Source organism: Balearica regulorum, chromosome 1, assembly GCF_011004875.1.
Source record: "Balearica regulorum gibbericeps isolate bBalReg1 chromosome 1, bBalReg1.pri, whole genome shotgun sequence".
Lineage (NCBI taxonomy): Eukaryota > Metazoa > Chordata > Aves > Gruiformes > Gruidae > Balearica > Balearica regulorum.
This window is the reverse complement of record NC_046184.1, coordinates 89,079,206-89,143,800: the sequence shown is the minus strand read 5'-3', so window position 1 is coordinate 89,143,800 and position 64,595 is coordinate 89,079,206. Positions and strand designations below refer to the sequence as shown.

The window sequence follows — 64,595 nt, the reverse complement described above, 5'->3', positions numbered from 1 at the left end:
GCTGGGCTTCCTCCAAATTCAAAAGCGGAGGATGAGGTCACTCGTGGCTATTTAAGTCATTTACCACCCATAACCGAGGAGGGCTCAGTCAGGACAACTACTGGTCTTCTCAGGCAGGTAGTTGGCTTTCTGGCTTAACCCTTCCAGCAAACTCAGTTTGTTTAACCCTCGAGACTTATTTCTTGTGTGTAAAGTCACAGCACTTGTCTTCTGCTCAGGCAGTGTAGTGGTGTGATTGCCAGTGGCACTGGGGGTTTACTGATCTCTGCCCCTAGTTGGGCCAAGATGGCCCAACCTGTCCCTGTGAAGTCAGGGCTTGGTTGAAGGGTAACAGTTCCTCATATGGATTTTGGGATAACGGGGAAAAAAGCACCCACTGCCCCAAAAAATCCTGGTGTTTCTGCAGTGCCTAGGCTGGTGAAACAGCTTCACCTTAGTGTGTCCCATCTGTCCTCTGCAAAAGGAAAGCCAGTCTCAGCCTTGTCTGGTTGCCTTTCTCCTCGGGAAGGAAATGTTGTCCCTTCCCATGTTCACAGCCATGGCTCATGGCATGGGGTACCACCACGGCTGGTTCCTGGCAGTGGCATGAGGGACGCTGCTGTCTCACTGGGCTGGGGATGGGCTCAAGCAGTAGGGGCAGGGGAGAGCCTTGTCCTTAAGAGATCCTCAGTACCACATGGTGTGGGGGTGGGTTGAGAAGAAGAGAAAGAGGAGCTAGATAGAAATGGAGAGAGAGAAAAAATTAGGGGAGCCAGTGAAGGTGAAAAATCTATGTTTTCTTCTTGTTTTCCATAGCATTAGGGACAATACCAGAAGCCATTTGAGTGCTTTGCTGATCTCCTTCATCGCAGGGGCTTGACAAGAGAAGGTGTGAGGAGGGAGCAGAAGGGGAGAGCGAGGCATCGGAAGGATCTTTGCTTCCATCCCAAAAGCTACTAGTAATCTGACTCCAGAAATGGGTCTTCAAGCTGCAAGGAAGGTCAGTAGCTTCGCCCGACTCCACCCACACACACCCCCCCCGCTTTAAATAGTTTAGCACTTTTTAAACCTGGCAGAGGGCTTTCTGGGAGCTGGACCAAGAGAGCTTTCTCTGCCCTGGACCCTGCCCCATAGTCCACGTCATCATTAGACATCTTCTGATTCCAAACAGGTGTGAAAGCTACCCTACGGCTGGCCCCAGGGGGTACTGACCATTGAAGGGCAGCTCTGCCCAGATGTCGGTGGTACAAGGCAGCAGGGAAAAGGCAGGGGATGCTGCAGCACAGTGGGTTGACACACAGAGTCTTGGGTCTCGGGTAGGACACAGTCCTGCTGACACAGCCTCGTTACCAAGCTTAATTATCCCTCCTGCTATATTCTGCTGCTTCCAGTTTCTAACGGGTGGTGTTGCACTGCATGGCATAGATGTACCTGGGGCATAAAAGTAGCCAGGAGGCAGCTTGCTTTGCCCTGGAGGGTCTTGATGCTTGTCACCTATTCACCTGTTCCCCCTCTTCATGCCCCGAGTCCATCGGTGTGCAACTGGCTGTGTGTGGGGCTTCCCCAAAGCCAAAGCTTTGCTGGGGCAGAGAGGAATCCAGATGCAATCCTGGCCTGTTTTCACAGGACTGCAAGTCAGTGGCAGCTGGGAAATGATATGTTCGTCTCTGATTAATTATTTCCCTGGGAATAAAAGGCAATGGGTTTTGTTTGGTCTCGGTAATGAATCAATCATTTCTTAGGTACGATGTGCAGACAGACACGGAGAAGCAGCCGGTGTCCTCGGCTGTGTGTGCGTGTTGGTGTCTGGCTGAGAAGCTTCATTCTGGGATGGGAAGCAGCCAACATCTCTGGTTTCACTACGCGGCCATTCCTCTCCCAAGGGCAGCACAGGAGGCTCTCACCACTCCTCAGAAACATCATGAAAACTGCTGACCCTGAAAATATGGAGTAATCTGTGATTTCTAGAGTGCTTCCCTTGTCTTCTCCTTCTAGAGATGTTTCCCAAATGGTTGACATTAGCTCAGAGCACTTTTGGGTTCATAGAGCCTCTCCATCAATGTCCTTGAGTCCACTGCAAAGGCAGAAGCTTTCTCCTTTGTGCTTTTCTATGATAGCTGCAGTGTTTGGCTCTTGATGGGTTTCCCTCTCCCTTGATCGTTGCCCATGAGCAGTACGGGGTGGCCTGGGGTACAGCACACCAAACAAGCCCCTCTTCTGTGGCCCCTGGCCCCATGCCTGGGGACTGAGAGAAGGTGGTGTATGACTTCGTGTTCTTGTCACACATCGCTTGGGGGGGAGGGTCCTCACTCTCTTTGGGGACAGATAAGATTAGGTTTTTGGGTACTTTGAAGTGACTGATCAGCTTGAAGTACTCACAGTTGGATGAGGGTAAAATACCATTCCTTGTCTTTATGTGTATTAAGACCCATTTAATATGAATGTCTAATTAACACTTTGGGGAAAAAGAACTATTTGCTAAGAGAGGGACAGTCTTAACAGACCTGCCTGCAGAAACACTCAGAGCTGCCCACATGCACAATTTTTTTTTTTTTTTTTTTTTTTTTAAATAAAGAAGTTGTGGGGTTTTTTCTTGCTCTTCATCCAAACATACTGACCTTTTGCTTTTGAGTGTGTAGTGGGCAGGGTTAGGCTGGCTTTGCTCCTCAGGCTTGCCAGTACCTTTCAAATGCCAGTTGTGCTACTTCTAACAGAGGAGCGCAGGAGCCTGCGCCTGGAGTCCTGTGTGTGATACCTCCCCATACCAATATCTTACCTGTCCCTGCAAGGAAGACACTCAAGTTCAAGCTGCCATCTCCTTCACACGGGGTATTGCCTCGTTCAGTGGTTCAGTCACCATGAACTCAGGGCAGATGAGGTGTTACAGGTGAATGGGAGAGGCTTTGCTGCCTACTCATCTTCATTGCTGCAATCCTTCCTCTGCTGCAATGTTTTCTTAACTTTTTATGTGTTTGTCGCAACAGCTGACAAAAAGTTCCCGTTTGTGGGCAAAGAGAACGATGAAAACTGTAATGGGGGGGTGAGGGAAGAGAGAAAGGGTGGCCCCATCAAGGACTGCACTGGCACCCTGAAGGAGTGGCAGCCGAAGGATTAGCCATTTCTCTCATAACTCAAGGGAAACTTTCCATAAACTATTGACACCAGCCCACCAGTATGAGCTCAGCCTCACTGGCCTCTGTATAAGCCTAAGCACCGCTACATTAATTATTTTTTGACCCCAGAGCTCTGTTGCTTGATGCATTGAAATGTGTACGTGCCTGTGAAACACCTGTGCACGCGAACACGTCCGTAGTGCTGTTTGCAGGGTCTGCCTGCTCTGCCTGTGTAAGCTCTGCCCTTTGGAGCATGTCAGAATAGATGGGCATCCACAGCAGGACGGGAGGTACATGGAAAGTACCCAGGCAATCAGGATGTCTGGAAACACTGTCAAGTACTTTTGTCAGGTGAGTATTTGTCCCTTAATCACAGACTAGGAAGCTATTAAATGGCTAGTTTTGCCTGTTCTTACTCCTTACTGATGTGCATCAATGAGACCTTGAGTTCCACTTGCTCCCTCTCTCTTTTGAGCTGGGGTCCTCCAGCAAACCTCTCGAGCAAACAGCTGAAAGTAAAGAGCAGAAGGAGGGTGCTGGGCACCCCTCCAACCAGGAGAGAGGAGTGTGTGAAGGAGTGGACCTCCAGGCTGAGAGCACTCTGCATTTTGAACCTTCTGAAAGTCTCCACCAGGTCCTCTAGGATGGGACTGAGTTGTTCATAACCCCAGTGCGACCAGGTGGATGGTCTTCCCAAAAACACTTAGTTCAAGTCTTCTAGGCAGTGCTTATGCATCATAAACAAGCAAGAAAGGGCAAAGAGTTGACCTGGGGGCTTTGCTGTCCTGTCTATTCTTCTAATAAACCGTGTCTGAAAAGCATGTGTTGAGCATTTGATGTTCAATGAGGAGCTAACGTGGCCTATGGTCATGTATCATGTAAGCACAGTATTCATTCACATACATAGAGATATATAGATATCCAGCTGCGTGTTGTTCATGCTGGCACTATCCACCAAGGGGATATGGCACACATAGGAATATATCAGTACTTCAGCTTTTTTATACCAGTAGTTTCAAATTTCTATTTCAGCTAATGTAGAGAGAGAAAGAGAGAGTCAAAGAGACTGATCAACAGGCAGGAAAAAAATAATCTATAAAATCTTGCTTTGCAGTTCATCTGATAAAGGAAATATATAGTGTGTAAACCTTGTTTCTCATCAGGCCGATTCGCATTCATAAAATGAGCTCTGATTCTTCTGTCCCTCGCACTGTTATGTCCGTTAACATCACTTACCTCTGACGTAAACCACTTTAAGAAAGGTCAGAACAATATTTTTTGTCTGTAGCAAGAGAGGACATGTGTACCCTACCTATGCTAACAAGTCTGAATGACTGGAGAACATATTTATAAATGTATTTATAAAGATAAAACTATCTCCAGACTCTCCATTCATTGCACTATTGTCAAACCTAATAAGCTAAGACAATTGAAATCTGCCGGCATGGGAAAGCAGGGAGACCTAACACTGTCGCAGTGACCTGCACATGGATGGTGCTGCACTCACCAGGACTGAGTTGCTGGCCCTTTGCTTTGTGACTGACCCCCTTGACTGCGAACTGGTGCCCTGAGCTCCTTCTCAGTCTGCAGTCAAAAGAGGCTTCTCACAGGCTACCATGGGACATCCGAGTCTCTAAGCAGGGAGTAACTGTGCAACTGAATACTTAAGAGCCAAACAGCTTGAATCCTTTCACTGCTCATTGCCCAATGCACGTTATCGAGCATCTAATATGGTTGGATGGATGGATGGATGTGTTCCCGCCCAACATCTCGGTCATGGGAAAAGATGGTATGTAGGCTTTGGATTAAAAGTCAGCTAAAGCTGGAAGGTCATGGGGAATAGAAGGGCTTCAGGGTAGGCCCCTATGAATGTTTCCACATTCACAGATGTGCTGTCTATCTCATGTGCACCACCTTCAATCCAGCTGAGGTTCACCTGAAAGGGAAGGCAGGACCAGCCCAGACCTGGCTGCAGATGTTTGGAACTGGCCTGGGGTCTGCACTGGTGTTTCTTTGGGGTTAAGACAAACAGTTTGGCTCAGTGCCATGATCTTCAGCCTCAACAGTTTGGGCTTAGACCTGTATCAGCCTTTCCAGCAGGTCACGGAACTTGCAAGCTTTGATGTCCCGTATCAGACCCCCTGCACTTACCCCATCTTTCGCCTGAGCTTTCAAGAAGAAAGAGGTTCAGACAGGGACCATGGTGTTTAGTTTTGCATTGCTCCACCAGACAAGAATATCCTGTCATTGTATGGAATCACTGAAAACTTAGCACCCCTAAAGCCTTCCTCTCCTCCCAAAGCTTTTTGCTGCTCCTAGCATGTTAATGAGTAGCTACAGACTCCCGCAGCAGAACTTGCAGGATTGAGTGGTCTTGGCAGAGTAGCTGCAAAGAGTGTTGTCTTTAATAAAAGGACTAAACTTTATAGTGGCCTTCCCTATGTCTTGAAGTGAGATTTGGTCTTTGGATGCAAGTGCTGGGCTGATGAGCATGGAAAAATACAAATTGGCTCCCTGTGTCCCTCTGGCAGCGAGCAGGCAGGCACTTCCCTCCTGCCCTGGGGCACTGGGGGCAGATTCTCTGCAGATTCCTATTATCCTTACTAAGGAGGCATGATTTACAGCGGTGCTGGGTGCCTGCAGGTGCTGCCAGCCGCAGGGGCAGGCCCGGTGGCTCAGCACCGCTGAGAATCAGGCCAGGGAGTCCCAGCAAGGGCAGAGGCAGGGGGAGCGGGGCAGGAGGCGGAGGGGAAGAGGAGCAGTGGTGCTTGCTGACGGTCACAGATCTTCCGATGGAAGGACCTGCCGCAGGGGGAGTCCTCTCAGTCCCTACAAGTCAAACGGCACAGAGTCACAGTTAGTCATCATCATCATCATCGTCGTCGTCGTCATCATCGTCGTCGTCGTCATCGTCATCGTCGTCGTCGTCGTCATCATCATCATCATCATCTTCAGTATTTATCTTCCCAGAAAGCACGTCCTCTATCCAGTCCTCCAGCTCCTCGGCGGTGGGGAGGTCATCGTCATCTCTGATCTCCATCCAGATGCTGTCAGCCTGAGGGGACAGGTGATGGGGGATTAGCCATCCTCACAGACACAGGGAAGAAATCAGGTTGCTGCTATTGGGGGGGTAAGGGTTGGATCACAGGTAGGATGCAGGGGTGGTGGTGGCATTATCTCCCTCTCTGCCACAGCCTGTGGGCAGGCTCAGCCACAGTGTCTCTCTTCCCACACACTGGGATTACCATTCCCCCTGAAGCGCTGTCACTTCTGTCTAGAAGCAGTGGGACTGGTCAATGGGTTTCCATGAGTATGTGGTACTGTTTGCCCTGGGTTAGATGTCTGCTCGTTCCTCTCCTGCACTGCTTACACCTATAAGCAAGAGCATCAGCCACCTGATGCATTGTCCTCACCCTGTCTGGCCAGTTCTGTAGACTCCAAGTCTACATAAAGAGAGCGTAAAGAGACCTATACCAGCTCCTCCTGCATCACCCCAGTTCACAGGACATCACAGTGTTTCTCTCCTTCCTTACAGAGACCGTCTGGGACCTCTTCCTTTCAGCCTTTACACCCTGCTGTCAGCATCCCTTCTCCCCAGCCTCTTCTACCATCACCTTTGCCTCAGGACATTGCTCTGGACTCTCCATATGTGATAGCAGTTCCTTCTCTTGGAAGAACCTTTCCTCAGATCATCTCAACCGTGCTCCATCTGAAGAATGGGGAAACACACTGATGCCCTGGACTACAGGTGCCCTCTGCTCTTTCTCTACAGCTGTCTGCATTACTTCCATAAACTGGAGGGGATGGGGGGGATTCAGTGAGAAGATGCTGTCTAAAAGGCAGTGAAAAGATGCTGTCTAAATTGTAGCTGTTACCCAGGGACAGGAAGCATAGCTTAGATGGTCTCTGAGATCTGGACTGAAAGATTTTATCCCTGCTGTGCTATAGGTTCCTTGGGTAAATGCCTGGGTAAGACTCTTTACCTTCACTGTCTCCCCTCCATAAAATAGGATCAGCCTCCTGTTTCGCAGAGGTGCTGTGAGGTTAGCTCATTCAGTGTTTGATGTTGCAGAAGCAAGTGCTTTTCATATTCCAGAAGATAACTACCAGCTTTAGCAAATGCTCCTCACTTCTTTCCCTGATACCTAATTCTCTTTGTTGTATGGCTTGCTAAAAAGCCAGAGCAATTTCTGCTCAAGGAAAGCTGTTTCTCCCTTACAATATTTTCCTCCTAAACCACCAAAACTGTAATTAAAAAAGAGCCACGGAGAGGCATGCAGCTCTTGCTTCATGTAAATGATCCTGTTCCCGGTCTCAGGCCTGCTCATGCAGCAAAAAGTGACACCTTTAAATAAGGGGAACAGGATTGGGCCCACTGCACCTAGAGAAGATGCTGTGCAAATAAAGCTGCAATACTTTGCAGTGCATCACGGCCCTAGTCCTGAGCGACTATGATGTGATGGGCCAGTGGGGGCTGCTGGGAGCAATGGTGTTTGTATTGGCAAGTTTTTAGAGAAGCGATGGGGTCACAGGGGTTATGTCCACCGAAGCCAACAGCAGTGTTTATTTTTACTCTGTTGTGTAAGCCCCACTTTGTACCTGTGTAACTTGGCTGAATGCAGTGATGTAACACTAGAATAATGAAATGAGCTCAGTGTTTGTTTTAGATATCACCCGCCAACCTAGAACTTTCTTAAATCTCTCTCTTGAGGAATAGAAAACAGACTTAAGAGGAATGAAATAAAAACTGCAAATACTATAATCAACAACCTGAAACATTTACTATATCAAAGCTAGATAATGCATGAGTTTTTACAGGTCTCTGAGTGACTGTGGGATAATAAGTTCCTGCCTAATACTGCTTTCTATACGATTCTCTTGCCACTGACAATCCTACTTCATCAATTTCCATTGATAGCTGTTTAATGTAGCTTTGACATGACTTAAACATGGCCAGCTGTAGTAAATATAATGAAGATATAAGATACTGCGGACTAGTAAAAAGGGCAAAAGACTGAAAAACTTGGGCTCTAGTTCTGGCTTGTCTGTTCAATTCTCTCATGATCTTAGGTGACAGATGCTATCTTGGCCCTCTTCCCTTTTGTCTCGCTCTTAACAATTCTGCTAACAAGCCTTAACCCACTGGGTCCCCACTCTCTAGGTGTCTGTCCTACAGTCTGCCAGATGCTGTTCTATTACAGGTAAAGCACCACTCACATCCAGCCAGCACCACATCTGCTCCATAACTCCCAAGCCAGCCTGTGCACTTTCCTCTCATTCCCCTTAATGGGACGGGCAAGATCCAGAGTCTCCACTTTCTTCATAACACCATCGCTTTGCCTCTCCTACCACATCTCCCATCTTATGGTCTTGCAGCATTTGTTATAATAGGAGACACAATCATCTCCCTTGCTGTCCCTTTTTTTCTGGGGAGGTACAGGAGAGAGGATGGGGGGGTCAGGAGCAAGGTCAGTGGCAGGGTCAGGACCTGTGCCCAACCCTGGCCAGTTGTCCCAACTCTAAGTCCTTCTCTGCTCTCTTCTAATGAAACATCATGTTCCCATATGGCTGAAATGTCAAACACAAAGAAGTCAAACACCAAATTATGAACACTTCTGCAGTGGAGAGATTTCTGCTCCCAGAGACACTCACATACCCACACAGGTTCATTTTAAAGAGATCAAAACACCCAGCACTTCACCATCAAAAATAAACTAAGGTAATAAGTGAGCCAGGCTGGAGCATGCCACATTATGTGTTTTCTGATCATGTGGACTGTTACTGTCAGAAAGAGGAAAAATGGTTTCTCTCCATGGTCATGTCAGGGCCATGATGCATATTACATTGCACTCAGCAGCTCTCCCCAAATCTCTGCTAGTGGGGTCAGACAAGTTCCTCTCCCATCTGCCTTAAAAGTTCATATTGTGCAGGCAACCTGACATCAGTCCCATGGCTTGCTGGCTTGAAGGCCAGCAAAAAATCAGCAGCTGCTAGAAAGCTGGCCTGATAGCTCAGCTGTGGATGCTGTGGGTACCACTACCACTGCAGCCATGCCAAAGCAGCATCTGCCTGTGCAGCTCTCCCTCTGCAGAGATGCCAGCCGTGGGATGGCGTGGAAACCTTTCATTGCCACTGGGCACGGGGTGGACACATCTCCTCTCCCCACCCAAATCCCCTCAGCACTACCCGTACAGCAGTGGCTGAGGAGGAGGTGGGCCTGGATGAACCCCAACATACCCTCTTCAACCCAGCAGGATCTCTCCATTACCAGTTTATGTCATGTTTTTATTAAGACTATGTATTTATTTGCTTCTTTTTGCAATCTGTGCAGTTGGTCCCTGTCATCTGTCGAGGACCATTTTTCCCTCCTACACTCAAGCTGGGCCATTCTGCTTCTGCTGCAAAAACACCCTCCTTTTTCTCCTCGCTTCCTCCCCTAAGCACGGCTTGCTTGCCCCCCAACACACACACTTTTCCCCCACAAGCCCACCCAGGTGCAGTCAGAGCAGGGCATGGACAACGGTGCATGCTGTGGGTCTGGGTGGAAATGTGAGGCCTTGAAACCAAAACTGGGCAAAGCCCTGAAGCTCAGACCACAGGGGCTGGTCCTTCCTCGCCAGACATGGTTTGTGTGCAACTCAGCAGCAGAAATGCGCTCAGACTGAAGCCCTGAAGCTCAGTGTTAGAGATATTATGAACCGAGGAGCACACGGGAATGGTGAAGTATTTACACTTTTTCCCTAAGAAAAAGCCTGGTCTACCTGCACTTAGTAGCAGAAATCCCACTGATTCCAGTGCACCTCAGATCCCATCCTTTCTAGCACCCTAATCTTGGGATTGCTGGATTTTCTGGGCACATGCTACTCACGTCTGTGACGTTCACCACCCCGATCTGTGGTCGGAACAGGTCAATCTTGAAGGTCTTCTCCCAGTAAGTGATCAGCTGCAGGAGAGAGAAACAAAGCTCAGACAAGGATGTTTGCTAGACCCCCTTGCATTAACTCAGCCAGCTGGGCTGTGATGCGGGGAGCGTGCATCCATGAGCGCATGGGAGAGAAGAGAGGCTGAACGTGAGCTTGGACCTCCGCACATGGCAAAGGAAAGTGCCAGCTCTGGGGATGTTCTCAAGACACCACCTTCCTGGAAGGCAGACCCCAATGAACAGCTCTCAGGGATCACCCGTGGCCCAGTTTACTGTCTTTCCTTGTCCCAAATTCTCTGGGGCAATTCCTGTGCTCGTGCACTCACATACACACACACATCCATGAATTAAACCAAGAAAGGCACGGAGCCCCTGCCACTCACCAGAGGAAAGTCGTCAGGGTCAATCCAGACAATGCTCAGGTCAGGATTATCAGTGTTGTCCCTGGCAACCTGCTTCAGGATTTCCAGGAACTCAAAACCATCTGAAATGATACAAGAACCGCTGCAATCCTCTGCTGCAAACACGCAGGCACTTTTTGCTTGCAGGGTTTTCAACTTCCCTCACCCCCCCTATTCACACAGGAGTTGTTTATAGTTCTCATTAAAATGCTGTCTCCCAGCTCTTTCTTCGGATAATAAGGCTTTTAATTTCAAGCATCCTCCCCGGGTATTGAAATTAGTTACACATGAATTAAGTCTCATAATCCTTCCATGGAGTGGAACAATGTCACTATTTTCTTGTGGCGAGGGAGGAACTGAGCCCCTGAGAGGCTGAGGCTTTTCGGTACGCTGACGGCACTGAGAAGCATTGATGCCATGGCTTTTCAGGAGCTGATGCCCACGGGTTTCCTGCATGCACATCACACACTCAGCCCTTAGCGCTTTGCCAGAGCCACACAGCAAGACAGCTGCAGAGTTAGGGACCAAATCCTGGCGCATGGGTGGAGGGGATGACTTTTTTTCCCAGCCAGTCATCCATTTATATCCAGAGCCCATGCATTTGAATCCCAGCTAGGGCACCTACTAGCATTAACACCCAGAAGCATCCTGCCTCCCTGTCTCGGCCGGCTGGGGCTCCCCGTCCCAGCTGGGGTGCGGGGCTCTGCAATGCAAAGCATATGAAACTACACCATCTTGAGTGATGGAGAGTCATGCAAGGAGGAAAACAGCCTCCTACCTGGGTCATCTTCTTCGGCAAAGGCCACAATGTGGATTCCCTCCATGTCATCCTCCTGGAAACAACAGAACTATTATTGATGCCCGGGGAGGGAGGAGAGTCTGGGCAGTTGCTGGAGATGAGGAGTGGTGGGAATGAACAGGACGATTGCAAAGGGAGGCTTGACTGGAGCCCCACTGAGACACCAGAAATTGGAGCTGAGGTGAGGCTGAGTCGTGGAAGTATGAGGCACTGATTTGGGTAGTGTTGCTGAAACCCTTCAGCTAAAAATGAGGTGGCCACCATGATGGCAAAGGCAAGGGAGCTTCTGATGGTGTGGGGTAAAATTCTGCCTGCAGGGAAGGCCAAGGGCTCTCTAGCATGGCAATATGGGCTCATCCTCCATACCCAAGGCCACCTGCCCTCATAAATTTGCAGCTGCCAGGGGATGGTTTGCAGGAAAACAAATATCTGCCACCATGCTCAGCCCCCAGACCTGCTCCTTCAGGGCCAGCAAAGGAAGTTTCCTCACAATATGAGAGGCAAGGTGGCTCACTTGGACACCTTTTGGGATGTGAAGGGTCTCTGCTCTAGGTGAGGATCTTCGTGAACAGCAAGGGGAATTGAGTGGGAGGCTCATTTTGGGGCTCTGATGAGTGGAGGAAGGAAATGACAGCATGGTGGACTGCTTTTCTCCATGAGACATGTGCGTAAGGGGTAATGATATTGGCAAAGGCCAATGCATCTGCCGGACCGTTCATCATCTGCCTGCTATGAATGTCATCGCTGAATTATCCCATGGATCGGCTTTGCCTTCCTCACCCGCTGCCGGTCCCAGTTTCCATTTGAATTGGTTTTAATGTGAGAAAAAATTCCCATCTAAATGCTAATTTCTTTTCCCTTCTGAGCCCAGAGGTGACAAAGCCACTATCAAAAACTGAAAGGAAAAAAAGCCCTGAAAGATTAAGTGGAAAACATTATCTTTAAAAACAATAGCGGATGCTGGGCCCTTGCTGGCATCTTCAGGGAATACGTTTTCACTGGGGCATTCTAGGCAGATTTACTTGGGGTTCAGACCACTTACAGCTGGTAAAATCTACACTGTTGCTTTTTCTCCATATTTGCCAGCAGCATTGTCAGACAGCGAAATAAAAAAAAAATGTATCTATGCGATATATAATTATATATATAGCTATATAAAATAGCTCTATTCTGACCTCCAAGGCAGCAAACAAAACTGGAGTAACTCCAGTGAAGGCATTGGGGATGTTCTGAACTTGCAGCAAGATCAGAATCCAGCCTGTTGTCTCCTGTAGGTACGAGTCCCCTGCTCGTAGCAGAGGCAAGCTCTGTATTCCCAGGCTGCTGGTAAAGCGAACATCCCACTGCTGACAATTCACACTTTTCCTGAGGTTATTTTAGAATATGTTCAGTATGAAAGCAAAACCACTGCATGTGAAATTTGGGTCCCACTGAAGCCCCATGAAAAAACTTCGAGGGATTTCAGTGGCTCTAGGAAGCTATCTTCTATACGGAAACTGTATTTCAAAACAAAATGAAAAGCTATCATGCCTAAGTGACTCATAACTCCTGGTTTGGTTTTATTACCTCTCACTTTGTTGTTCTAAAGACTCCCAAGGTTTTTGGTGCTTTGGAGTCCTGCAGCATTTCATGTTACACAGCCAAGCAAGGAGGCAACTGAATGCTGTTATAAATGTGCAGAGCTTTTTGGAGGAATGACTGTATCTTCCTTCGCGTCTGTAAAACACCTGTTCAGCTTTGTTTTTCAGCATTCAGCTGGCACTTAAAGGTCCCTGACTGGCTATTAACATCGTACTCATTCACAGCGAAGGGATAATTTGTTATACACAATTTTTCTTTAATTTTCACCCTTTCCCTCTTCCCCCTCACTTGCAGACCAGGAGAGTCTGCATGTGATCAGTGCCAAACGGCTGGTTAGTTCTTCACAATCGCTGACTTGCAGCTTGCTGACACCATGAGAAGTGCAATCAATGCGCAATTTGCTCCGTAATCTATATATTTAACTGAACTGCCTGCCCTCACTTGCATTTTGAATTGTACAATTGCCCCAGTACAATTTCCATGAGTCATCCATTCAGTACAATTCCCTAGCTCACCCAGTGAGCAGGCCACTGAAGCCACCCACCACCAGCACCGACGCTCGTTAGATAAGATAGAGCATCCTTGGGGAGGATGCTCTCTATGGCTATATCATGGCTGCTACAAAGGCTCAGCACCTGCCTGGCACACGTGGTTAGCTTTGCCTGTTCTCTCTGTCGAGCAAACGTGTCCCAGCTCAGCTGTCCACTGCTGTTGAGCAAAGTATTTCAGCACAGCATTTGAGGCACTGAGCATCACAGCCAAGGCTTTCCCTTCTTCCCAGAGGAGGGAAAGTGGCTTTGCAAGGAAGGAAAGATGTTTTTCCTCCTGGAAACAACAAAACTATTACTGATGCCCAGGGAAGGAGGACAGAGTCTGGGCAGTTGCTGGAGATGAGGAGTGGTGGGATGCCTTCAAATGAACAGGATGATTGCAAAGAGAGGCTTGACTGGAGCCCCACCGAGACACCAGAAATTGGAGCTGAGGTGAGGCTGAGTTGTGGAGGTATTAGGCACTGAAGCAGGTAGTTTAGGTAGCGTTGCTGAAACCCTTCAGCTAAAAATGAGGTGGCCACCATGATGGCAAAGGCAAAGGAGCAGTGGTTGGAGCTCTTGAGCAGCGGTTTCTTGTTGGGAGCTAGCAGGGGATGCAAGGCTTCCCACTACGCATGCTTACCCACGTCTCAAACATGTCCTCTGGCCGCAGTTTCCGCAAGGTGGCCCTGAAAGGAAAACAGAAACACTCTTTGAGGACAAGTCCAGCACCGTCACACATGACGCTGCCAGCATCATGGAAAAGGTGACCGTGGCATGTTTGGTTGGTGGCTGGAGTTGGTGCCATTGGCCACCATGTTTTGAATGCAAGCACAGGGGCACAGTAGGTGAACTTATGCTTTTATTTATGGTGGTAAAACCCTGCCCTTGCCCTCACTGGAGCCACTGCAGCCGCTGTTTGTGCTTGGGAAGATGAGACGCCTCTCTGTGCTGGGATACACTGGTGAATGTCCCACACATGGCAGATTGTTCTGTCCATGCTGAGAGCATGAGGTGACCCATTCACTTCTGTCTTGCTGTCCCTGGGACATTCCTACTGGGCTTTCTTCCCCTTTTCTCCTGGTTTTACCCCAGCATAATTCCACCACAAAAATCCTTCCAAACTCTGCTGAAGCAAAGAAGACAGAATAACCACTGGGAAGAAAATTTAAATCATAATAACTGCTGGCAAGAAAATTTAAACCATAAGACTCGTCAAAGCATATATTTTTTGAGAAGTAGTTCAAACAGGGGAATTAAAAAAAAAAAAAAGAATAGTAAATGTTTTCAGCCACATCCATACCAGGAAGCCTGTCAGAGAGCCTGGCAGGCTGAGAGGTGACTGGGGTGTTAAAGTGGCACCCTAGGAACACAAGGCCATAGCAGACAAGCACAAGTAATCCTTTGCACCTCTGCTCACTCAGGCATCACATGCTCAGGGAGGCTGTCCCAGCAGAACAGGTCTCCCTGGCAGACCAGCCCTAGGAGCTGTTGCAAAGGGAAGTGTTGGTCGCTGAGGTCCTAGAACGAATTGGCAAAGGGAGTAGCAGCACATTGCCAGGACCCGGTGGCATCAATGAGAAGTGTAGCCTTTAAGAGGAAAGTCATGGCCATGGATCTGCTGGAGTTCCCTGAGCAAGACAATGGATGGGTGAAGGTATGTTGGTCAATGTGGTGAGCTGCCTGCAGAGGACCACTGGACAAGGTCCCTTACTAAAGGCTCACAAAGAAACTGAGCTGCAGTTAGATCAGAAGAGGGGTCTTCCTGTGGATTAATGACATTGGAAGATGAAGGGTGGGGATGGATGGTCAGTTGGCTGGGGCAGGCTTAATTTTCTTTGTAGTAGCTACTACGGGGCTATGTTTTTGATTTGTGCTGAAAACAGTGTTGATAATATAGAGATGATTTTGCTCTTACTGAGCAGTGCTTACACAGAGCCAAGGCCTTTTCTGCTTCTCACACCACCCCACCAGTGAGTGGGCTGGGGGTGCACAAGAAGTTGGGGGGGGGACATACAGCCAGGACAGCTGACCCCAACCGACCAAAGGGATATTCCATGCCATATGATGTCATGCTCAGCATATAAAGCTGGGGGAAGAAGGAAGGGGGGGGATGTTTGGAGTGATGGTGTTTGTCTTCCTAAGTACCTGTTACACGTGATGGAGCCCTGCTTTCCTGGGGATGGCTTAACATCTGCCTGCCCATGGGAAGTGATGAATGAGTTCTTTGTCTTGCTTTGCTTTACCTATTAAACTGTCTTATCTCAACCCAAAGGTTTTCTCACTTTTGCTCTTCCAAATCACTCCCCTATCCTGCGGTGGGGTGAGTGAGCAAGTGACTGTGTAGGGCTTAGCTGCCGGCTGGGGTTAAACCATGACACCAATTAAGATTCATAGCATATGCTTTGGCATGATCATATGCATAACACATTCTCACATAATCTGAAAAAGATGGGAAATAGGAATATGGCAGTGCTTGCTTATCATATCCAATTCTTTGATGACCAACACAGGCCTGACTATGAGGAGATACAGAGGGATCTCCTGGGACTCGAGTGTCTGCATGATAGATACACATAGGAAGTAACACACTTGGAGAAAAACAACCCTGATTATACAGGTGCAATAATGGGTTCTAAATTAGTTATAATTAATTATTCCCTCTCTGGAAAGAGGTCCAGCTGTCACAAATTGAGAAAGCATCAGCTCCAAAGACCAAAGGCAAAAAGAAGGTTACAAACAGTTGGGAAATTACTAAGGAGTAAAATGCATCATGCCATTATGGCAATAGGCAGCCACACTATGCACCTTCACAGTGAATGTATGTGTGGTTCTGGTCATCCCATCACAGAAATGATATGGAACAACTGAAAAAGGGACATGGAAACATGGCAGTGGTGAATGAAGGTATGGAATGACCTCTGTTTGGTGGAGATTAAATAGACAAGAACTCTTTATCTTATAGAAGAGGTGACTGAAGAGGGATTTGGCAGAGGGTCTAAAAATTGGGAATGATAAAAAAGAAAAATTGTCGAACAGGGAATGGCTAGTTATTGTTCCTCTTAACACAAAAGCTAGTAGGTGCACAGAGAAGTTATTAGGTAGCAGGTATAAACTGAACAAATAGGAATACTCTTTTGATGCAATGCATAATTCAGTTGCCAAACTCATTACAACCAGATACTTTCAGCATCAAAATAGAAATGACATAAAAAATGAGAAAGGAAACCCAGGGAGAAGGATTTGATCACACCCACCTGTACTGATTGCTGCAGAGTTACTAAAGATTTACTCTGGTTACTTCCATATGCTGGAGGGAGCGGGGTACATGAGGTTTAGATGAGTAAGAGGGAGCAGAATTCAGCCCCTACATCGCCACACAATTACAGAGAAGGGGGGGGGGGGTGGGATGTCCAACCCCAGCATTTTGCATGCGAAACAGGCATAAACCCAGAGGCCTCTTCCTGCAGGCAGAGGAACTACCATCTAATTTGTATTTGTGCAACTGAGAGCAAAATCTGGGCTGAGACTTTGGATTTGTGGCACCTGGCCACCAACCCCAGCTGGACACCCATGTGCTGTACAACCTTGGATGAGTGACCCCACGATGCTGCACGCTGGCTTCCTGACCTGCTCGGGAGAGGATGAACTTTCCCACCACCGCCTGCAGCTGCCCAGGGAAGCATCAGCCGGGAGGCTGCGTACAGGCTCCTCCTGGGCACCTGCTTCAGCTCCTGTCTCCAGGCTGCAGTGGAAGCTCAGCAAATCCCAAATTCTGTGCAAGGCTGGAGGAAGAGGTGCTGAAGCCTGCCTGGGCACAGCAGCGGGGAGCCCTTTTTGGAAGGGCTGCTTAAAGCACACCAAAAAGCCTGGGTCCTGCTGAGCACTGGGAGCTTTCCCCAGTGATGTGACAGGGCTCCTTCTGTGGAATGGAGAGGTGGCAGCAGGGCTTTGCACCTCTGTGGAGGGATAGCCCGTGCCCACTGGCAGGGGTAGAGTGAGAAAGTCTGCTGTGTGACGGGGAGGAGGCGAGTGGTCCTCTACCCCTTCCTGCAGAGGAGACGATCCTGCCAAGATGTCTACAGGGAACCAGCACGTGGCAGCTGCTGAGGTCGCTTCATTTTTCTCTACAGGCCTGATCATCTCCGTGTCTGACTAATTACACTTCCAGCATTTGGCTTTAGGTCCTTTACTGGTGGCAAGGCAGGAAGAAGCACTTCTGCTCCGACAGACTCAGCATTAACTGCTGGGAACATACCACTGTCACCCCGGGGTTTCTCCCCTGCCATAGCAGCACCTTGGCATCCGATTTCTTTTGATTCCTTTTAATTCCCTTCTGAGCCTTGGCAGTTGCAAAATATATGGCCCACCCCCTCTCTCCTACCAAGTGCCACATAGCATCTTGAAATATGTAAGACTTGGGGGGCTTCCACTGCTGTTTTGTGCTGATGGAGAGCTTGCCTTATTAGGCTAGCATTTAGCTGACTGCATTCAATCAGCCTCCTGACGCTGCTGCCTGACAGAAAGAGCTTGGGAAGAAAGATGGGAAGGACTGAGGTCAGGAGGTCAGCAAAGTGACCTGCAAGGACATGGGAGATAGAGGACCCCTTCATATTTCAGAAAAAGCAGAGATCTGTTTCCAAGTCTGGCGACTTGCAGACTCTGGAGATGATCTCTTGTCTCTGAACCCTCTGTGTGTGAACACAAACCTCCAGCTCAGCCCGATTTGGGCTCCCCTAACAGTATCAACGGTTCTGCTTTTCTTGAACTCTTCTCTAGTCCCTTGAATGTCTGCTGGGAAATGCAGTTGCAGGAGCAGCAGAGAGCCTGCATGACTATCCTATGCTGTGTTTTTAAGGGTGTAAAAAAGATCAGCCTTTCCAGTTGCTTCCAGACTGTTAGTGGCCGAGAACCTAAACAACTGTGCAATAAACTTGACTGCAAAAAGCACGGAGCATCCACAGCTCCCACTGACTTGACCAAATTGTAGGTGCTCAGCACCTTTGCAGATGAGAACTAAGACAGCCATAACATCAGTGGCTTCCTCTCTGTGCCTGAAGTCAGCAGGAGCCTCTTATTCCATCACAGTTCTTCTGAACTTGGTCTGAGTTCAGAACCTGCCTACAGACATATCTGACATCAGGAGAGGGATATACCCACTAGCGAAGCTGTTTTGGGGAAGGAGGGGGCCGGACAGAATTTGATTTTAGCTTGAGAGGCCTTGGAGAAGATCATCTTCTGTACAGACCTAAATTAAAAGCATGGCCAAGTAGGGCAAGGTTTCTGCTCTCCACTGCTTACAAGCCTCCCTGCTTTTTGAGGGAGGACTAACCAGGGAGGAGGAGGAGGAGGGAAGCTGTGTTGTCACAGCCCCATGGTGGTGGGCTCTGTTTGCAGCACAGATACTTGCACCTCTGGGAGTAGGAAAAGACCAGCCAAAATCTCAAGCCTGGGTCAGCAAATCACCAAAAGGTTGTTGTCATCCTAATTTTTACTGAGGGATGCCCTAGAGGGGCAAGCCTGCAATGACAGATACCTTTACCCACTTCCCATGGCCAGGAGTGTCCTGTACACTACATACCTTTTGTGCTCCTTCACAAATTCAACCAGCTCCTCTTCTGTGTAAGGCTTATCGGGGATGTGAACAGGCTCATCCATAAACGGTTCATAGAAGTCCACCTCATTCATCTTCAGACCTAATTTCTTGGCAACCTGTTGCAGAGCAGGTGGTCGGAGGTGAGTTAGCCTGACGTGCCTCTTTGCCTACCCAGAGTCTCTCCCGGTGGCAGAGCTGAGGCCAAGGGGCTTCTTCTCTTTCAGAGCATGCACTCTTAGGGGTGGCCAACAAAATTTGGGTGGATCTTCCCTTGGTTAAAAAAACTACTGATGTTATGTACACTACTGGTCTCAAGCACTGGGGCAGAGCAAGGCCAGAGTCAAGGTCCAGCAAATCTGATGGGGCTGGTTTCCAAACCCAGATCAGGACCTGCCTCTGCACTGCAGAAATAGCCTTCTATCTTGTGACAGGGCCAAATCCAAATGCAGACACCAGTACTGCAAATTACAGGAACACTGAAAACAAGAAGCTGGAGCCAGATATTAAATCTGGGAACATCCTGAGCTTCTGGAAAACAGGTGGTGGAGTCTGTGATCTCCTACAGAGGTCCTTACCCCTTTGTCAAAGGTGGCAAAGAACTTGATGTACGGCTGGAAGTGTTCGGCGGCTTCTTCAAATGCCTTGTAATCTGGAAGGAGAAAAGGGGAATGAAGAAAAGATTTCACAGGCAGCTGGCCATGCTCTGATCAGCACAGAAGGCATGAGGGAAGAACAAATGTAAATTATTGCAAAATACATCAGATGATGGCATTATGTTTCTTCTAACCGTCCAGGGTTTACAAACAAGGACCATTTCATGTGGAGCAAACAGAACACACGTTGTGCAGCCCCACAGTGCTCAGGAAAATTACAGATCCTGGCATGTCACACTTAACTGGGGCTGAAATCAGCAGCCCTCTGAAGCAGATCCAGGGGTTACAACTCCAGCCTGTTGATAAGGGTGTTTGCAGCTGCCCTCTTGCAGAAGCAGTAGTTCAGCCTGGGAAATACATGGAGTTGCTCCAGCATTAATGATTGCTGCCATTCCCTAAACGGTCACTAAGCGTGATTAGTCATTTCCCACCTTTCTTCAAAACACTTGTTACTGAACTACCTTGCCCCAGGTGCCCTGCAGCTCAATTTGAGCTGGTGAGAATGCTGAAGGGAGAGGTGGATGGGCCGCTGCAGTGCAGCAGATGTGGTGATACATTGCTTGTTCAGGTAGGAATACCTGTCTTCTTGCTAAAATCAAGCATTGCAAGTGTGGGGTGCACGCTGCCAGCACTGCCCAGTGAGCAGGGGGAGCGCTCGGGGCCGGCGGAGGAGACTGCTGGGGCTTGCCGGGGAGAGACTCGGGTGAGGGTTTCTCAAGGCTTGTGAAAGCTGATGGGTTTGCCTGGAATGGTTCCTGAGTTGCACATCACTCAGGGCACGGGACCAGCCTCTTCTCAGTCTTGGTGTCCAGTGAGGAGAAACAGGTCAGTGCCTCTGCTGGGCTGCCCTAAGGCATCCTGCTTACTGCTGCTTTATGTTTGCCAAGATAGTATTTAATGTGTGTCCCTCTCTTTCCCTTTGTTCCCCCCTCCGTCTTTGTTTGTTTAATCTTTTGGGCTCACTGCTCATAAGAGGGGGAGCTTTGCTCCCTTTAGGAGTTCACCCAATGTAACTGCAACCTCAGCTGGTTTTGGGTGAGGTAGACATACTTCACTTCAGGAGATCCTGGATTATCACCCCCTTCTGCCAGCAGACACCTTGCAGAAGGGTCACTGCTGGTGGTGTAGGAATGGGTTCGTGCATAGCAACAGCAGAAACTTGCCTGCAACCCCACCTCATCCTCCAGCAACTTTGGCACTGTCACAGCCTGCCATATACTCCTAACACCCTTAACGTTCATGCAGAAGAACCAGTGCCTGACCCCAGTGCCCCCAGCCAGGCTCCAAGCCCCCTGAGGAACATATTAATCTTACGTTCAGAGTCTTCTCCTTTGAAGTAGCCGATGAGTTTGATTTCCTCGTCAATTTGGTCAAACGCCTGAAGCTCCAGCTTGTTGTTTATGATCTCCACGGGGTCTTCTAGCAGCTGCCAGGACAAATGCATTTGATAACACAACGATTTGCAGCACCAACCTATGCCTGGCAGGGGGTGTCACTAGCAGCCTAAGTGGGGAGAAAGAGGTCACCCAATTTCTCTGCTGCAGGAAACCCTACTTAGTGCTCTCTGCCTTAATTTGATGAACTGAGGGATGCAGGTCACCTTCAGAGGGAGCCGTTAGTAGGTTCACTGGATAGGTTGAAGCATCAAGAGGGAAGCTGAGCGAGGTCTGAGTACTCCAAATGGATGCTGAGGGACCTGCTGTGATGTGAGATAAGGGCTAGCGATTGCAGCTGGCTTTAGAGAGTCTGAGAAGAAGGGAGAGCAGTTGAAAGGAGCTGGTATGGGGACTGAACTTCTGTGAGCGATGGATATACTTGTTTTGAAGTGTCATTTGCTGGAGGAGGTGATTGCAAAGAACTCGCTTTTGGAAAACATTAAACCCAGCATGCTAGAGGGTGGCCAAACAACGTTTTGGAGCACTGGAAAGTCTGTGGATGTGAATTTTCCTGGCTGATTCTCCTATGCATAATGGGTTAAACCCATGCTTTGTCCCCAGACACCGTCACAGTGTCGATGAGGAAGTTGGAAGACCTATCTGCTGCTTCAGCTTGTTGTTGATCCAAACTTTGTTTCTGTTTTCTTAGCCAGCCACTGCTGGTGAAAAGATTTGATTTGATTATTTTGCCCAGAAATTCCAGTGTAAATCAGGCATGGTTTCACTAAGGGGAAAAAAAAAAAAAAAAAGCCACTGTACAGCCTACAGAGGAGTAGGGGACTTCTGGGTTTGTTTTCCTTTGAGATCAGGCTGCTGAAGCACCACAAATTTGTTTGCTCTTATTTCCCTGCTTTGCTGGGTATTTTCCTTCGAGTGGAAAACACACAAACAGAAGTACTTGCTCCTTCCTGTGTTCACAGAACATAGTTTTTTCAGTGGCACAACACAAAGCACAGCAAGTAAAACCTCTCAAAGCCTTTCGCTGCACCCTTTGTGAGCGATGCTCTGGCTTATGGCTGTGTCCCCGCTGCATCCAGAGCAGTGTGGGCAGCTCCCTGCTGCCATAGTGGCCTGAGCCACAGAAACCAGGGATCCCACCACTGCCGGGGTCACAGCAACATCCTGCCCCATCTGTGGCCCTCCTGGGTGGGGCAGATGCCCGCTTCTGTCCCTGAAGCCATTTGCATGCGTTTTGGCCACAATACCTGATGCGCGCAGCCACAGACACATTGCCGTAGGAGAGCTGAGGTCCTAGGGAGCTGTTTCTCTCCCCTGGCCGTGCCTTTCGCCACTGGCACTCCTGCACCTCAGGTGACCATTTAGGCAACCTGCCACCCTGTGAAACAAACCCTGCCGGCTCCGTTGCTCGCCTTACCTCCCTTATCTGCATTATTGCACGGCTGCTCTTAAGGGGAGCCTCATTTCAAAGGAAAGCCAAGTCACTGCGAAATGTTTTCACTACAAAACAATGACCGTGGTTTTGGGCTTTTGGAATAAAATGTAAAGAGAAGTGCAACACGTTAATGAGAGAGTCAGCATCTCTTTTGCATTTAGGTGCAAGGGTGAGTGCATAGTTGTGCCTGTGCACAAAATGACCCAAGACCACTAAGTCCTAGGGTCTTCTCTAACTCATGGCAGTGCATTCAGTAAGTTCACTGAAGAGGCAGTAGTACACTACATTGTTTGTGCTGTTGTGTCTAGAAATGGGCAAATAGTTTGCAGCATATACCTTTTTCAATGAATTGAGCTCTTTTTAGTTGCTCTATGAGAATGCTACTTCTTGGATTTATTTTTTTTTAATAACTCTTCTTTAAAAAAAACCAAACACTGAAGGATTTTGCAAACGGCAAAGTGTTTGCACATCAGCTTGCTAACTGAGGCGGGTGACTAGCAGTTAGTTATATGAGATTGTTGCTTGCTTCCAATCAAATACTCCGTAAACAGGAGAGCAAAATGTCTTTAAGATATAAGTGGTTGGTGGCATAGAAAAGTACCAGCTTTCCTGGGAACTCATGGTCAGACAAGTATTTGGGAAGCTGGCAAACAACATCATCTCTTCCAGCGTGCAGCAAGCAGGAGTGGAATTTCAAATAAAGATAACCCTGTGTTTTTTAACAAAGTATTAGCAAGGCCTCTCAGAGGTTTTATCTGGCTCTGTGCTTATCTGTGCTTACATCCAAGAGGAATTCCACCAAGACATCCGTGGCCAGTTCCCCATCAAATTCAATCAACCGCTCCTCCTTAAAGACGTAGAGACTTCCCTCTTCAACCAACCCTGCAAAAACGAGACAATAAACATAATGTGGTCAACATGCCACTAAAAGCATTTTTACTACAGAGTATCTTGCTTGTTATTCTGCAACACCTCCTTGGAAAATGCAGTTCCCAATTCACTGACTTAGTCCAGTTAGAAACAACCTGAACAATCTCCTGACTGATGTTTCATGGCACAAGGGACAGACCTCAGGCAGAACTAGTGCTAGCTTCCTCCCAAATATTGAACTTTTTCGTTCAGGTCGCAGTTTGGCCTCAGTTGAAAAAACTCTGTACCGGGAACTTGTTTTAGCTTGGCTATATATATTGCAGTAAATAGTACTGGGCTCTAACTGACATCCCAAATTTGAACAACCTGACGCTAGATAGAAAATGGATTTTGATGTGGGTTGTGCTCTCTGCCCAGAGACGACTGAACTATGGGAACATAAACAGTGAGCTGGAAAACAAAGTGAGCTTCCATCTCTCTGCAGCTTAGCTAGCCTTGCAAGAGGGTTAGAAACCTATGGTAGAGAAGCCACAGATGGCAGGCTGTCAGATTTGAATGGTGTTTCACTGGACTGAGGACTGGTTGCCACAGCATCTCAGTGGAGGCTCCAAAATCAGCAGCACTAAGCTCCCGCAAGGGTACCACGGGTCAAGGTGGTTGGTAGTTTGTTCCTTCTTGAAGAGGCAGAAGCTTTCAGTTTTAGTTTAGCTTCCACCAGCACACTTAGCCTCTAATTTAGGAAAGAAAATTACAGTCCAGTATGCCTAAACACCCTCTGACCTTCAGTGTAGTGGTACATTTATGTGCTGTTGTATTTATGTCCCATAGTGGGACTAAAATATGAAGGAATTGCCAGCCCCTGGAAGGCAGCTGTTTCCAGGGGTGGACAATGCAGCAGCCTTTCACCTTTACAGGAAATTTCCTCTTCTGCTCTGGGGACCAAGTCAGAAGGGTTAGTGGTTGCCAAACCATTGCAAGGCTGTGGCTCCCCAATTAGTAGCTGGGGAATCACTCTGCCATGGGGCTGGTGACATTTGGGGGCCTATGTGATGTCCCTGTATGTTTTGGTTCTGCGCTACTGTGTAAGACCTGTCTCTGTGCAGGAAGAGCATAGAGTTATTCCATGTCAACTATCTACAGTTTCTGCTCAGCAAGCTGTGAGCTTCCACCCTCTCATTGCTATGGCATGAATTGGCTTTCTTTTTCACTTGGTTTGGTACCCTGTCAGGAAGCTTTTTGCTGGAAGGTTGTTGACTCATCCCTCTCATCTTCACCCCCCTACTTGACCCTGCCCATGTTGGGGTGGGCAGGTGGTCAGTGTGCACTCACCACCATCACCCTCCCCATCCTGGTGACAAAGATTTGACTGTCCTCTATGGGGCTGGCTGTTGGGCATCACTCCAACACCCTCTACAAGCTATTCCAGAGATATCAGATATGGGACTCACCTAGCTTTTTAGCAAGTTTGGCATCCTTCTTGGAGTCCACCATCCCAAAGCCGATGCTCCTGGGCTCCAGGACCTGAGCTGCCAGCTGTGGGAGGAACCAGAGAGCCCAACGTTAGCGGCATTAACACCACAGGGCAGCTAAAGGGCATCATGCCCTGCTAGCAGGGCACGACAGACACAAGTGACCCATATTCTGCTTTCAGGCAGCACCAAGGGGTGGGACGCGTCACATGCTGCCTCCCTGCTGAGATAACACTGCCCAGAGGTCACAAGGGTTGGATTTCTTCCCACTGTGTCGCATCACTGAGTTTGCTGGTGATACCACACGCTACTAACTGCAGTTTGACATTTGGGCATTGGGAGAGGGCTCCTGGCTGAACCAGGGCCACCAAAAAAGCAGTGAGCATGGCTAGGAGAAAGACCTAACACTAACACAAAGCAAAAGTTGTCTCCTCCCTCATGCCTCGGTGGTCTCCCGCAAGGGAGCATGGCATGTAGGCACTGTGGGTATTTTAACTCTGGAAGTGTTTGGTGCAGGCAGCACTGGCTGCAAACTGGGGGGGATGCAGGGCACTGCAGCATTGTGTTTCCTTCGTACATGTAATGGGCTGGCCAAACCAGGCTCCCAGCAAAACAAAGTGGAGAGACTCCCGGCTTTGCGAAAGCTGCCCCTTCTCCTATAAAATGCTTTAAGTCATGTCTCCTGTTCAGGTTTCAGCCACCCGCCAGTTCCTGGTCCCCTCTTTTTCCTACAGAAATGTGTCTAATCTCAGCCACGCTTGTGTTTGCCTCCCTGCAGCTTCAGAAACCACTGCACCCTATTCCCACCATTTTTGATGAAGGGGCCTCTTGAAGATACTGAGTTCCTGCCTGTTTTGTGAAAATAGATATGTGAGGAAAGGAGAGATGTTCTGCAAGTGCCCCACAGTGGGAGCGGCCCTGGATGAGACCTTGAGAATTCCAGACAGGCTCCGTAGAGATGGGATGACCCTAGGAAACGAGCTCCCCTATTGATCAGATGACCAACTTAGCCCCACCACAAGCACGCTGGAGACCCTACAAGGCAGTGACGATGCTCTGAGACCACAAAGCAGCTGTAAGAGCCCCCTTCTCCTCCCTCTCCCCTCTCTGCTCCATGAATGCCTCTGATGCTGATGGTCGTCTTGCTGTCACCCCTCCCAACGCTGCCGGATGTGGGGGGATGATGGTGATGAGGGGTCAGGGGCCTGTGGGACAGGAATGTCCCTATTAGGGCACAGCTGCCTGTGCTTGGCAGCAGGAGGCTGGAGGGGGGCAGAAGAAAAGCCATGGCCAGAGGGGTGGCGGGATGATTTATGAGGAACACCCTCCCCCAGGACCCATTTTAGCACCCTCCCCCAGCCTCAAAGCCAGTTTGAATGTCACCCAGAGGCACTGCCCCCGTGGCCGCGCGGCCCCTTGGCTCCCTGCTATAAATAGCCTCCGCCTGCGCCCGGCCACTGTGAGAGCGAGCGGCAATTAAAGGCATCAGGGAGCAAAAGCGGTGGGACAGCCCCATCGCCCGCACCCCGGGGCGTCATGGGTCTGGCCAGCTCTCCCCATGCTGGCAGCACTCAGCCCTTCCCTCAAATCCTGGGGGGCAATGGTAGGCACCCTAGCAACCAGGGCTCAGGGACCTTGCTTGGGTGAAGGGGAGTGATGGAGAACATGGTTGTCTTCTCCCTTCCACCAAATACGTGTCTCCAGGCCTCTCCCGAAGCCCTCCAGAAGGACGTATTCTCCACATGGCTGCAACCTTCATCCCCCTGCGGCTACTGGCCTGTCGTCTTTAGGGGGAAATGCTTGCTGTGTGAGGCAGGAGGGGTGCTTGTGTTGTGCAGGAAACAGGCTATCTCACTGATCTTTCCTTGCTCTCTGCCAGTCTTTGAAATAAAGGTGAGGCTGCACAGTCAGGGCTTGTGCTTACAGGAGATACTGCCTGAATGGGGCAGAGCACTGGTCCGTATTTGCACATCCACTAATAAGGCATCGGAGCATTGGTCTGACTCATATGGCATCTCATCTCCTGGCTCAGGCCACAGCCATCCACGTCAGAGCACCTGAGAGCAGCTGGTATCCAATAATGCAAGGAGAGATGGACACCTCTGTGAGCTCCCTAGACATCTGCAAGCAGGTGGTGGCGGAAGACACTGTTTTCTGTTCCCCACTATGGGCATTTGCCTTTACTGGACAAAGGGATGGAGCCTGTGGGATCAGTATCTTTAGGAAACGTTGTCAATGTGTGCCTGCACCGAGGGACAGTTGTGTAGCGCTTCCTCAGAGTCAACATTTGAGGCTCTGGCTGCACTGTGACCAGAGGTTAAAACAGAAAGCCCAAGGGAAGAAGACGGTCCAATCATGTCCAGTCCAGCCCATACATGATCTGGCTACTTACTTACAGCTATGTTAGCCGTGTGCTGGGGCAAAGTCAAGGCTGTTTAAACCCAATAGTTCTTGACTCCTGCACACAGGAGGTTAGGGTTTCTTGGGAGTGTTTGAAGAAGCTCAGAAATGTGCAGAAAAGTTGCAACACCTGCTACAGACAAATGCTTGGGCACGAACGGGGATGTTTGCAAGAGAGGAGGCATCGATCAGGAGTAATGTATGTCAGCATGCAGTGTACGTGAGGTAGCTCTTCGGGGGGGTGTGGGTGCAGCTGTGAGTGTGGGAGCTTGCTGGGAAACAGTAAACGTGTCAAGAAAACGCGGGTGATGGGATGAAGGCCTCTTTGTGTGAGACTGTGGGAGTGTACACTTCGTTAGGGCTCGGGAGGCAAAAAGTGTCACAGTAATGCCGGCAGTGTGCCTGTTGGTGTGGCAGGGCTTCTGTGACTGTGCCTAGCGAGACTGTCTCTAGGAGACACGTACCATAGGTACGAGTGTTTGGCGATGTTTCTCTGAAGAGGCTCATCTTGAGAGAAGATGTGCAACACCGTGTGTATTTAGGAGAGTGTGTACGCACAGCGTGTGCCTGCGGGGATGGAGCTGAGAGCTATGTGGGCAGCCTGCCTCCTTGCTGGGACTTTCACAGTAATGAGATAATGAGGTGAGCGGTACAGCTTGTGCTCATGCACGGAGCACTGGAGTCCTGCACCAGGGAAATCTTTATGCAACATGAGCCTCTCAGGAACTCTTTCCACTGTGGCAGTGCCCGGAGGCAGGAGACCTTTGCAGAGCGTCAATACCTCTGGTGGCTTTTTCAAGTGCCAGCTATGCAGGGGCTAGGCATTGCTCCTGCCCGTGCTTTCTCTGCTTTCCACTACAGCAGGTGAGTCTGACCAGCGCATAGGTGAAGATATATTCCCACAACTATATTTGAATCCCATAAGGCAGCAAAATACAGAATATGCCAGAGGCACAGCAGCTTGGCTAGTTGCCCCCTGCTCATTACAGTATCAAGCGTTTATATATCCCCTTACAGTATTTTCTGATTCCATAATGCTAGTGGGATTTGAATGCAGATAATGTTTCTAATCTTGACAATCCTTTTGGCTCAGGACCTTGGGACTGAGGCATCTGTAATGTAAGAACACAGCCCCTCCTCCTTTCCCCCTCCTCCTCCTCCCTTTAAATTCATATCACTTGAAGTCTTGGCCAGCCAGAGCCCTTGCCTTTGTGTCAGCCTCCATAGCAAGTAATTTAGCTTCAACAGCTGCATGGGGAGACGGAGGGCAGAAACTGCCCTGGAAGAACCGGACCTAACTGGTCATGCAGTCCCTGGGGTATAGCAAGACCTCTGGGTAGAAAAAGGTGGCTGAGAGCATGAACAAAGATCCCAGAAGCTTGTAAGCTCAGTCCCGTGCACATTTTGCAGCCTTCATATCACGTGCATGAAGACCTTGCAATGCATACTTTCTAGCCACAGGATCACAAGCTGTGTCCTGTGCAGCCTTGGGAAAAGGAGGTGTGAGTTTGGGAGCACTCCTCCTTTCTCCCACTTCCCTCAGGTAATAGCCATACTTGAATTTGGATAAGCGTGAGAGAGTGCATGGCCCTCTGGGATGTGTGAGAAGTGCCAGCCCAAACTGAAGCTCGAGTACCACCAAGTAAGCAAGCACCACCTCATCTTGGATGGTGTCAACACTCACAGGCAATCTGAATAATGGGGATGGAAAGAAGCACCTGCCTGCCAGAACATCTCAGCTTTACATCTACTGTACCTATGTGAACCTAGAAGTGATTCTGGGAAGTTTCAGGAGATTTAAGACCCACAGTGTCATTCTGAAATCCTAGGTTACAGAGCAGCAGAAGTGTCACCAGCTGCCTCACCACAGTCGTATTCCAGCTGCAGACAACGCTGATTGTGCCAAACTTTGCATTTGGTGTCAGTTTTGCTGCTAAATGGCAGACAAGATCCAGCAGAGAGGGTTACAAATGGGCATGGGAGTCTCAGCATGGTCATTTTTTCATTGTGGAGTGATGTTATGGCTTTGTGGCCTGGATTTTCTTCCCACTTCTCTAGTACCTGCCTCGAGCTCCCACAGGCAGTAAGGTTCATCTTCCCCAGCCGGTCAGGTTGGGAAACAAGGCACTGGAGACATGTGGGTCTCTGTGAAAGCCATCATGAGCAAACTTCTCTTAAGCATGGGGAGCTTTCTGTTTCCCTAGCTGGCAGCAGTGGAAGAGCAAAACTTAAGCAGTGCAAGGAGAAGAGCAACAGGAGATGACGAAGGAATGTCCCTCAAGCAATCTACACCTCTCTGTTGTTTCTCTCCTACTCTCTTTAAAGCTGCAGTTCATGTTGATGGTCAGAACCTGGTTGACGTAATGGCGATGATTTTACATAGCAAAATGTTAGGGGTTTATTTCCAGAAGCCGCAGGAGGAGATTGCAAAAATCTAGGGTATTTCCCCAAAAGCTTTGAATCCTTATGCAGGACTCATGCCTTCATGCTACGATTGGCTTCTCTGTTGTTGAAGCTGGTGAACAGTTTGTTGGAGAGCAGAGTAGAATATCTCTCCTTCCTAAAGCTGCGTGGTCTCCTCTAGCATCCCTTTGCATACCCCACCAGCAATATTTTGGGTTCTTGCATAATTCAGGCTGGTAAATTACAGGTCCTGAAGCATCATGGTGGTCAAAGGGAAGGGGTAGAAGCCTTCTGGGCAGCTGCCACTAGAGGAGCGGCTCTTCTGGCAGCGGGACCGGGGCAGAGCATGTTGGTCCCACCTTCCTGCCCTTTTCCACCACCTGAGGTGCCCGGAAAGGCTGTTTATTGCTGAACCTGCCCTCCGAGGGGTCGCTGCTCTGCGGACTAAAAGGCAAGTCCCCAAATATGGAACACCCAAAGGTCACTCCTGCGGAGGTGGCTTTCACAGGTAATGCTCCAAGAACACTGCCCGGGGGCTTTAATTGCCGCGCAGCCGCTCAGCCCGGTCAGACATACGATGTGCTCTTTGGCTGCCTCCCTAAAGGTTTTGCATAGTTAGTATTTTTATCCGCACTGGGCATCCCTAATTTTAGCAAGCTGTAAGCCAAAGCACAGACCCCCCCACCCACTCCCAAGCCATGAGCTAAGCGGGGCCGATGGCCGTGCCACCGAGCACCCACGGGTGCAGGGGCCACCTGCCGCTGCTGCCGGCCAGTCCTCGCTGGCGCTGCATCACAGACGTTTTGCCGACTCAGCTGGGCAGTTTGCACGGCGAGGACAGCCCGGGGCGTGCGTGCGTGCGTGCATGTGCTGACCCAGGTTGTGGGGTCTGGGACGGTGCCCAGGGGCCACCCTGCTAAGCTCCCCTTTGACAAAACAGAGACCAGAAGCGCAAGCTGGGGGCTGTCCTTGACAAAAGTGAGGCCATCGCTACCTTTTTGTCTTTCTGGCCTCAGAGAGGCTGCTTTGAAACCAAAGGCTGGATGCCGCCATGAAGCCTGTGCAGGGCACAAGCTGGCTCCTTTCAGTAGGTGCTGGAGGAGAGAAACATGCTTGATATTCAGCCCGTTCACCTCCGCTGACCATTGCCCATGTCATTCCCATGCCTCCAGCTCCCCAGAACAAGCCAGATTTCTTGAGTTTCTGACCGAGTGGGTGTCAGCCAGCTCCTCTGAAACTCCAGAGAGCCTGGGATGCTGCAGGGGAGAGCCAGAGCTCCCACCCTGCATCTGCAGGAAGGATCAGCAAGGGGGGACCCTAGGGGAATGGAGGGCTCCTTTTACCCAAGGAACGAGCAGAAAGAAATAAGAACTGAGGAAAGCTTTAAAACCACGTAGCCCCCTTTGCGCAAGGTTCGAGGTGTCAGAGGTCTGCTAGCTGTCAGCAGTCCTTCTCCTGCCAGGGCCAGACAGGGTTCCCAGAAAAAGGAGGTCTCATGTAGGGCAGCTGGCCTTCGCCAAAGCTGTGCCAGAGAGCGCGCAGGAATGAGCACCATCAGCACTGCTTAGGAGGGAGCACTGTCAGTCCCAGAGCACCCGGGAGGGGAGGAGCAACTGTCTGCTCTGTGCTCCCCCCCGGAATTGAGCTATTCGGTATTGCTGCTCGTTCTATTTCCTCAGGCAAGGTTTTGTCTCATGTATGTAGGTAAATCCCAATGTGCAAAGGAGGTAAAAAAAAAAAAAAAAAAAAAGAAAAGAGGAGAACTTGGACCTTGCTAAGTCGCTTCTCTCCTAGGCCATGGATTCCTTGCCTGGGTGCCTGTTATTTAGGGACAGAGGCTGCAAAAGGATATCTTTGGTCATCAAACCCAGGATGGTGTCATTCAATCTCTGTCACAACCTGGTCAATGTCCATTTAAAACTCGTTGGGCTGTTCTCCCCTTGACGTCTTCCTCCTCTGGTGATTAGGGACTTCCTAGTTTCCAGGCTCGGTTTATTCATAGCCCATTTGTCCTTAGGCTTAGTGCTTAAATAGCTCTTGTCCCTCTTGGGTGTTTAAAGAGAATTATTGTATCCCCTTTCCACTCTACCCACAAATGAAGCTCAGGCACGAAGGAAGGGCAGTCATGGGCTTTGATTACTTCAGTTTTAGATGAAGGGCGCTGGCAGATGAAGCTCTAGAGTAAGGTCACGGTGGGCGAGGATGGCATGGCCCACTGTACGCAGTCTGCCTGGCAGAGCAACAGCTGCCCCAGCCCACGGGGACGCTCTTGAGAAATGTCAAGGTCCAAGGTGGACAACATGAAATGATAACTATGAACACCACACATGTCCACTGAGTAGGCGAGTGTGAGCTCAAGCTAGTCCTTTTGAGGTCCCCGCACTCAGGATGGGGCAAAGGCACGACGTTATACAGGAGTGAGACCCTGCCTCCCAAGATCCAGCCCAGCAGGAAGGCACGGGAAACCCTCGCTGGCACTTTTTTGGGAAGCAGACTAGTGTGGCAGGATGGCCGACCTAACAGGATGGGCTTTTCAGTGTTTTTCCTCAATTGCATTTCTGAAGGCAGGAGTGACACAGAAGGAGTCTCTGTGCAGCTTAAAGTCTTGCATGACACCTACACAGGTTGTCTGGTCTCCAGCTGGACAGTGAGAAAAGCCAGGGCTGAGAAAGCCTGCAAAGCCCGAGCAGGCTTGGCCTTGCACTGTGTCAGCAAGTGAACCCAAGCTCACAAGGGTCCACCATGTCTCCAGGTGGCATTTGCATAAAAGTTGGGTCTCTGGATGAAACCAGTTTGATTTTAACTCCTGGGATTACAGCTGGTCTCTGCTCTGAGAACTGCTGTCAGTACACCTCTCTCTGATCGCACTTTAGCAGCTGAGGAAGGTGTCTCTCAAAGAGCAGTATGGCATTGAAAGTGGGGTCTCATGCTAGATGCTGCTCATGCAGCCAGTCCAAACTCACTGCTGGGAGCTGACGGAGAGACTTCAAAGAGAGAAACTGGGCAATAACAGGTAAAGCAGCCTTGGAAATTGTTTCTGCCACTATTATACAGAAAAAACAAATCACATACTTGTCCCTGGATGCCAATGCGCCCATCTGTGAAACAGAGAGCTCTCTGTAACTTGTTTTTGTGACTGCCATGTTAGTGAGTGAAATCCTCCTAGGTGCTACTGCTAAAAATCAGTGCTCTTTCTCTGCTGGCTGTTCATGAATTAAGACCTACTTACATTGTCTCAAAGGGCAAACTAATCAGTGCGCACTTTTTCCTTTTCTCTCCCTTCCTTCCTTATTTTTGCAATAACTTACCTGTAGTGGAAGGCACTGTTTTAGTAGCCATGGAAACCAAAACACCTTTTCCATTACAGGTATGCACAAGGCACTTGCACTGTAGACTTCTGCACATACCTATTGAGCCAGGTGTGCCTCATCTCTCACCCTGAGGACTTGCTCTGGAGGGACCCAGAGACCTGACAGTTTCTGTGGCACTCAGTGAACATGTCCTGTTTAACGTGTCTACCCAGCCCAGGAAATTGTATTCGGGCTCTGTCATGCCCATTTTCAAAGAAAAAGGCTGAAATCTGTGTCTGTGAAACAAACAGAGAAAGGTGCTTAAAGAAAGGCTTGACTTTATAGTTATAGTTAGTTATAGTTATATTTTTTATATTTATAGTCTACCTAGAGATGGGGATAAACTAGAATCTTGTCTCCTGGTTCCTATGAATTTCTGTGATGAACTGCACAGACCTAAATTTGTAAAACTTTTTTCTGTGTCACATCAGAAGCAGAGCTCTTTTTGCTATATATTACATGGCTCTGAACTCTCATGGGAACCATCTGCTCTCAAGAGATTTCAAGACCATGTGGGTGGAACCACCCCAAAACCAGTTGATCTTGCACCAGTTTTTCCATCCTGAGCTGGAAAGTGCAGTAGTTTCAACACTTGAAAATAAGTCCTTGCTCTCAAATGAACTGGGAGGAGCTAGACCTTACACCAAATTTAACCCTGGCCTTTTACTGGATTCAAAATCTCTTTTTCCCTCTCACACCACAGGTAACTTCTGACTGTGGTTGGGCACTGGAAGGCAGATCTCATGCAATGTGATCTCATGGTCTTATGCTCCCAGGTTTGTAGAAATTTTCCCTTGTGTTACAGAATTGGCCAAATATTACAAGGTGTTTCACTTTGTTCTGCTATTATTGCTAGAGGTCAGGCTGATCCTAGACCTGGTCTGGAAAGGGGAGCACCATCTCCCTCTTCTCTTACCTTTAATCAGACTGGTTTGTGCTAGGGCAGTTCTCCATGAATTTTCAGCCCAGGGACACTGCTGCATTGAAGGGCCTAAAATATCTGGGCTTCACGAACTTGTTTTTTTAAAGGATATTACACATGCACAAAGACGACAAGGGAAGAATGACAGGGAAGCCAGGACTGAGCAAATTTCAGCAGAAGAGAAGGTAACAGAGACAATGGTCTGCCACTGCAGGCAGTCTGCTATGGTAGTGAGACAACCTCAGTTGCTGGGGAGCGCTTCTCAAGTGCAAAAGGAAAGACCCTAACCCCACTGCTCATTATTCTTCTTACATGATTCCTGTAGACAGGGGCTGGCCCACTGGAAGGCAAAACTATCTAAATATTTAGGAGATTCAGAGGTGAGAGGGAAGAAGATCTGAGAAGAGGTAGTATGAAACAGGACAAAATATGGTAGGGAAGCTACAGAGGAGAAGAAAAGCAGAACAGATATTTATCAGTTTCACTGCTTTGGTCTTTTCCTCCTTTGGCCCTCTTCGTTAAAGCTGAGACCTTTTAGGACACATAGATTTTTTTCTAACTTGTCTGTTAAATAATTATTGTGAAGCCTTGTGCCTGGCTGTTTCATCTGCTTCTTCACTGTGCTCACCTCACAGGGCATGCAGGGCTCTTGTAAACATCCCCACAGAGCTGGAATAGCTACTGTGAGCTCCAGGACTGCCTGGTTCAATCTCTGGCATTGCCCTGTACAGAGGCTTTTTCCCTACTCAAGCTGCAGGTGCTTTTCAGTAGTCAGTGGTGCAGAGTGGAGTCATTGGAGAAAGGCAAGTACAGGAGAAGAGCCCTTTAACCTCAGCTGCGAAGCAGCCTGTGCTCATGCTGTCTCTGCCCTGGGTTGCTGTCTTATTACAATCCTTCCCCTACCCTTTTCCACCCTTGCCCAAAAGCAGTAGGCAGCTGCATCTCCAAACTTTGCTTTGACTATTTTCCTGACAGACTAACCCAACAGCCCCCAGCTTTCCCACCCTGACCTGAGGGGCTGGCACTGCCATCCTTGGAGCTGTTGCCATGCACAGAGGATGGTCCGAAGAAGCTGCTGTTGTTCCCAGAGGGGCTCAGTTGTCCCCAGACCCTGTCCTCAGCAGGTAGCATGCAGCAGTGTAGGTGGCAGGAGCTGTCAAGACTGCTTCATGATGGTCTTCACCCTCATTACCTTTCTAAACTGGAAAGGGACCCTGGGCTGCGTGGCAACCTGGTGACAGTTCCCAGGATGCCTGGGTGCGGGGAGCTGAAGACCCCTTGTGCTATCCCACTGTAATATCAGCTTAACGAGGGCGTCCCTTTTCTGGTGATAGCTGGTGTGCACCCTGAGCGTTTGACGGAGTCAGTCAGTCCTGCATGCTGGGCTTTTATCCAGGGAAGGAATTTTTTCCTATCATATCACTTTCTTCTCAGTCTGCTGTTCATAGTTATGGCTTCGTAAAGTCCTTAAATATGTGCTTAACTTTAATCATGTGCTGTCAGGTTTTCGGCTTGATTTCCTAAGCATATGAGACCCTTATGATTCTCTTCTCTCTCCTCCCAGGTCTACGTGCCAGCTGCCTCCCCTAATAATTTTTCTAGCTCTTGGCCCTTTTCAGCCAAATTTTCCAGAGGCAGGGATCTCAAGCATAATAAAGCTACTGCAAGTTTCGTGAAGAGCAGGGACTTGAAAGGGAAGAGACCGAAGTGCCCTGAAAGAAGGAAATGTAGCCATGTGAGCTCAACCCCTGTTAGACACCAAAGGACCCGGTTAAGAGAGAGCCTCACGTGCTCCTCACTCGTGGGAGAAGGCCTAGTCAGAGCTTGTAACTGACCACGAGCTACATAATTCCAGGAAATCATGCTGGATCTCGCCTGTTCTTTCCTTGGTATCTAAGATATTTCTTCAGGTCTTTGGACTTACACATTTCTTATCAAGTGCATGTGGCAGAAGGAGAAAGGGTGGATTCTTTGGGGGTTTTCTGGATTTAACATCCATTAAGCCCACTCCTTCCCATGTGCACACACACTCATGTTCATCAGGCAATAGGAATTAACAACCCTTAACCATCCAGCTCAGATCTTTGCTTAGCTCCACACCTGCCTGTGTTTTGGATGGAGGCTCCCTATTATTCCTAACGATGGAGACCAGGGCCATTGTGTGGAAGGGGGGCTAAGGACACGATGTTTTCCTGGCTGTGGAAGCAGCACTTCTCATTGTGAATCAGCAGGTAAATTGTCAGTACAGTCAGATGGAAAAACATGAGCTGCTCCAGAAAGGAGCACCTTACCACAGGCAGCACCTTACACCAGGAACCTCCCAAGCTGGCCAGCAGGGAACAGCGAGGACTGGAATGTTTGCCTCTTAGATAGGTCATTTCAGGCGTAAAGGACCTTCAGCACTCCGAGCCCTGAACCCTCTACTGAAATTAGATACATAAAGCCTTCCTGAGTGAACTTTTCCCAGGTTTGGCTGGAAGGAGAGGCCCTGTAACTGCTCCGGTGTCTACCCAGCAGCTCACTACTCCGAGTACTTGCTCAAATTACAGGAGAGCCGTGTTCAGCTGCTGACTGCCTCCAGGGACACCCATCCCAGCCAGTTCATCTCCCAGGTAAAGGGCTCCGCACTCAGACACGGAGCCACTGCAGCCATTTCTTTCCCCCTCCCCGTCCTGGTGAACGTGCGGTGAAGTCCCACAGCTGGATGAGCTCTGGCACAGGAGATTGAGAGCGAGTGACCCCCACGGCACAACATATCATGGTTTGAGGTGAGGGAGGCAAATGCTGTCACAAGAGGGAGCAGATTATAACCTGGCTTGCCCACTCCTTTCATGAGTGCTCCCATGGTTCAGTTAGTACAGAAGTTGGGAGCATTAGCACCTTGGTGGGCTCCGTCCTGTGCTGGATGGGACACATCCTATCTCCTGTGTCGCCTTCTGAAACCCTCTCCCCACGTGATTCCCCGGGGCGACAGAGGCAAAGGAGTGCTCAGTCTGCAGATTGCTCTTGTGCTTGGGCTGTCAATTGCTGCTGCTGCAGTTCCCAGTCCAGGGGGGAGACTGTGAAACTTTGAGACATGCACTGAATCAGCATTGCAAGTGCTTGGGAAATTTCGAGGTCAAAGCCACAAGTGCCAGTTGATGTGTGGCACAGTTAGCTGGTAGCTGAGCATTAGCAGAGTGGAGCACTACAATTAAGCCCTGCTGCGGATGTAATCCTCAATCTCTTGCCCAAGGTCACATAAGAAGTCCATGGCAGAGAGGCAATTGGAAACCAAATCACCAGAGTCCTAAGCTAATGTACTCACTCCTGAACCAGATCCTGCAAAATAAAAGCTTTAAGCCAGATTGTATTGTAGCCATCACACTCTACACAGCTGATTGTTAACATAGGTATAGGTGTCATGGGGACTAAAACTGATAGTACACAACAGATACCTGCTTCTGTCAGGTTTCTATAAATACATATCTAGTAACTACTTGCCATCTATCGAGCACGAAATAGCTATCCTATTAAATAACAATGCAATTATACTACCAACCATAAACATTTCAACTGGAGTTCCAACATTATTTTTTCTTTTCTTTGCCAAATGTTATTTGATCGCTCACCTGGAACAAGTAATTGTTTCCTGACAGGTGAGTAAAATCTGGTTAGTTTTTGAATCTTTCTTGTTGTCGGGCTTGCTGAGAAGGTCAGTAGACTTTGAACTTGACATTGGACTTTTTCAGGTCCTAGCCCTCAACAAGCGTATTTTCTAATTCACATTTGCTATACTCTTAGGGGTGTGATGCATTTTCTCTCTGGATCTGATAAATAAAGGTTATATGTTTCTTCTGCAATTCTCACTTTCTTTCCAAATGTGTCTTTTAGTTAAGAGGGAATATTTGTAAGCCCCTGGTAGGAAACGAGCTCCTAATAATCCAGGCTTGCTGCTGTATGATTCCCTAGATTACAGCTACACTACAAGAAAGAATGCTACGAATCTACTTTGTAATTTTTACCATGATTTATTTTGCTGAGGATTAATTAATCATTCTTTCACCAAAGAATTAACAACACTCTTTTTCCAGCACAGAAGTGAATGGTTGCATTAACAAGCGGCCACAGACTGATTCCAAGCAGGCAACCAAGTGTCAGAAAGACAAAAAGAGATTTAATGCTGAACCAACGGGGAGCTTTTGAGATGGGGAGCTAGGACGCCCGTTTGCAGCACAGTTTGGTAAGGCTTCTTGGCTGATTGCTCCTAGTGGGACAGAAAACGGGACTGAATCCAGAATACAAGGGGGATACTGGCTTGCATAGAATGAGAAAGGATCTAAAAACTTCAAGCTACGGACTCAGGTCTGTGCTGAGATTTGGGAAAGCTCAGCTGAGCTGATTTCACGTTGCTGAGGTTTGCAAGGTTATTCGCTATTGCCTGGGTTTCTGACGCACAATCCAGAAAGCCTATTTCCCAGCAAACAACGCAAAAGAGCACAAAAGAGGCTTTTTCCTAGGCTTCGCAGAACCCAGGGGCTAACTCAAATCCAAGTAAACAAACCCAAACTTTTGGGTGCTCAACCGCCCCCCCTGCACAAGACCTTTTGACTGTCTGTCCCATGGCTCCTCTCCACAGCTCCAAATATTGCTGTGGTATTGACCCTGGCTGGGACGTGCAGTGGCGCTTACCTCTAAGACCATCTCCGTCATCTGGAACTGCTTCTGGGACACCTTGTCAGAGCTCACAGGCTCGTGGAAGAGCAGGCAGAGCATGTCGTATTTCTTCAGGGCCTGCTTGTAGTTCTTCTCGTTCAGGTCAATCACTCGGTCTTTCCCATCATAAGTGGGGAAGTTCAGTCCCTCTTCTGCCTTGCAGCAGAAAAGCAGGTAAAAACCTGCCAGGATCCAGCAAGTCGCCCTCATTGCGGAGCCCTTGGAGTGCAGTGGAGGGCAGGTAAATGTCCCCTTCCTTCCTAATTTGTGAAGAGGGGGAGACCAAAGGCTCCAGGTGAAGTTTGAACCGAGTTTCTCTTTCTGCTGCCTTCCTGGTGATCAGCCCAAACGCTGCAAGCCTGGTGGGGAGCAGTAAACTTTGCTGTCCTGGGCTCACAACAAAGAGACAGACAGGAGAAGCTGTCAGGCCAAGCCCTGGATACCTTACATAGCTGTGTCCAGCTCCCGTGTCATTAGGAACTCCATTTTTAGGAAGCAGTTGTTTCAGGCTAAAAATAAACCCTGCAATGAATAAAAAGGACAGATATGACACCATTGAGGGACTTGCTGGCACTCTGCATCCTCTGAGAGAGAGGGCACGAGCAAGAGGGAGGGAGTGGAAGATGTCGATGCTGGGAATACGCAGGCAGGGTTTGTGAAGGGACAGACTTCACTTGTACAGGAAACCAAGGCACAGCCTGTCCTACTAGGGCTTAACAAAAATAGAAGGTATTTACTGCAATTTATAATAAGGGTACCTTTCTTTGCATCCCCTTGGGCATCACGGTGATTAGGCTTTGGATAACAGATCTCGGGTTAAACACTTTCAGAGCCTCATCTGCACTACTAGAGGAAAAGTCCTGTTTCCTCAGCAGCAAAGGAGGTGAGCGCTCGTGGGACTCCCTCCTCCTCCTCCTCCTCCTCCTCTTCCTCCTCCTGCCTGGGGCATCAGCTGGAGCTGCCGGCTGACATTCAAGCTCTTTTCTGAAGCACCTTCTGCTTGCGGGGTACCAGGAGAATGGTAATCCCACCGGGACCTGTAATCCCAAAGCAGAGGGCATCTTACATTGCAACCTCCCATGCCCACAGCAGTTACTGAGCCCCATACATTGCTGGCGAGTGGTTAAACCCTTATCGTACTAGGGGGGATGAAGGGCAGGCAGCATGTGTCCAGGCAGGGCTCTCCTCAAGACGATGGACAGATGCCACCATCGCCAGCAGATGGGACCTGCCTGCTGGCCCTGAGGGTTTTTTTTTTCACGCAACCCTGTTGCATTTCCCAGCAAGTGGGCCTGCAAATTCCTTCCTCTTCATTTCCCCAGGAACCGTGACCATTTCCCCGTTCCCCGTGAGCTCAGCGCTGGCTGCTGCTTCACTGCATCGCCTGCACCACACCGCCGCAGTGGGAGAAGGGTTGGGTGGCACAGCCCTTCACCTCTTCCCCTCCTCTGCCCCATGACTGGCAGCGACAGGCAGGTGGAGGCAGGCCAGCTGGTCGCGTGCCAGGGTGAAGGGGATCTGCTGGAGAAGGCACGCTGAGGGGCTGGTGGAGAAGAGCTCGACAGCGGGGCACGGGTCTCCCTCCCCTGCCAAAGTGATACGCAGACGCGTGGCCTCACGAGGCCTCCTCCTTGCACGTTGCTCCGTCACAGCCTTGCTCCATCCACACTGGGGAAGAGATGATGTCCCTTCTTGGTGCATGCCAGTCTCACCCCAACCAGCTGTTCCCATTGTATGGCTGGGATATTTCAATGTTTTGGGCAAAAGGTGAGTGTTACTTAGCAATTATACCCATCCCCTGGGTGACTTATGAGCACACCCCCTCCCCCCAGGCTTTCCCTTCCAACCTGAACAGCCCACGACACACTGACTGAAACTCTGTGGGCAACGGTTTCCAAGTCTGTCTTATTTCCAAAGCCTCCCCTTAGTTTCTGCTCATGACTTTTCAGAAGTTCAGCGTTTGCCTGCAACCTGAAGTCCTAATGATGAATCATAGAATCATAGAATGGTTTGTGTTGGAAGGGACCTCAAAGGGACCTCAAAGATCATCTAGTTCCAACCCCCTGCCATGAAGCCCGAGGAATGTGGGTAGAAGCCAGAGCAAGACAGCCTCAGAAATACACTCCCTACAGAGGCACCCTTCAGGGGCTGTCATTTCTAGAGGGAGATGTGACAAACCTGGATATATCTGACTGGTTTTAGTGAGAGACACAAGACTTGGGTCACAGTGGGTGGCTTTTGCTGAATGTTTAGGCAGTAAATTGCACAACTGAGCCTGTGGGATGACCAGGCATACATCAGGCTGGTTGGTTGCCTTTGAAGGATCCCATGGATTTGGGGTGCAGGAGCAGGCTTTCTCTGGCATCAGAGTGTGTTTTAAAGCAGGGACACATCAGACAGCTCTGTAAAAATGAAGCGTTCACAGCTACTTCAAAATTGGTTTCCCAGGCTCCTGCCCTCCTTTTATTCTTGTACATCTTCAGCAATTGCTCCACTTTCGTATCACTCAAGCTATTTTTGAGGAAGTTTCTCTCTAGTCTGAATAACTCTTTAATCTGCCTAAAAATAGCCACAATCCAATTTTCATTTTCTCCTCTTTTTGCTGTCAGAAAAAGGAACAAAAAGGCTTTTTATTCACAAAACGTGTTGCTTCATTAGCCCCAGACACATCTATTTTATCTGCCCATGGCATGAGAAGTGTTCAAGGCCAGGTTGGATGAGGCTTTGGGCTACCTGGTCTAGTGGAGGGTGTCCCCGCCCCCAGCAGGGGGGTTGGAACTAGATGATCTTTAAGGTCCCTTCCAAACCAAACCATTCTGTGATTCTATGATTATATGAGTAGCAAAGATCTGTGACTGTTAGGCTTCACCTCTGCTCCGAAGGGAATTCTTCCAGCAGACCGACAGTGGTCAGTCACAGTCACTGGAGAATCCATCTCTTTGTCTCATCACTCAAAACCTCATTGGGATTGTTACTGCTAAATCCAGTGGACATTTTGGGGCAGGGTCACTGTCAAGGACAGGACAGTGTGCAGAGGATTCGGCGAACGGGAGTTTTGTTGAAGGCCCATCTCTACGGGACACTGACGAAAGGCTTCTCTATGGTCCCAATCCTCCCCTGTAGGGTAGGAACAGTAGTTCTCCATAGAAGGGGAGAATGAGGGTGACAAAGAGATTTTCTGCGAAATCTTGGATTTTGCATTCACAGGCTCACTCCAAATACTTTGTTCTATCTTTCTGCATAGTCCAAGGTCTTCCTGATCCCATTTAGCTGCCCATGGTTGCAACACACCTGTTACTGTGGCCAGCGCCACGCGAGGGAATGCTATGGTCAGCACTGCGTGCGGGGACATTGGCCCTTCAGCTCATCCCCTGTCAAAGCTGGCATCTGTTAGTCCCTGATATAAGTTGACTGCAAGGCTTAACCTCCCAACTCTGACTCCTTAACCATCTTTCAGTCCTGCCTCTAGAAATCAATATGATGCTCTTCTCTGGTGAACTATCCCACCATCCGCCTGAAAGCTCTCTGAGAAATGCGCTGATAAGGCTCAATGCCCATCCATCTGGGCAGGTGCCCTCATTGTTCAAACAACCTTCAGAATTAGCCCCAAAATGTCAGGTGAAGAAAGAGAGAATTAAAGGAAAAGCTTGCTCTTGGTTTATCCACTATTCTGGTCTCTTTGGGGTATATTCATTGAGCAAAATCCTTGCTCCAGGGAATTAGGTTGCAAAACGACCCCTGACATGCATTGAAGTAGGATTTTACTTTGATTCTTTGACTTTTGTGAGGATAGATAGCCAGCGATGGAAATACAACAGAAGTGCTCAAAACAGTACAATCTCAGCCTTTCACTTCAGGCCTGCAGAAATGCAGGATGGTGATGTAGGATAAATAAAAGTCTCCTACTCATTGATTTTTTTCCCTACTTGTATTAGAAATTAGGGATATCCACTTGCTGCTCCTCCCTCCTGCTGCTGCAGCTGCACTCCATGCTGCCATTCTCACCTTCATTGTCCTTTCTAGCTCACGTAGTAAAAGAGGTCCCCAGCCACTGCTGATCCAAATGCCTCAGTGAGCCTTTTTTCCAGGGCTTCAGGATTTAAGGTTCTGCTTTAGCTAATCTCTTTTCAAGCTTCTAAGACCTTGTACGTTTTGCCTTTTGCCACCAGCTAGCCAAGCAAGGTCACAGCTCGTAATAACTTTGAGTAATGCACTGAACCTTTCTAAGGATCACTAGCATCTCAAGGAAGGCTCTGCAGTGTGAGAAAACCTAGTTCTCTCTCCCTTCCCTTCAGTCCTGAAGGGTGACCAGTCCTTCATGGTGCTTTACATTGCCTGTATTCTAATGCAGTCATGTCAGTGATGGCGAGTACATGGCAGAAAAGTTGTATCGTTCGCACTCCTTCCCTTTTTTTCCTGTTTTAAACTGCCAGAAATCTTTGTATGTTTTGACTGAGGTGTCCCAAGACCTGCTGTGTGATAAGAAGATGCTATAAACCTTCCTGTTTTCTGACACACAGACACTGTTTTTGATGAGGAAAATAAAACACACCACAGACAAAAGCACTTATACAACATTATATGAAGTTGTAAAGGGAAGGTCGACAAGATGACTCAGATGTCTTGACTCAGGGTCTCTGCTCATTGGCATTTAAAAAAAGTCTTGTCTTTTTAGATATTTGTCCCCCAGAACAAAGTTGCTCTGTGCCACCTTATGGGGATCATTGCACCTGTCTGTCTTTGGGAGCTGGTCTGGCACCTGTGTCTTACACAGGTCAGAAAGTAGTTTAGAAGGTCAGAACAGGGACTGTCCCAGAAGGACTGGGATAGTTACCTCCTAGTGGGTTTAGAATCCCTGCATAGCAAAAAGGGATTTAACTCAGATATCATTCAGGGCCAAATGGAAATGGGCCCATTGGCATGGATGGAAGTGGCTGAGAAGGAGAGCAATAAAGTGAAAATGAAAAGCATAAGGAGAACTGCTGGAAGCAGATAAGGCTGCTCCTTCATGCAGAGGTCTGACAAGGGACATCTGAAGGCAACCTGCTGCAGTGCCTGGGGGACCCATCAGGTGGACTAGAAAAGGCTGCAGACAGCCTACAGCAGGACACAGAGGCAGCAACCTGCCTACCCCTCCTGGCTGGGCTGGAAGCTCTGCCAGCCTGTGGGAGCAGGGTAGGACGTACCCACACATAACCCAGGGTGGAGGGGCTCCTCAGGGGGCTTCCTGCAGGTAGCACTGGGATGGGAGGATTTTCTGCATTGTTTCTGTTGCTCATACAGGAACCAGCAAACAGATGCTACCTCTAATACACCCAGATAGTTTCAAAGAAAGAAGAGCTTAAACTTGGCATTATATGAATCCTAGCTGGGGCGACAGCTTTGCACCTGGCCTTACCTGCATTGCATTAGACATGTTAGAAGAAGCTGAATCCTACTAATGAGTGGGCAGAGAGATGGTAAGAAAAACCCCAGAGCTGAAAATGTTCAAAGAAAGACCATTTCATATTCTGCAGGCCCCAATCATATGTGATAAGCGTGTACACGTAGGTGTCCCAGTGCTCCCTGTGCTTTGGTCTGCAAAAACTCCTCTCTCCTCAGATGGAGTAACTGGCACTCTGCCTAAAGAAGCCAGACCCAGATTTATTCACTGAGCCTCTAACGGGAGCCCATGCCTGCAGGTTGCATGGTGTTGCCGCTGCAGGCTGGGCACAGGGGAGCTCTATTTGTGGCTCTGTTTGGGTCCAACAGCAATGCCTTTCCAGATCCACAGGAAGGCAGCCTTGTTTGAGCAAATAAGTAGGATTTTGAAGAGATTTTCCTCCAGGTATCTGGTCTTCTGGCTCTATCTAACCTGAAAATGGGGTGATGTGACAGCCGTAGCCTGGTTAGTACAATCTTTGCCTCGGCAGTAATCACAACGGGCTGGGGTCCTACAGACGTGCCCCAGAGCTCTGCTGATCACATTGCACAAAGCAGCCCAAGAGGAGACATGGCCACACTGCTGCCTGCTGTGGACTCCTGCCCAGCTTCTCTCCTGCAGGACCCGGGAGCAAGGAGGGTTCTGACATACATTTGGCGCTGGGGCTTTCAACCTTTTTTTGATGTACAAACTCCTAAAATCGTTCTGGTGTCAGTGCAGATCACAGAATCCTAGAATGGTTTGGGTTGGAAGTGACCTCAAAGATCATCTAGTTCCAACCCCCCTGCTGCGGGCAGGGACACCCTCCACCAGACCACGTTGCCCAAAGCCCCATCCAACCTGGCCTTGAACACTTCCAGGGATGGGGCCTCCACAACCTCTCTGGGCAACCTGTTCCAGTGCCTCACCACTCTAACAGTAAAGAATTTCTTTCTAACATCTAATCTAAATCGACCCTAAATGCAGATCTCTGCATGATGATTTTAAGCTGACTGATGAGAGGTCCTTTTTTTCCCCCCGACCCCAGTAACACACCCTACTTCAGAAAAACTCCAGTGCCACACGCTGTAAAACTCTCCCCTAGGACAAATCCCATGGCATGTCACTGGCCACCCTGCCCCATTCTATGTCACCTTCCTGTGCTATGATGTCGCAACTGATGAGTTAAAGCATAAGGGGACATAATCTTCTCTCTGGGAGGAACGGTGTAAGATGGGTGCTTCAGGAGGGACAGGAGGTGGCTGTGGGTAGGAGATGGACATTCAAGTTTTCTAGTACCACAGGCTTCTCATGGGGCCTTGGAAAAATCCCTCCGTGTCTCAGTTCTCCATTGGAATTGTGCTGGTGTGTTCTGGGGCATGTATGACGTTGCAAGATGCTTAGACACTAGACGATGGGGCTTTAGGCATGCAGGGAGCCCCGGCCAGGTCTGGGGTCCTGAAGATTTTGGAATGCTGGAGAACTGGAGAAGGGGGACACAACTGCTGCTGGCTGAATTTTCAGGAGAGCTGGTTCAGAGGCCTGGCCAGGCACGGTCCCCTGAGAGATGCCGAGAGCTGAGCTCTGGGTGATCTCCGTGAAAACCTGGAGATCCAGAGCCAAGCCCTGAGCTGGTGTGAAAGCGTGGCCCAGTGCTGGGCCCTCAAGAGTTGGGGTGTGAATGGGTGCAGGCTGAGCTCTGGCCCAGGCACCCCAGAAATTTCTAATAATATAGTAATAATATAATTACTACTAATAAAGTAAAAGTAATAAGCCATATGGTCTGACACAGTGCATTCCCTTCTGGAAACTCTTGGAGCACGTACAGTCTGGCCATTTTCATCAGTTCCCTGCCTTTTTCTTGGAGGAGGTGGGATCACTGGACTCCTGCCTAGCTTTGGCCATGATTGGTATGTCCGAGCAGATGTCTGTGTCTTTGCCTGCACGCGCCCATGCACACATTAACCACTAGCGCTGCTTCCTCCCAGCCCTCCAAGGCCAGGGTCTAAAACAAGGATCCTGCACCAGGCAGGGTTGGGGTGGCCAGGTCTGGGGTGCCACTTGCACCTCAGGTTTCTTCTAGCCATGAGACCACCGGCGTATTTAATAACATCTTGATGATTGGAGGGGTGTTTAATTTAGCGGCGTGGCGCCGGCTGCTGCTGACCGAGCTGTGCCCAGCAGATTTACACCTGTCACACTGGAGTGGGAGCTCAGCTCTCCTTGGCTCCCGTCCTCCTGCGCTGCCCCTCAAAACCTTCCTCCCTCCCCTGCCCGGACCGTGATGCCTGCCGAGGCGCAGCTGGCGGGGCTGTGAAGCGCTGGGGTGAGCTCACTGTGCCACCAAGAACCTCATTCCTTTTGGATGATGAGCCGGATAAGCTTAGCATGCTCCTTAATTTTGTAAGGGGACAGAAACGATTTGCTGCTCTTGAATTTCTGCTCCATTTTGACGTCCCTCTTCTCTAACAGGACTTTGTACAGTCTGGGATGGCCCTGAATCTCTGTAAAAAGTCTGTTGGCACCCATCAGGCACACATTTCTAGGGTGAATAGCTTACCAGGCAGTACTGATGTCTTACAGGCAGCCCTTTATGCATGCTCTGGGCATTCCTTTTTTCTTTTTTTTTTTTTTTTTTTAATGTCAGGCAATTTTTTTTAATTCAAATTCTTCTATGTGAAAAAGCTCTACTGGCAGCAAACCCACCATAGATATTGGTGGTATGTAGGCTGGGGTACAGTTACACAGTGTTCCCAAGCATTCAGAAGTAATGACTCAGGTATCCCTTTCCCTCAGATCATTAAGTCAGCCTAGAAACCAGGAGATCTGAGAAGTATCTTGCTTGTGATATTTTTCCCTGACATGGCAGCTTCTGACCACCTGTGCTTAAGCTTTTACCTGCAGCCACAAAAGAGGGAAAAAGCTCTATTAAAGATTCTTTGTTTAAAAATGGAAGCTGAAAAGCTTGAGTAATAGCATGAACCCTGACGTCAGGACCTGGAAATCACAAACTATATGACGATATGGTGGAAGTTAGCAAAAAGGTGGAGACCTCACCTTGCTCCTTAGGGATGGCTGAAAACTGCATTTGCAGCTGACGGTGGGAAGCAGCATGTCTCTGCCTTACTTAAAATGGGCTGCTACCTGCAATTAAGGGTGGCTAGCAGCTTTTTGGCTGGAGGAAACATTTGACAGCTCCTTTTGAATCTTTTTGCACCTCTCCTTAGAAATTGTCACCCACACTTGAAAAGACACTGGACTGTGTTGCTGAAGAGTTTCCTCATCCTGGGACAGAGCACTTCTCAGCCTCATGGTGGGAGGTTGAGAAACCAAGGCTGAGGCTCCACCTGGTGAGGCTGAATGGTCTGAGGAGCCCGGCCAGGAGGAAGAGACCCCAGCAGCAGACTCCTGCACCACCCCTATCTTGGGACATACAAAAAATACCCAACCTGCACCTACAAATCACGGAGCCAGCACTTTCCTAGAGAAAAGGCACTAGCGGTGTCTCTCCAAGCCCAAGGCCAGCAGGGTGCTGTGCCAGAGCACGGCTTTGCTTTCCTTTCTAACCTGAGGTTTCTAGCTAAGCACCACCTGGCAGCCGGGGCCGGGGCTTCCATAAAGGGTTGCTGGGTTCGCTCGTATTTATAACGCTCGCCTCCGCTGCGGCGTGCCAGCTTGCAGAGGTCAGCTCTTCTCCGGGTGCAGGGAGTCATTCCACAGGGAGGGCTCCTGTTTCCATCCCCGTGTGCCAATGGGCCTCCCACCTCCCGGCAGAAAGGACCTGGAAGTGGCTGGGTGGGGGGCACAGCAGAAGGGTCTGGGGGGAAAAGCGGATGAGGCAAAGGGAGTGCATAGGAGACACAGTGCCTGGTTTCTCGTGTAAACTCTGGGAGGTGTGTGGCTTTCTCTAGTGGTACAGGGAAAGCATGAGCCACTACATCCCCGTGGGAGACAGGCTCTCTCCTGGCAGGTGAAGAATTTTCTTCTTTCTTCAGGTGCATTTTAGTTGGCACTGCTGGTAAGGAGGATCTCAAAAACTAGGGCATGGTTCCTGCACTGGATATGGCTTGGACCCTTCTGTAAGTTCATCAAAGATGACTTCGGACTTAACTTGTTCAGCTGCCAGCTATACACCATGGTAGACTCCAAGCAGAGTTGTACCAAAGAGAAGAGTAGACCATCAGATGCCAGCCTGTGGCCAACGTTCAGATATTCCTCATAGTTTGACAGGGAGAGCAAACCATAACGTCGCTCTCAACAGGTCCCTAGTGAAGGCTGGAGACCCCTGAATGGGGCATGTTGTGGTGGACGGGAGATACAAGTCAGCTCAGAGGATGTGACAGGTTTTAGGTAAGAAGTGAGGTTGTACGTTGATGGTGTTCGTCCTCTTCTGTCTCACAGCGTGTGCATGGTGTCAGGAACCAGCACTGCAAACTCAGCTCTTCTGCCTCTCCGGAGCTGCACGTCAGGACCATGTGTAGCATCTGCATGCTGAAGGCTGCAACTAAGCTCCTACAAAGCTTCCCAGATTAGCAGGTGTGGATATACAGGGTAGGGACCGAGTAATTTGAGCTGGAGTTACTGTTAGTTAGTGCAGTTAGGCAAATGTCATATGTGAAAAGAGGATCTAAAAATGATCTAGCACGGCAGTTTGTGCTCAATTCCTTATCAGCCAGGTAGCAGGAAACAAAGGTAGCTTTAAATTAGTAAATATAACCATTCTTCCTTGGTCAAGACCTTTTTCTTGTCTTTTTTTCCCCCTTTTTTCCTGTGCGTTTTTTTGGGGTTTTTTTTCCTGTCTTTCCATTTCAATCTAGTACAGAGGGAAAGATTCCCAAGAGGATTATGGAGCTTTCCTTATGCTGTCTGGGACATTTTCACAAAGATACCAATGCCTGCCTTGCCATGAAGTGACATTTTCTGGACTACTTACATTACTATTTTGTCTGAGTTAAAGCCTGCAGATTTATGAACATAATGCCCTTTTAAAGACCAATTTCAGGCTGCAGTCATTTCTGGATCACTATTTCATTTGCAAGATTTGCAAATTTTGGGGATTAAACAGGCAATTAGATATTTAAGGCTAGTCTTGTGAAGATGAGAAACTTTGTTGTTGTTGTTGTTGTTGTTGCTCCTACAGTTCGTTCTGATTACTGTCTGTCCAGATTAGAGATTAGACCCACAAACCAGATATTTAGGCAGCTAAATGACTCAGGACAGGGCCTGATTCAACGATTCATTTAACATTTTTCAAATTTCCTGAAGACCCCAAGTACTTAAGACTTAAGTAAGTCCTCTTGACTTCCATGTGTTGTGAACATACACAGAAGTACGTGGCTGAACAGCAGCGTGAACCCAAATAACTGCGCATGCCAAAAAAGAGCTAGACTACCTAACAATCACCTCAGGCAGACCCTCAATGACATCAGTTGAAGTGCTAACTGAAAAACATCCAGCTAAAACTCTCCAATGGCAGAACAAACAGATCCTGTAACATAAAGGACTTCACAATTATGTTTTGATTTGACAGAACTGTTCAGATCAAACAGTGAAAATATTTCTTTTGACATTTTTAATTGCAATATTTTTATTTTTATTCAGAATTTCTTTCCTGTACTTAATCTGTGTCTCAGATGAGAGCTGGGAGACCTCTGTTTGAGCATCAGGCCCTAAACTCCCCCCATCCACTGGGAACATCGTGAAGGACCGGTGAGCCTGGTACCCAGGGAGAGAGTCCAGGAGTGTGAGAACCTGCCCATGGTCCTCGGGCCCTGAGAGACTTTGCTTCTTGAACTCTAGTGAACCAAACGCGATGGCCAGCTGCTATCTATAGCTACCCAGTGACCATAGGTTGGCTTTTTTTGCCTGTAAATTACTGGACACAGGTGGGGAATTTATTAGCATAAGGAAAATTAGGAAGCAGCACTCATCCATCTCCTTGATGATGCTGACATGCTGCGAGATGTTGACCTCTGAAGTGTTAGCCTGTACAGCCCTGAACTCAGTGAAAACACTTATGCCTGTGCTTAATTTTGCATCCCATTAGGTCTGCCCTTGCGCTAGAAGTTAAGCATGTGGGTCACTGTTTTCCTGGATCAGAGCCCAACTCCTGAATATCCTTCAAGATTTAGCTAGACAGAGCTTGTCAAATGATACAGTGCAATTAATATAACGGGACTCTGCTCTCTTTTCTATTAGTGGCTGATTTGTGATGGGTAGGTTGGGCTGGTCAGAAGTATACATCCAGTCATCAACAGTTTTTCACAAACTATCAGCTGCATACACATTGGCAATTTCTAATTAAGGAAGTCTCTTCTGGGGTGTCTTTTTGTAGCTGATCAGGGCTGTACCTTCTTGCAGACCCAGTGCACACTCACAGAAGTCTAAATTAGGACCCAAACTCTGAAGCTCAAAAGTGACTCTGCTTCAGTTGTCAGAAGACTGAGAGCAGATGCTGCAGGGTGATCGGGTCATCCGACCAAGCTGGTGGCCCTTGAGTCCCCTGGGCAGTGGGATATAGCCCCCCCCCGCCCCGTGTCACCTGCAGGGTGGTGTGCCTGCCACTGCAGGAAACAGGGACTGATCTCTCCCATTTCCTCTGACACAGGCAAAGTAGGTGATGGGGTGACCGTGTCCTCCACGTGAGGTTGCCCTGTTGCTCCCTGCAGCCTGCTCTCCTTGACTTCTCTCCCCTTGGCCTGTTCCTAAAGTCACCCATAGGGTTTTCTTCTTCAAACAGGAAAACGGCAAAGAAGCATCTCTCATTTGCATTCCGAGACCACTGAGGAGCCCAGGTTGGAGAGCAGACATCCACGGCGCTAGGTGCTGCACAAGCACAGGACAGAGACAGTTGGTGCCTTAGTTGCCACAGGGAATGGTGACAGACACACACGAAGACGCAGAGGTGGTGTTCCTCCTCAGCATACACAGAGGCACTGATTTCTCATGGGGCAATGGAGACAAACCCATTGCTTTGTGAAGACATCTCTGAATGGACTACATCACTTCAAGTAAGGGCCGAGCTCACAGAGCAGCTCAGTAACACAGGCAATAACGCAGCTTTTACCTCTGCCTGGCCACCTTTCCTCACGAAGCCTGCAGACATCATTTCACATTTTTGAGACCCTCCTAATTTCATCAATTTTAGATAATTGTCCAACCACGCCAAAAGTTATTGGGCCACCCGCGCAGGGAGCTGTCACCCATGCGGCAGTACATCCACACGTTCCCCGAGGAAAGCTCTGCTGAACAAAGAGACGCCATCGATTTGTTTTCTCCCTCCTTTCCGGCAGTGTAAGCGCCTCGACCCGCCGCTCCTCTGCCCCCCGTGTCCCCGCAAACCCCCCCCCCACCCCCTCCCCACGCCTGCGGAGCATCCCCTGCCCGCGGCCGCGGGACCCCTTCCTGCCCGGCACGGGAGGCGCCGCCGCCGCCCGTGGGGGAAGCACCGGGACGCCCCGCGCCGCCGCCGCCTTCCGCCAGGTGGCGCCGCCGCCCCACGCGTGGCGCTGCCTGCCTGCCTGCCCGCCCCCGCGCTGCCCGCGCTGCCTGCCGGGTGAAATCGGCCCGCCGTGGGTTTAGGTGAGTCGAGGGCTGACAGGTTAAACCCCTGCCTGGAAGAAGTAGCGGTGGTGACGTCGCATGTGGCATGTCATTTTCTTCCTCACCTGCCTTGCCAGCTCCCAGTTTCCTGACCCGTATAACGCCATTTGTCCAGCAGCTGCTCCCTCAGCTCTGCCAGAAACCTTTCACGGGGCTAAAACACAGTCCGAATCAGAGAACAGGTCCAGTTCAAGAAGGACCTTCTCTTTTTTTTTTTTTTTTTTGTTGGGTGTTGTTTTAACCAAGACCTTTTCAGAGGTCTGGCCTCTAGCGCGGTCCCCACAACCAGTGTTTGCACAGCCAACAGAGTGGCTGCAATGTGAGGAGGAGGGGCTGAGAGTCAGAGGACCTTGGAGGTGACCGCTAGTGTGAACTTCGGAGCTCGGCTTCTCATTTTTAAAACCTAGGGTTTCCTCCAGCCCCTGCAGTTGCAGAAGGCAGCCTGAAGTCATGATCTATGGCGTGGCTTTAAAGGCTCAGAAACCAGAGTGTAAAAAAGCTCGTCCCCTCCCAACCAAAAACACACACAAAAATCTGTTTTTTTAGATTTTAATCTTGTGATTTAAAGGTGATCATGTAACTTTGAGGGCTGTGATTTTTTTAACAGGTGGGGATGGGTCTGCTAGGGTTTAAAGGTGTGATAAACCCTTCTCCCAAGGTTGAATCCAGCAGCGAGGCAGACCCTCACTTTTCCCATGGTGGGATATTGCACACTTTTCCGGAACTGATGGAAGCAAGGTTACTTGGCCAGTTGGACCTAGGTTTTCCCTAGTCTGCTGGGCCCATGTTTAGTGCCGACTCAGCCTGGCATCACTCTCCCTTTTTGTAGACCGGAAGGAGGAAAAAGTCAGGGTGAACCGCACAAGCGAGCGAGCGGCGGGGTCTTCAGGCAGCTCTCTGTGAACGCTGGCAGGTGCAGATGGCGTTATTTCCCCCCGAGGGCCACAGGGTGCCCACAGCTATGCTGGTGTGCGGCTGAGCAGGGCGCTCGGGATTTGCACACACCCTTTGCACGCCAGGCGCCAGCTATTTGAATGACAATGGGGCAAGGGGCAGGTTAGGTGGAAAGATGTTTCTCTGTCTGCATGGGCTGCTTCTGGCAGCTGCAGTCCAGCAGCCATTCTCGCCTCCCCTATCAATATCCTTTCCCCTGAGCTGGAAGGACTAAGGGATAATTTAGTCTTTATGCTAGTTTGGACTTTGCCTGATTACCAGCTGAGCCTGATTACACAGGCCTTGCCATCCCTTCTGGGAAATAGTCCAGACAGCATGGAGGGGCCGCTGCTCCTCCTGCCAGTGCTGCCACTGCTGAGCCCTCTTACTTCATTTTGGATTGCAAGATGGGCTGCTTGTTCTCTCTGCTGTCCTCCCTGTACACCCACCATCTGAGACCAAAGGACCAAGTTTTTCTTGAGGACCCTAAATCACATTCACGTGCAAGGCTTGAATGCAAACACATAGAAGCAGCTGCTGGGGAGCTGAGCTTTTGTGATTACTGATGACATGGACCTGTGCCCTGGAGCAAGGAGTGAGGTGGAGCTCATCTTCAGGTGGACCTCCTTTACCACCTCAGTTTCCCCTTTCACAGCTTGGCACCTAAGCCCCAGTCTGTGCCAGTCCGTGCCATAGCTACACTGGGTGCCTTGGTTTTCCATGTAACTGGGAGCAAGAGTGAGCTGTCAGGTAAAAACTGATTCAAGCAGCAAAGCTGGAGGTCCATTCAAGTTGAACATCCCAGCTTCAGCTATTTCAGTGCAACAGAGCAAGTGGCAGGCTGGGCACAGCTGAAGTACTGGGAACTGGCAGCAGCTAGCAGTTGCAGTCCAGCAGCCAGCCCATCCTCCCCCGTCAATAGAGGATTGCCACTTAGGAGCACTTGGATCAGCCACACACCAGATTCAGATCTCCATCCATATCAGCAGTTCTGCAGAGTTCAGAGGAAAGGAAGTTTTGGCTTTGGACTTGTGCAGTTTTCAAAACTAATTAACATATGGTGTTTTACTTGCTGTCTCCAGCCCCTTTGTATTAGCTGTGATCCAAGTTTAAACACTGTAGATGCATTAGGATGGTCATGGTGCCACATTTGTTTGGAGGCGAATTATGCAGGGAGATGGAGGGAAATAATGCAAAACTAGAGCCAGGACCAAGTTAAAAGCATCCCTGCACAGCTGAGGTATTTCTGGAGCAGCCTCTGTTGCACAGAGGAGTTAACTTATGAAGCTCAATGAAAACACTTGACCTTTGCTTGAACTGAGACCTCTGGCTATTGATCCCAGGAAAACTTAGGAGAGTGGGCAGTCGCATTCTGCCTGCAGCAGCTCTGGGTCCTGAATGGCTCTGCCTGTTTTTAGGAGCTTGTCGCATTGAACTCTCCTTCCAGCCTCTCCGCATCACCTCACCAGCCTGTGGGTGACTAGGGCTGTATGAGAGTTTGGCTCCATCGTCTTTGGAGCTCCCTTTGTAATAAGCATAGGCTGCTATTATATTGCCTAGTAGTCTTTCTTCACCAGAGTACAAGCCCATCTCCTGTAACCTTTTCCCATAGGTTATGTGCTACAAGCCCATCACCATCTCAGTTGATGCTTCCAAGTTTTTCGACATCCCTCTGGAACTGGGCCCTCCTAACAGTACAAAATATCTAGGCACAGCCTCACCAGCGCTGAGCAGATTGGGATAATAACTGCTCTCGATCTGCTGGCCACCTTCCTCCTAATGTAGTCCAGTAAGGGGATGACATTATTCACAATGAAGGCACTCTCCTTGGCCTCCACTTGTAATCCCTTGGTCCTTTTCAGCTGGGTGTAAGCAGGTATATCTACACTAAGAGATCATACAGGCCCAAGGGCCGCTTCTGGTAGCATTGGTACTCTCCCCGCTAGCTTGCTTTTGGGATTTGGCCCCCTGAGCCTCATTGGTGGTGGTACCCTAGGTGTTTGTCCATTTTCTGTTCCAGGCATCTGAAATGATGTGAGAGCTGGGGTACGGCAGGGCACATCCAGCTGCTGACAGCTGCTGACCCAAGCAAGTGTCAAAGGATGGAGCTGAAGCAGTGGTTGTCTGGTGGCACCAGGACACAGCCTGGCACAAGCTGATCTCTCCCGCAGCGCTGCAAGCTCCGGTAGCACAGCGCTATCCTGCGCCCTGAGGCATGGACGGTCTGAAAAAGAGACTCTCTTGTACATGACAGAGCAGAACATCATATGCGATTTTGTGACAACTTTATTGGACCAAAGAGCTGTCCTTCAGCATCCTGCTTCCATGCTTGGCTAGTAGAAGCTGTGTAGGGAGAAGGTATAGGTACCAGAAATAGGATCACTTTGTACTTCTCAGGCTTACCTTTATAGCTGTGGGACATCTTGGAAATACCACAGGGAGGAGTTTGATCAATCTTCCTATGTCATAGCATAACTGAATCTGGACAACTTGCAGCCCAAGCCATTTGCTGTCTTTGCAGCTGCACTGTGAGCTCCTTTTGATTGTACATAGGCACTTTCCCCCCATCAGTAATTTAAAGATGGAACATCTCCAAGTTATTGAAATGGTCTATTTCAATATTTCATTTTCAAGCAGCTTGTTGCTTAGGCAAGCAAAATATTTTCATTGATCTGAAACTTGTTTCTTTGCAAAGGGTTTTTGTTAGACGTGAAACTCCAAATTCCAGGTTGCTTTTCTGGTATGGGGTGAAGGCAAAGGTTGAACCGGTATAACTGCCTCTGCCAAAAAGTCAGAGGAAAACTAAGGAACCTCAATACTCCTAGACTCAGCTGAGCCTTGGTCATCTTCTAACTGAAGTTTTGATTTTCTGGATTGTTCAGGTTTTAAAATTTTCCTTCCTTGTAAACAGGTTGTAATGATCTGGCTGAAAGTATTGCCATTCCTCACTGGAAAGAGTGAAAGCTGCTGAGCCATATCATGTTTGCTGAGCCCAAACTTGAAGTGTTTTGATTTGAAATGCTTGGGGGGCTGTGTTCCTTGGTGGGCTGACTGGGTTTTTAAGAGCAGGATCTATTTTCTCTTTCTCGTGCCGTGCAGATGCGCTAATGGGTAAAGCATCAGCCTAGAGATAACGATGTTCTTCTTACAGGCTGCTGAAAATGGTGGTTGGTGGTTTGCTCTCTTCTGCTAACCGTTGACTGTCTAAAGTGCTGTGCAATTAAAGCTGATGTTCATTGCCTGTGAGGTGTGGGCAGACCTTAGGGGGAGTGTTGCTAACTGCAGGTGCTAATGAGGCACGCTGACCTCTCCTTCATCTGAGGCGCAGGGTACTCAGGGTAATGGGAACCCCTCACAGTACATCGTGTGCAGGGACCCTGTAAGGACCTGTATGGAGCTCAAGGCTGAGCCAGCTCTACCTCTTGGCCAGCTGGGTGGACCTGGCTCTGGAAGCCCTCCCATGGGCTTCTGCACTGTGTTCTGGGCTGCTGCAGAGCTTGATAGCTCTGTGTATGGCCACCACTCAGCCCCCAGTACTGGTATGCTGCAATCCCAGTCCTGGGCTGGGAGCACTGGGAGGTGTGCTGCAGAGACAGACGGGGGTTTCTCCTGAACATCATTTTGTACCAAGTGATGTGTCCAGGTCTTGGCTCCTTTCACTTGCCATGGAGCTAGCACAGGGACCTCCATGTTCATGGTACAGCTCACATGCAATCTGGACCCACCACCTGCAAAGCCACCTATAAGCCTTTAGCTCACTGTGCCAGTCTGTGATTGGGTATCGGGGGGCTGCATTTGGGCTCTGCTCCTGCTGCTTTTATTTGTGGAAACTGGGCAACTGCGCATGGAAAAAAGTTGGCACAGGGTGCCTTGCCAGCCACTCATCTGCTGGTAATAACCTGAAGTGCACGTGTCAGTGCGATGATGTTCAAAGGAGGTGTGTGACTATGGAAACCTGCCTCTGCGTGCCCAGAGAGCACATGAGAGCCCGCGAGCAGAGCCACTAACGCTTCTCCACCTTGGCCCCCCTGTGATCTTTCTGCAAACAGCCCTGCGGGGAGAACCACTTCATTTTCTGGTCTGCATTCCCTAAGCTCGCAATACCTGGGGAAAAAATGACAGCTCTTTTTTTGAAACTACATGTCAAATGCCCGGGGCTGTAATGAAATATAGATCTACCTGATGCTGGACATAATACACGGGTGTTTCCTTATAGACTTGTGGAAAGAGCCTGCCATGTCTCCAGCTCACAGCAGCCTACTGCGGCTGGAGGAGGACCACTCACGAGCTTCACTCACCTTGTTACCCGACAGCTAAATAAAGACATGATATTCATTAGGGTATAGCGAGGCTCCTGGGGAAACATGATGAAATACAATGATCAGTCGGGGGCTTTAACCAAGGAGCCTGTTTGGGGAATGGGTTCTTGACACTACTTGTTTTCGCCGGTGCTTGTTTCAGAGCCACCGAGTGCCCGTTGTGCTTCTGATCTGGGGGCTCCTTGTTAGGCAGCTGCAGAGGTCTGGCATGTCTTCCCTTCAGGCCTGACCCCGTTAGAGCTGGGGAGGGCAGGTGAGCACAAATGAAGCCAGAGCTGACCTGGAGAGGAAGAAGAAGGCGGCAAGACCCAAGTTGACCGAAAACCCTTTCCACGCTGTGCTGAAGGTCACCATCCAGGAAGGCGAGCAGGAGAAGCTCTGTATCTGGAGGAGCTTGCCATGCTTGGGCAGAGACTTGCTCTGCCATGGCTCCAAGTATGGTCTGAATCCGGCACACAACTGTGGTACGGCAGCTTAATGAGTTGCCATGTGCCAGCCGCACTGTGGTAGCTATCTGTGTGTGCCCTGCACCCACAATGGATGTGTGGTGTGCGGTGAGGTGCTGAGGAACCCACCTCACCTCCCTGTCTTCACAAGCCAAGCTAGTTCAAGTGGCTTTGGGTTTGTCATGGGCTGCAGGCAGTCACCTCCACTCAGCTGCCACGGGGTGGTGAGCCACCAGGTTGCACAGCTTGGAGCTGCTTGTCCTTCTCCAAAGAGAGGAGTCAAGCTTTTCTGGAAGGAGATGTTTCCCCACATGCTGCCCGTGCATGCATTCCCTGCCACAGGAGATCACTGAGGCCAACAACCATGCACAATTCAAAAAAAGAAATACATATTTGTTGAAATGGTACTCCGAAGAACTCTATCAGTAAATATGGAAGAATATGCAAGAGCCATGATGGAAGTAGAAGAACTCAGCTTTGAAGGGTCACAGGCTATCCTGGCCACAGAGTTTGTGAGGAGATGTTCTCAAAGGACGGGTAGTCCACCATGACTGACAGCGGATTTCTGAGCATCATTTCCAGAAGCAGCAGCCTTGGCCCTTGCCAGGAGGCTGGGTGGGATGAACCTTGTCCCTGATCTGGCAGGTTCAGCCTGAAACCTCTTCATATGGCTCACATCAGACCAAGACACAACAAATGCTCCCAGCTCAGGTTTTAGGCTGATTTGATGACAATCTTTCTTTTAAAACAGCCTCAACACCACAGCGGTTGAAGGTTATTATTTTTAAAATTTTGCAGTTCAATAAGAAGGAAAAGACCTATGAGGGCTTTTGAAAAAAAAAAAAAAATTTTTTTTTTTTTAATTAGTTGGTGAGGAGTCATCCTTGGTAAATGTCTAGTAGCTGGCTCGATGCGGGTCTTCTGTCTGCCTTTGTGTGCGGGTACATATGGTCTCAGTGGATGTGTATGGAGTGGAAGCAGTCCTGTTCTGTAGGTCCCCTGTGCTCAGGTTTGTGTTTGTGTACTGGGAGAGTTAATGAGAACAGACTGCCTTTCTTTCCCTTCGTTCCCCAATCCCATCTGTTCAAACAAAAGGCTGAAAGGGAGAGAGAGCCGAGACCCTGCTGGTCAAGAGGGGATGGATAATAACACATATCCTTGGGCTACATTTCAGCACATGCAACCCTTTCAAGCTGTGCTAAAGCTTTTATTCAGGCAAGAGAAAGAACAACCAATATAAAATAAGTTTTTTTCCTCTCCTTTTTAAAAAAGCTGCATCAGGCCTGAAGGATGCTACATTCCGCTCTATCCCTCTAACGTTTTATAATGCTAGATTATAAAAAAAAGACTCTAAACCAGCACTGATTATATATTTGTGTGTGTACAGACAGAGCACGGTATGGGGCTAGAGCAAGCGACATATGCAGAGGGGCCAGGGATGGCTTAGGAAGTCAATTTTCCCTGTGTTTGCCTATGGTAACAGTTCCAGATTTGTGAAATTAACTATACATCAAAAGAGTGTGAAGGAAGAAATATTCCTCTCCACCTTGGGGATCTCATGGGTACTTTGCAATTCATGGTTAACCCCCCATTCACGTATTTGTCATTATGGTCGTGCCAAACAACTCATCTGAAGAGCAAAACAGCTTTCTCGGGGACTGTTACAGCAAGAGCAGCACGAGAGATAGCACCTCAAATCCCAAAGTGGGTACCGAGCGGCAGAGAGGGATGCAGCCCTGGATGGTGGTGCTGGTGTTCAGCCTTCTGCCAGCCGTTCCAGGGACGTCGTAATGGTTTACGGGAGAAAAATGGTCTCAAATGCCATTAGTTTAATGCTTCATAATGTCGTTGTGTCTGTTTTAAATGCAATCATGGAGCTCAGGGGACACCCAGGACTAAAATAAAAAGGAGGAAAAGAGCTTCCAGAAATATAATGATGGAAGGGAAGGCAGGGGAGTCTTTGGCGAGTGAAGAAATGAGACTCACTGATTCTTCTCAATTGAGCAGGTAGCACACGAGTAATCGGTGTAGGACTGTTAAAGGAATATTCACGATAAGAACTGATTGCATGCAGGTTGCAATAAACATAGAGCAAAATAATAAAGTCAGTCTTGGGGAGGAGAAGAGAGTTTTGCAAAACAGAAGATCTGGTCCTGGCCAAGGTGTTCAGAAACAGTAATTTCAAGTGAGATTTGTAGTGCTGCATTAGTGGCTCTGCCTTGTTTTCTGAAGTGGCACACAACAGATCCCACCGAGCATGTCCATCATCCCCTACCAATCCAGCAAGTTTATTGACATGTGTGCGGGTGACTGACCCTGGGGTGCCTGACTCCCACTGACTCAAAGAGAGGGAGCCGGAGAAAATGAAACAGATCAAAAAGAGTGAACAAGCTGAAGCTGACCTGTTCACGCCAATAGAAATGCAAATAAATACATTTAAAAAGCCATGCGCACAAGTGGTGGTTATGCTCACTTAAGCTTTAGAAATCTTTCTAAGTGTCTCACATCTTGTTTCAGTCACACAGGTGGAGCTGTTTCCTTATGGATGAAATCCTCCCTTGGTGGGCATCTCCCACTCCAAGCGAGGCAGGTACGTGCTCCTTTCAGACAGGAGTTGTTCAGCTCCAGCAGTCATCAGCTATTCTTCTCCAGGGTGGTATTAAACAAGGTGTGGGGATCGTAGGACTGGCCAGCAGTGCTCCTTTGTGTCCCTTTCCTGGTGAATCCTAGCAATCGGGAGCAACCTGCTCCTGTGCATCGATGCCAGGGGCTAATCTAATGTAGAAAATTTGCATGAGCAGCACACCCCCTCTCCTCTCTACACCTCTTCTCACAGGGGATCCATCTCACACGTAGAGTGCATGCTATGGCCGCTCTCTTGTCTATCATTTGAAAGCAGACCCCTCGAGCCTGGCCTAACAGCACACTATTGATAGATTAGCAGGACGTGCCTCCGCTGAATTCATCCATCAAGCAACCGCAAGAGGTGATTTCTAGGGATTAATGCTCTGGTGGGTGTATGCAGGGGTTGAAAGGAGAAGGGATCGTGGTAGTAGCTGGTTTACCGAAAAGACAGAAAAATGAATGTGGCAGAAATAGGGCCTTTAGCATTGCAGATAGGTATAGATCAATAGGTGGTTGCTTTCAGCTCCTCTATTTGCTTTCTGCGAGGGCTATTGGTAGAAAACAAGAAAACGCAGGTTTTGACAATGCTTTCTACAAGGCTGGTTGCATTATAAGAATCTGTTCCCAGTCTCTTACAACCTAGCCAAATGTAACCCTTGGGGTTGAGATCCGCCGTGGTGGATGTCCCTGGTGGTTTGGATTGGGGGAGCTGAGTTTAATCTGAAGCAGTTCAAAAGCAGTTTCTCGGAACGAGGCTAGAGAAAAAGAAACAGATGTATCTGTAGTTTAAAATTGACTCGTGGTGCCTTTCTTTGAGAAGATCTGAAGCTTCTGTGGAGCAGTGACTAGAAATTTGGCTTCAAAGGGCCTCCGCTGCGGGGGATATGACTTCTGTCGTATCCTGAAAAACTGTCCCAGTTCGGCCAGATTGTGAGCTTCCAAAGAAAAATCTCATTTGCACGCGCCCAGTAGAGTTTTGTCAGAGTTCAACAGCCAGATTGTCTGTCCATCCTTGGCATGCCTGACCACTGTGCGTGACTCATCCCTACGGAGCAAAGGTGTGTGCAGTCCTGAGCTGCGTTTTCCTTGCAATGCGCATGTGGGAAAACTGTGTGGGGCTGCTTTGGTGCTGGGTACCACAAGAGCATGGATCGTGGGAATACAGCCGAGGCGCACACACAGGAAAGTTTCTTTTGCATTTCTCAGTGGCCAAAAGTGTAGTTGCAGTTTCAGGAGTCACTCAGCAAGGAGAAAGTTAATGAAGACACCTATATTCGCTGTCATAGGTGAAATACATAAAATTCTTCCTTTAGTTCCTGATGTGAAACAAATAAACTAAAGGGAATATTTTTCACTGCAGGCCGTCAGAGACATTTTTTTGTGATCCCCAAATTTGTTACCTGAACTTGATGTATCAGCAGGCTTCTGGCACAAGGCTTTAGAAAAACAGAGTGCACGTTGGCATGTGTTCAACAACCTTTCTGGGAAACATCCCTTCCTTTGACTGTCATTCAGGCTGCGTTTCACATCTTACACCCCTCCCAGGAAAACAGTAGCAAGGCTGGTGGTATGATCATACTTAGGTCTGCAGAGGTGATATTTTGATATGGGGAAGATCAGGTGACTGATGGCTTGGAGCAACTTTGGAAAAAGCTGGAGTTTCCAGCCGAACAAGCAAAACTGGATGATTCTTATGATGGAAATTATGTGCCTGAAAGAGAAGTTAATGCAGCCAGGTAGGCAAGAAAAATCTGTTCAAAGGGATACATCAAAGGTATTCAGGAACTGAAAAAAAATCAAAGAGAAGAGCCAAAGGTGTTTCATGCTGGCATCCAAAGGCCAGTGGCTTCAAGGAAGCTGGTGAAGCTTGTCAAATATCTAGAGATAAGTACCAGAAATAGTAAGGTTACTATGAGTGAAATGGTAAGATTACCATGAGTGAAATATGAACAGAAATATGGGTCTGTGTGAAACCAGAAGGAGAAAAAATAGAGCAAGGGTTGTAAGGCTGGTCTGTATTGAGCAACAAGGATATGACTTAGAGTAATCAAATTTGTAGACGCTGAGGAAGATGCCGTTTATGTCAGGCCTGGACTTCACCTGGGTCCCAGCACAGGTATCTCTGCAGCAGATAATGGGCTATGGTAAAAGGAGGATGGCAACAAGGTTGCAGCACCTTGAATGTGCCAGTCACCTTCCTGTTATCCCAGCAGGGAGGCAGGCAAATACAACCGTGAGATGCCTAAAATGAGTAATCAGAGGCGTTGGGCACCAGCTGTGCCTAAGGTTTATGGAGGCTGAAGTGAACAAGACTCTGAAGCAAAAAACTCATCCTGTAAAGACTGCAGACTCTGAAAAGGTATAAAGGACCTTTTCAAAAAACAGCTGTCAGCAGTCAAGAGGATTCCGTGTGCATGAAAGCAATTTTTCTTGGATGCAATATACCAGACACCAAAATGTCTGTACTCCCCAATCTATTGGATTGGCTAGTAAAGTACTTACTGGAGAAGGACAGAGAGCCAGTTTCGGATGGATGCTCAGCACTGTTACAGTTCAAAGTGATACCACCACAGTGTGGGTTGTCATGTGGTCAATAGGAAACTGAAAAACAAGAAAAATGCTGATAAAAATACTGGCAATCAGAGTCCCTGGGAACTCTAATATACAAAAAGCCAAGATAAAACAAGTAATACGTGATTCAGGGACACAGGAGTTGCTATTATGCATCCTTGTGATAGGAGGCAACGTTGCAAATGGTGGGATTAGCCCTACCACTATGGAAGACTGTTGTCAAATAGGCTTGTCAAATAGATGCATACAGTGAAGAAATAAGGAGTAACTTCTCATAACGCCAGTAAAAATGGAGCTGCAGTGAGGCAGCCATATTTTTGGAAGGGCCTCAGACAGGGACAGCAGAATCCTGATGAGACAGTTGATGTAACATGACCACAACGAGCAGACTTACTGCTGCTTACCAGCTGTGCTGTTGCTCTCTCAGAAGAGACCTTGAGACACAATAGACTTGGCATTGTTGGACCAGCTAGTCCAGGGACTAAATGGATATTTCCACTTTTTGTAGGTATTTATTCAAAGTTCTGTGCTGCAGGGGTGTCAAACAGGGATCCTGTTACATGATGAACCATATCAGTACCTGGCTTTTGGGACAAGCAAGCAAGAACAGCTGTGGTGCAGCATGTGTGGAGACTCATGTCATACCGTACCATCCACTCCAGGAGTGGATGATGGTGACCTCTTTGCTTCTGAGTACTTGCTGAAGGGTACAGCTTTATACTCTCGCTCAGTAATTAGTGAGAGTTTCTGCTCTCGTAACACCGTGGCCAGCAATAAAGCAGAGTCTAACCCACAGCTCTGGATCAAAACAGCCTGGGATGTTGAGTCGCTTGAAAGGTGGCTCCTAGTTTGGTGGATGGATCTAATAACACCTTAACAAGTTGGCTGACTACAGATAGGCAAACACAGTCCTGCTCAGCTCCCTTTCTTTGCTTCAGATGTCACTGCTAGAAACAGCGTTTAGACCTCCATGCAACTACTCTCAAACAGTAAAAGCCAGTTTTTGTTTCTCCAGTGGTACATAAAGATGACTTCTCCAGGGCCACAAAGATGATGAGGGGACTGGAACATCTCTCGTATGAGGAAAGGCTGAGAAAGCTGGAATCTGGAGAAGAGGAGACTCAGAGGGGATCGGATCAATACTTACAAATGCCTAAAGGGTGGATGTCAAGAGGATGGGGCCAGACTCTTCTCCATGGTTCCCAGTGACAGGACAAGGGGCAACGGGCACAAAGTGGAACACAGGAAGTTCCAGCTGAACATGAGGAAAAACTTTTTCACTCTGAGGGTGACCGAGCACTGGGACAGGCTGCCCAGAGAGGTTGTGGACTCTCCTTCTCTGGAGATATTCAAAACCCACCTGGATGCCATCCTGTGCAACCTGCTCTAAGTGATCCTGCTTTAGCAGGGAGTTTGGACTAGATGATCTCCAGAGGTCCCTTCCAACCCCTACCATTCTGTGATCCTGTGATTCTGTGATACCAGAGTAGCCCAGTCACCTCATGGGACTGAGCAAGCATCTGTGTTAGCCAAGGGTTTATATACCTCTCATGGTGGGATGGAGCTAGGTGGGACGGGTCAGCTTCAGAGACAGGGTGGGACTGTGCAGGTTGCGAATCCTCCCGCTGGGTAGGTCAGGTCCTTATACTGCTGACAGAGTTTTTGCAATCTAAACACGTAAAGGGTGGAAAAGGGAAGCATATGTTGTCTCCCAGGAGGATGTGAGACATGAAGAAATACCAGACTGGCTGCGAGATTCAGAGATTCAGAGAAATGGCTTTGCTGGTGTCAGTCAAGCCAGAAGCTGCAACTCTTAGAGAAGCTCAAGCAGCCACCATGCACAATAAGAAGGAGTCAACCTGGTGTGAACACTTCTCTGAGTGTGACAGTAGTATAGCTTTCACTTGACAGAAATTCCCCTGCTGAAGATGCTATTGTTTTGAATGCAATTATCTTTTACAAGGTTCTTCCAATCCACCTAATCATCTTTATCTTAATGTGTTTTTCCTTTCTACATTGTCACGTAAAATCCATTTCCTTTCAATTTACTTCAGATATATCTGCATCCAGATTACTGCAACTTGGACGCACGGTAATTAAATGCAGTTTGTCTGAGTAGAAAGGCAATGAATGCTATTACGACTTGTTTATGCTACCAAGCAATGCAGGTTTCTCTGTGCCATCCT

The 64,595-nt window shown here is 48.8% G+C and overlaps 1 protein-coding gene across 1 annotated transcript; it reads right to left on the bottom strand.

The window, feature by feature from the left end:
* Nucleotides 1-4,164: 4,164 nt before the first annotated feature.
* On the bottom strand, nucleotides 4,165-38,934 carry CASQ2 (calsequestrin 2). Its single transcript, XM_075765248.1, has 11 exons — nucleotides 38,489-38,934; nucleotides 24,722-24,806; nucleotides 23,185-23,285; nucleotides 20,889-21,000; nucleotides 19,497-19,570; nucleotides 18,907-19,037; nucleotides 13,969-14,014; nucleotides 11,194-11,248; nucleotides 10,398-10,498; nucleotides 9,961-10,035; nucleotides 4,165-6,147 (listed from the first exon to the last, which is right to left on the bottom strand). Exons 1-11 carry the CDS (start codon nucleotides 38,720-38,722, stop codon nucleotides 5,950-5,952), a joined length of 1,212 nt encoding a protein of 403 aa, XP_075621363.1. The 5' UTR covers nucleotides 38,723-38,934; the 3' UTR covers nucleotides 4,165-5,949.
* Between the last annotated feature and the right edge of the window lie 25,661 nt (nucleotides 38,935-64,595).

Excerpts from the sequence above, each read along its gene's own strand:
- CASQ2 (XM_075765248.1), bottom strand. The coding sequence starts at position 38,722 with ATGAGGGCGACTTGCTGGATCCTGGCAGGTTTTTACCTGCTTTTCTGC. Across the intron at positions 24,807-38,488 it reads TGACGGAGATGGTCTTAGAG|CTGGCAGCTCAGGTCCTGGA; the intron begins GTAAGCGCCACT and ends TTCCTCCCACAG. Across the intron at positions 11,249-13,968 it reads AGGACATGTTTGAGACGTGG|GAGGATGACATGGAGGGAAT; the intron begins GTAAGCATGCGT and ends TGTTGTTTCCAG.